Genomic DNA, 72,089 nt, shown 5'->3' with positions numbered 1-72,089 from the left:
ACTCAAACGGCTATTTACTTCAACTCCCACATTGACTCTACCAGATCCTGAGTTACCATTTATTGTTGAGGTGGACGCATCAGATGTTGGTGTGGGAGCCGTTCTATCCCAGAGAGTGACTAGGGATAATAAACTCCATCCTTGTGCCTTCTTTTCACGTCGGCTGACAGCAGCGGAGAAGAATTATGATATTGGGAATCGGGAGCTGCTGGCTGTTAAGATGGCATTGGAGGAATGGAGGCACTGGTTGGAGGGGGCAAAACACCCATTTCTGATATGGACAGACCACAAGAACCTCACCTACATCCAGGGAGCCAAAAGGTTGAATCCTCGCCAAGCTCGGTGGGCCCTTTTCTTTAACCGTTTCGACTTTGTCCTCTCTTACAGACCCGGTTCCAAGAATATAAAGCCCGATGCTCTGTCAAGGCAGTTCGAGTCACAGGGAGAAAAGGACCGGTCGGAACCCATCATACCAAGGTCCAGAGTGCTGGCAGGCATCCAGTGGGACTTGGAGACGGCAGTACGAAAGGCTCAACATCGCCAACCTGACCCAGGTAATGGCCCATCGGGTCTCCTCTTTGTGCCAAACGCCATCAGGTCCAAAGTACTGCAGTGGGGTCATGCCGCACCTTCATCTGGACATCCCGGAGTCCTTCGAACCCTGAAGCGGATCCAATCTAAGTTCTGGTGGCCCAACATGGGGACTGATATCCGGAGATTTGTTGCTGCATGTTCCACTTGCGCCCAGAATAAGGAACCTAGAGCCCTCCCTCAAGGTAAACTACATCCCCTCCCTATCCCGAGACGACCTTGGTCCCACATATCCATGGATTTTGTTAATGGCCTACCCAACTCTCAAGGTAACACAGTGATTCTTGTAGTAGTCGACAGATTTTCTAAGGCATGTCATCTCATTCCCACCTCTAAAATTCCTACAGCAGGCCAGACAGCAGAACTTCTCATGCAACATGTCTTTAGAATTCATGGTTTTCCTCAGGATATGGTCTCTGATCGGGGTTCCCAGTTTACCTCAAGATTCTGGAAGGCTTTTGGACGTCTAATCGGTTCCACCATCAGCTTGTCCTCAGGGTTTCATCCCCAATCCAATGGTCAGACAGAGAGAGTGAACCAGGAGATTGAGAAGACCCTCAGGTGTCTTGTTTCGCACAACCCGAGCACATGGAGTTCCCAGCTGGTCTGGGCGGAATTTGCCCATAACACTCTCCATCACTCATCATTGGGTATGTCTCCATTTGAATGCCAGTTTGGGTTCCCTCCCTCTCTATTTTCTGAACAGGACGTACAAGCACCGGTTCCAGCAGCGGCCCAGTTAGTCCAGAGGTGCCGGGGGATCTGGCGGAGAGCTCGGGCAGCCCTGTTAAAGTCGTCCCAGGAACAACAGAAACAGGCCAATCGACGTAGACGGATAGGTCCATCGTTCCGTCCTGGACAGAGGGTGTGGCTTTCAACTAGGAATCTGCCATTGCGCCTCGAGTCACGGAAACTTGGTCCTAAATACATTGGACCTTTCAAAGTTCTCAAGAAAATAAACCCGGTTTCTTACCGACTCCTATTGCCCAGGTCCATGCGCATACACCCCACATTCCATGTCTCATGCCTCAAACCTGTCATCTACTCTCCTTTGTCTCCTGTAGGTAGACTACCTCCAGTTCCTCGGATGGTGGAGGGGCAACGTGTTTACTCCGTGCAAAGATTATTGAACATGCGCAAAGTACGGGGAGGGGTCCAGTATTTGGTCGACTGGCAGGGCTATGGTCCAGAAGAGCGCTCGTGGGTACCAGCTAGAGACATACTGGACCCGGACCTCATCAGGGACTTCCACAGACAACAGTCAAACAGCACTAAGAGGAACGTCAGGAGCCGTTCATCAAGAGGGGGCTCCTGTAAGACTTTACCCAGCAATACTACCTCCAACCGCTAGGGGTCACACTCCTGCCATGATCAGCGGTATGGCTCCCAGTCACAAGGGGGCGCAGGAGGTCTTTTGCCTGCAATCCTCCTCCCAGTTGCCAGGGGGAAACCATTGGCAAGGACTCTCAGTTGTACCTAACAATCAGTGTTGATGATACTCACCTGTGTTGGGCCCTATTTAAGTTTGCCTTCAGTCATTGTTTTTTGTTCAGTCTTGAGCCTACCTACCTGTGTATCCCAGTGCATTCCGTGAGTCTTTTGTGAGCCATTGTGCTTGTTTTGTTTTCCTTTTTGTGACCATTGAAAGCTTTGATGCTAGTTTTTTTGTTTGTACTTTGTTTCTTTATCATTCTACAAAGTAAAAGCTACTTTGAGTTTATACCGCTCGTCTCCTTGATATTTTTGTTATTCCTCTGCACTTGGGTCTCAAAATCCTCAACCTTGAGTTAGCTCACTCAGGAAGAACATCAGCTCTGAGTCCAGGAGACCGGGGTTCTAATCCTGTTAAAAACATCATTCAATAGTTCCTGCTTCTGTATCATTACAGGTTCACAATAGTCTTTGAACTTTTGTTTGAGAACGTTGATTTTGTCTCTCTCATCATCATCAAATTCAAAAGTATTGAAAACTTGAATTGCCTCCTCACCCGCGACATGTAGAAATGTGGCGCACTGCACTGTTTGAGATTTTTCCGCGATACCGCTAGCCGTTAGGAACAGGTCGAATTTTTGACTCCAAATCTTCCAGTTTTCGGCTAGGTTTCCTTGTAGACATAGATTTGATGGTGGCTGTAACTGTGCCATTCTTCTTTCTTTGCATTTACAACTTCTGACACCATGTATTGTTGTTTGTCTTGTAATAAATTAAGACTGCCACAGATGACAACTGAACTGATGCTCTTTATTCACTCACTCTGCACGTGTGTTCCCTCGTACTTCCCCGTACGGCTTACATCATAAAGTACAGTTTACGTCATCACGTATTACACATATAGATACATTACAGTGAGGCCATTTTGTATCGCGGCGCTGTTGTGGTATAGTTAGGCTGGAGTGATGCCGAGGAAACGCTGTTATTTTCATCCGGATTGCAGGTCTGGGGTACTTGCTCTGTTCAGCCTTCCTTGGGACGGGGGTGCGTTGCAGAGCGTTTAACATACAGCATGTTATATGCACGTGTGTTTGAGTCAGCAGGGAATCAGGCGCGCGCAGGGCTCCCTGCAGCACATCTAACAGAGGAAAACATCCACTGTCTTCGCGATTTCAATGCCAGATTTGCACAACGTCAGCTGCGTGAAAAAATACTGCCGGTGCGTGGATGCACGACGCGCGCGCTGCACATTTCACGGAGGACAACACAAACTTACACAAACTTCGCGAGTTCAATGCAGGATATGCACAACGGCTTGTCCTGAAAGCTGGATTTACAAACAGAAGCTGTTTACGGGCCACAACATGTAAGTCTGATTTATTTTTCATCGATGTGTTTTCCTGTAATAGGTTGTAGCAAGGAAGTAAACAGATGACAACACTGTTCTGCAAACCAGTCTGTTAAATGCTCATTCATACTTAACGTTATCCGACGAACACCTAACGTTACAAACACTAACGTTATAATCTCAACAGCGAACCTGACATTAGTGTAAATGATTCTTTGATTAGAGCTTTTATGTATTGTTTATCTACAGGCATGCTAAACATGCTTCTGTGTGTGATTTGGCTAACTTACTAGTTAAAGCCAGTGCTTAGTGTTCGTTTTGGGTTAGATCTTGCGACAGATATTTGGCTATAATCGTTCTAAAAATACAAAAGTAACCGTGCCATTCAGTAGCGATCACTATAGATCCGCAGTCTTTACTCTTGAGGACTGAACAGGTTCTGCTCTATCATCTTCACTCAAATGTTCTGGGTCTGATTCGGGCTCATATGGTTTTATTGACGCAAGCACAGCTTCCGGTAAGGGGCGTGACGTTTCTGACAAACGTACACTAGGCGGTTAGCGAATCACAACACACTGGGCCAGCTAACCAATCAGAGCCCACTGCGTATTTTTGAGGGACTGGCTTCATACAACCCGGAAAGCATCAGACCGTTTTACAAGGAGGGACAGAGCAGTGTAGAATAAAGGTCAAATATGAAAAATAAGGCAATTTTTTTTAAAACGAAGCATGAACACATGTTACAGTGCACCCCACAAACACAGTCAAGCCTTCAAAAGAATGTGTTTTACCACCCCTTTAAGGAAATTGGCAGCAAAGGTTTTAATTCCAATTGGAAAGTTAATCAGCAACTTGACTGGCTAAAAGCTAAACGACTGGAAAAAATTTAATTCCTAACTGTTTGTGAGATAAATTGGCAGAAATCACTGAAAATGTTGTAGGATTTGGTCTGTGTAGTCTGAGTAAAGGACTTGAAGTTGTTTTGAAACAAAACAAAACAAAAAGCAGATATAGTCACGGACACGGAGGGAATTTAAACAGAGGTGCACAGATTGAAAATAATGAAATAGTAATAGTAAGTTCAATAAATTGAAGTCTTAAGGAATTCCTTTTAAAAGGAAAGATCTATGATCATTTTAAAATAAACTATGGTTAAAAGAATAACGACATAACTATAAAATGTGAATGGCAGTAACTATATAATTAGAGACATAGAGGGTTTAAATGATAAAAATGTATAATACATTTTCCTGTTCCTCTGACTCGTGGAAAAAAAAAATTCTGATAAAGTTTATTTGACTGGATGTTGGTAAAAACACTGTAGGATGAGAATTGGTGTTAAAAATGTTGAAAACCCTAGAAGCTGATGTTTTGGTTTCAAAAGATAAGCTCATGCTGAGCTGTAATAAAACAATTCGCTTATCTGAATCTGGCCCCACCATGTCATTTCTGGTGCTGTGGCTAAAATTGGAAGAGTAACTCAGACTCAATTTAGATGTTTGAAGTTTAAATTTATTGTATGGGCAAAAGACAAATATAAAATTATGATCATTTGAAAACGTAATTTCTGGCAAAAGATAGAGTTAAAAGGAAAATGTCTGTTGCTTATTTGAAAACAATTTTAATTTCTAGCCAGGTCTTACGCTGAGCTAGTGTGAAGTCTGATGTTTATTGGAAAACAAATGTAATCTCTAGCCAAGTCTTATGCTGTGCTAGAGTGACAAGTTAAAAGTTTATGAAAATGCAGTACCAGTCCTGAATGCATAGAAGTCTCTCTCTCTCTTTCGAAACCAGCTCAAGGCTGATATCTGAACATGTGCCACAGAGTAAAAGCACAGGGAATCAATTGACCTATCGGTAAGCCCCTCCCCTCGAACGCAGATGAGCCAATAGCAGTTGAGTATCAGTTGCGCTGGGACCGGAACTCTGACATCTTTAGGTTTCAGCGCCATAGAGATGCATTGGAAAATCCGAAGCTCTCATCGGTTTGATGGTGTTTATGCTACAAAAATGCTAAAACGTAGTGCCTGAGGTACTGTAACACTGATTCCAGCTGTCCTGAGAGGATTTTCTGTTTGTCATACTCTCGTTAAGTTACGATTAAAGTCCCTGCTAACATACAAACCAAAATAACTAACTGTTCTCACGTCATGTAACGTTAAAACTGTAGGTCAAAAACACGACGGTCTACATTTAAGTGCCTCTCCATATTTAACTGGTTATATGTAAATTAATTTCATTTGAGATATGTTTAAGGTCTACATTATCTGTCCTACTAAGGAGGACTCATATTTTGATGGGTATTATAGTCTCCGGGTAACGAAAGGAAGAGCTCGCACACAGTTTATCGGAGTTGTTTTGCAGATACAAAGTTTACCAGTTATTAACTGCACCCTCGAAAAGGCATAAGGTCTGTGTATAGGTTTGTTTACTGTTAGTTGTTTGAGTGTTTTTGTGTAATTTGCTGTGTATGTTAATGGTAATGCAACAGAGAGAGATAGTTTGTGAATGATACGTTAATGCACACTTCTTATGCTAAATTCCAAAGATGGCGCCGCCGTGCTCGGTCGCCGTTCAGGTCGCTCCGCTAAGACTTTGCTTTTATTTATTATTCTACTCTCTTTTACTCTCTATTTTTTCCAACGGATCATCTGCTTTGATCTGTTACGACAGCAAAACACTTCTGGAAATTGGTTACCGCTACACTGACCTGTTTCAGGACACTTTCTCCAATCTTCCATCTGAGATTCGCCGGGACGCCGAGTTGAACAATGGCCACTCGAGTCGACGGCGAAGATTCAAAAAACACCGCGGGAAACGCGCTGGGATCCGCAACAGACTGAGAAAAAGAGCATTCAGTCCTCCTCTCCCGAGCATTTTGCTCGCAAATGTCCAATCCTTGGAGAATAAGATGGACGATCTTAGAGCCAGGATAAGTTTTCAACGGGACATGAGAGACTGCAACATCTATTGTCTGTCCGAAACATGGCTCACGCCAGCGGTCCCGGATACAGCCGTGACGCCGTCCGAGAACTTCTCTGTTTTTCGGATGGACAGAACAGCCGAGGCCGGGAAATCTAAAGGCGGTGGAGTGTGTTTCATGATAAACAAGAAATGGTGCGATCCTAGGAACATCTCCATTCTTTCGCGATCCTGCTCGCCTCACTTGGAACATTTAACTATCATTTGCCGGCCTTTCTACCTGCCGAGGGAGTTTTCCTCGGTCATCTCCACTGCCGTTTATATTCCACCACAAGCAGACACGGGGCTGGCTTTATCTGCCCTCCATGATGTGACCAGCGGCTTCATAAACAAACACCCCGACGCTGCTTTCATCGTCGCGGGTGATTTTAACAAAGCAAACCTAAAGAAAGTATTGCCAAACTTTCACCAGCATGTCTCCTGTCCCACACGAGGAGCAAACACACTGGATCATTGCTACTCTCCGTTTAAGAACGCCTACAAAGCTCGTTCACAGCCAGCTTTTGGCAAATCGGACCATGCCGCCATTTTCCTCACACCGGAATATAAACAAAGGCTCGTTCAAGAGCCCCCGGTGAGGAGGGAAGTCAAACGCTGGTCATCCCATTCAGAGATCACGCTACAGGCAGCTCTTGATGACGTCGACTGGGACATGTTCCGCGCGAGTTCTGAAGACGTCAGCGAGTTCACAGAAGTGGCGCTCTGCTTTATTAACACACTGACAGAGCAAGCCACACAAACATTAACTATAACGTCCTTCCCTAATCAGAAACCGTGGGTGGACAGTTCAATTCGCACTGCAGTAAACTCGCGCACCACCGCTTACAATGCCGGTCTCCTAACGGGGGATATGAGGGAGTACAAAGCTTCATGTTACGCTCTCCGGCGCGCCGTTAAAGCCGCAAAACTCCGCTATAAAGACCGAGTGGAATCTCATTTCCAACTCAACGACTCCCGGCGGATGTGGCAGGGACTGAGAACCATCTGTGCTTTTGGAACTAAATCCTCTGCAGAGGTGAGAGCTGATCCGTTACTGGTGAACGAGTTAAACTCTTTCTACGCTCGCTTTGATGGTAATCGCGGCAGCGCGACTCCGGCGAGTGACGCGTCAGAGAGAGTCCCTCAGAGCAGCAACGGTCACGTGATCTCTGTCTCGGAGGACGAGGTTCGGAGGGCACTCAAACGTGTGGATGTCAGGAAAGCTGCTGGGCCGGATGGTATTTCAGGTCGTGTTCTGCGGTCCTGTGCTGATCAGCTCGCAGGGCTCTTTACATCCATATTCAACGAGTCCCTTGCTACATCTGTTGTCCCCACCTCCTTCAAACGATCCTCCATCATCCCTGTACCTAAGATCAGTAAACCCTCTTGCCTAAATGACTATCGTCCAGTGGCTCTCACATCTTTAGTCATGAAGGTCTTTGAGAGACTCATTAAAAACAACATTTGCTCCTCCATTCCTGACACTTTGGACCCTCTTCAGTTTGCCTATCGTCCCAATAGATCGACTGAAGATGCCATTTCTCACGTCCTTCACTCCTGCCTCACTCACATCGACAGCAAAAGTGGGAACTATGTCAGGCTGCTATTTATTGACTATAGCTCAGCCTTTAACACCATAGTTCCCATTAAGCTAACACACAAACTCCTGGATCTAGGCCTGAATTCTTCTCTCTGCCTCTGGATTGAAGATTTCCTCACTGGCAGACCCCAGGCGGTGAGAGTAGGCCAGTTCACCTCCACCTCCATCACCCTGAGTGTTGGAGCTCCACAGGGCTGTGTGCTGAGTCCCCTGCTCTACTCTCTCTACACCCATGACTGTTTGTCCACACACAGCTCCACCTCGATCATCAAGTTTGCTGATGATACTGTTGTCCTGGGTCTCATCTCCAACAACAATGAGACGGCATACTTGGACGAAGTGGAGCAACTGACATCATGGTGCCAGGACAACTGTCTCTCTCTGAATGTTAACAAGACCAAAGAACTGATTGTGGACTTCAGGAAGAGACAGCATTGGTCATACTCCCCTCTCATGATCAGCGGGACACCGGTAGAGAGAGTGAGCAGCTTCAAATACCTGGGTGTGAACATCTCCGAGGATCTGACCTGGACTACACACATCCAGACACAGGTGAAAAAAGCCAGGCAAAGACTGTACCACCTGCGCCAGCTGAGGAAATTCAGGGTTTCACCAGCCATCCTGAAAACTTTCTATCGAGGGGCGATAGAAAGTGTCCTGACTCAGTGCATCACAGCGTGGTACGGGAACAGCACCAGTCACGACTGCAAAGCCCTGCAAAGAGTGGTGCGCTTATCCGAGCGCATCTCAGGCTCAGCTCTCCCGTCTCTGCAGGACATCTTCACCAAACGCTGCAGAGGTAGAGCTACTAAAATCATCAGAGACATTAATCACCCTGCAAACTCTCACTTCACCCTGCTGCCATCTGGTAAGCGCTTCCGTAGCCTGATGGCAAAGACTGAAAGACTCAGGAGGAGTTTCTTCCCCCAGGCCATCAGACTCCTGAACTCAGTCACGTGACTCACTTCACCCCCGCACACGCATAAACATACGGTCTTTCAACATTAACATCCACATACTGCAATTGCACTGCACTTTACTTTACGTCCCTATTGTTACTGCGTAACAACCTGTAATAAACCTTGCACATTATACTTCTTTATATATACATATTATATATTTTATGTTAACCACTTATTTTTAAGTCTACAGTTTATCTCACTTATCATCCACATATTTTTTATATTTTTATTTTTATCTTATTTCCTATTTTTATCTTTTACTTGATTTATTTATAATTCTACTTATGTTAATACTTTTTATTCTAACTTTATTCTATTTCTATTTAATTTCTTGTAACTGTTATTTGCACTGTCCATGGAGCGGACCTGTTTACATTTCACTGCCAGTTGTATATTGTGTATATAACTGTGTATGTGACAAATAAAACTCTTGAATCTTGAATCTTTGTTTGTTCAGCTCTTACGATGATTTTTTGGACTGAATAACGATGCAATAAACTTGATAAACCATCAGTTAAGTTTGGCCATCATTCGGACGGGATACGCTACAATCTGTGTCCAAAAACATCTTGGGATAAGGTTTTCACACTGACAGCTGTACATTGTAAGATATAGCAACTCCGTTTGTTTGTCCGAGTTAGCAACAGTAACTAAGCCGGGCGGGGCTTACCGATAGGTCAATTGAAAATAATAAGACATGTTTTAGGGAAAACATAGTGTTTAAAAAGGTATGAGATGTTTTTACACACAGACCTTAAATGAGAATGAATTTAACTTTAAAGTTAAGTCTTAGAAGACTGTTGAAAAGGTTATCGAGAGAGAGAGAGAGAGAGAGAGAGAGAGAGAGAGAGAGAGAGAGAGAGAGAGAGAGAGAGAGAGAGAGAGAGAGAGAGAGAGAGAGAGAGAGAGACTGCTTGTGGGAGCAGGGATGGTACAATTTGTTATCGTCCTGCTAAAGTTGAAACAAAACAAAGAAAGGATATCAGAACCAAAACAATCCAACTGACTTTTGTAGAGACCTATTAATAATGAGCAATCGTAAATGCTGAGTTTAAATAATAATTTGAGTAAACACTAAAAGCAAAATTTGCGAAAGAGCAATTCATATTTAATGTGTGTGTGGGTGTGACTGCACTTTGATGTTTTGTATGTGTTCCTAGAACTGTTCTGTCCTGATGGGGTGTCATTAACCTCTATAATGAGTGTTTGATCATTACAGATGGGTTAAGGTAAACGACAACCTTTAGAGAAACTGATCATTTTGAAGGAATCTGGTGAAAAGATGATCCAGAACACGGGACGAGCTTTAAATGGATTGTTATCCAGCTCTGTCTGTTGTGACGACTTTTGTAATTTATGATGTTGATTTGAATTACTCTCTGGATTAGTTAAAGTGGAATTGTAAAGTTAAAGATTGCCGTCCATCATGGGTTAAAACCCTTGTCTAAATTCAACTGAGGGCTTAAATTTAAATAATGTCAATTGATTAAAAATGGTAGACGTAAATGTTATAGACTTGACGGCAGAGACAAAGTGACAAATTTGCTGAAGTCACTATCTAAATTATCCAGAGACTCCCTCAAAGTTCTGAAAGGCCGGAGGGCGACCAAAGAGATGACTTCTAAATAGGAAAAGTTGCATTTTTACTTTATTTTAATTTTTCATGATATTTTGATTTATATAGAGAACCACAATTAATGTTAAAGAAGCAAGTGACTTTAAGTCTTTCTGTGTGACTGGGATTGAGAAAAGAGAATATAATATTTTGTTTTCTGTAGAGCAGGAGAGATAAGAAACAATAATGATCATATTGTGTGGCATCTGCAGATTGATAGAGGAATAATGAGAAATAGCCCAAAGATTAATGTTGTGAAAAAGAATTTAGGAACACCAGTAAAGTTAATATAGATATGGATGAGCAAATCATTTAAAATTGTTTTAAAGAAATTGATGATGATTATAGTCCAAATTTAAAGTAATATGGGAGATTATGAAATTTGTAAGTTCTTGGTAAAGTTATGACACTTTTGGGTGTAAGTGGCAAGATAAGGCTAGTGAGGATTTGATGAAGTATCACTGCCAAGTGACATGAATTAAGAGGTTTGAGATTTTGGTCATTTGGAGCTTACACCTGAAGAGTTTTAATGGACAAGACATTGAGAATTAAAAGAAGATTTAAAAAAAAGGGTACTTTTAAGAAAACCCTGATGAATGATTTTGAATGTTTTACTAATAACAAGGTGATTCATAATTGGGTATTTAGTATGATTAAGCATAATGTCAACAAGATAAAGATGAGTGAACAAGCTGATTGAATACGAATTGATAATCAAGTCATTTTGATGAAAAGGTTTTAACATTTACTTTTTTTATTTTTTATTATGGTTATGTTCATTTATGGTTAAAAATTATGTGGGCTATGATGAGTGAAAATGGGTTTGATGGAAATAGCAAGTTTAACAAGAAGGTTCTTGAGTATGTGAAAATAAGATGGATTGAGATGAATGAGATGAATGTTCTAGTTTGGATCTATGTTTGCAGAAGGAAGGGATAGGATGTGAGGTAATTTTGATGGTACACGTATGTAGACTGTAAACTGAAGAATGTTTTATGTAGAGACTGAATGCAATTGGATGGACTATTCTGTTGTTTATTTTTATTTATTTACTTTTTATTTTTATTTCAGGCCACTATTGAGTTTTGTACCTGAAAAAGGTCTGTTTTGAAAAAAAAAATCATTAATTACAATCCCTATTTTTGAGTGATATATCTTGTTGGTAATGATGACATGGGGTGTTAATTTAGTATGTCGTCGTGAGGATGAATATGTGCTTGTTGGTGATCAATCAAGCCAATGATAAAGTCAAATTATCCCAATTAAATTCTTGAATGAAAAAGTATCATTTGACAAATGGGGTATTGGAAATTAGGAACCAGCCTAAATTGGTAGACCATTAATACCCCGAAATTGGCCTGAGGAGAAACTTAAAGGGTGGGTTCTAAAATCCACGGACTCTCCAATATAATTGTATATATCTTAATTTAAATTTATCCATCCATCCATCCATCATCTTCCGCTTATCCGGGGCCGGGTCGCAGGGGCAACAGTCTAAGCAGAGACGCCCAGACTTCCCTCTCCCTAGCCCTAGGGCTGATCGATTGCTCCTGTCTGCCTGCTGTGTCTGTTGCTCTGTAGCTCAAGTCTGTAGCTCTGTAGAGCCTTGCTTACGTTTGAATCTTTATTTTGATATTTCCTCTTTCTTCTACTGCTAAATATAACTTACTCATCACCATACATTGTTTAAAAATTGCCTATCACGTTAAATTTGACATCGCTAGCTTTTAATCTAAATCACCATCACACGTTAGCATTTTGCTAGCCTGTTAGCTTGTTATCTCTGCACCCGGGCCTCCCTTTTTCTGAGTTCATAACTTGGATTAGTAAATTGTGTCCAGCAAACGATTGTGGTAAGTGGTAAATTGGATTAATCAACAAACACGGTAAGTCATGTCTTCTCCTGTCATTATCACCTGCAGTGCATGCCACATGTTCAGTATAGGCTTCTCCGCTGGCGAAAAGGGCTTCACATGTGATAAATGTAAGGAGATAGTTAGGCTGACGGAGAAGATTTCAGAATTAGAAACACGCATCTATACTTTATCTGAGAGTAGTGAGGATGTAACAGCTTTAGACACTGATTTGGATGCGAATAGCTTAGTGAACTCTGTACATTCTTCGGTTCCGGCTGCAGGGCCCTCGCAGCAGGGAAACTGGGTAACAGTGAGGCAGCATAGTCGCAGACCAAAGAACCGCTTTTCCGTTCCGGTTAGAACATCAAACAGGTTCTCCCCTCTCAGTGAAGCACCCACTGAGTATCCTGTTGAAAGTGCCCTAGTCATTGGCGATTCTATTACACGGAACGTGAAGATAGAGACACCAGCTACCATAGTCACTTGTTTACCGGGAGCCAGAGCACCTGACATCAAAGCAAATTTAAAAGTGCTGGCTAAAGCTAATCGTAAATTCTCTAAGATTATTATTCACGTCGGCACTAATGATGTTCGACTTCGCCAGTCGGAGATCACCAAAATTAACATTAAAGAGGTGTGTGAACTCGCTAGTACGATGTCTGAGGCTGTTTTTTGTTCTGGACCGCTCCCGGTAAAAAGGAGTGATGAGATAGTTAGCAGACTATCATCACTCAATGGCTGGTTGTCTAAGTGGTGTCTGCAAAATAACATAGGGTTCATAGACAATTGGAAAAGTTTTTGGGGCAGACCTGACCTGTTGAAGAAGGATGGCATCCATCCCTCTTGGGGTGGTGCCGCTCTTCTCTCTAGTAATCTGGCACATAGTCTTAGAGCTAAACCTTGACTCACTAGGGCCCAGGTCAGGAAGCAGACAAACTGGCTAAACCGACCGTCTGCTAGCTGTCTCACGTTACCGGAGTCAGATAAATCCCAGCACATAGAGACTCTTTCACCTAGATATTATCATATAGAGACTGTGTCTGTTCCCCGAATTAGTAAATACAAAAAAACATCAAAACCATTCAACAGTAAAAATTTAATTGACGTCCAACAAATAAACAAAATATATAATACAGATGAACAATTGATAAAGCTTGGGTTGCTGAATATTAGATCCCTTTCCCCAAAAGCGCTTATTGTTAATGATATTATTACAGATAATAATCTAGATGTGCTCTGTTTGACAGAAACCTGGCTAAAACCTGACGACTACATTACCTTAAATGAGTCCACCCCCCAAGATTATTGTTATAAACATGAGCCGCGTCTGAAAGGTAAAGGGGGAGGGGTTGCTGTAATTTATAATAATATCTTCAGTATTACTCAGAAGTCTAGTTTCAAATATAATTCCTTCGAAGTTTTGGTGCTTTATGTAACGCTATGTAGTGTACATGATAAAACCCGTTCAACATTTGTGTTAGCTACTGTATACAGGCCACCTGGGCATAATACAGACTTTATCAAAGAATTTGCTGATTTTCTATCAGAGTTAGTACTGGCCGTAGATAAAGTACTAATTGTTGGTGATTTTAATATCCATGTTGACAACGGAAAAGACGTATTGGGATTAGCATTTAAAGACACACTAAACTCTATTGGAGTTAGGCAACACGTGTCAGGAGCCACTCATCGCCATAATCATACTTTAGACCTAATATTGTCACATGGGATAAATGTTGATACCGTTGAAATTCTGCAGCAGAGCGATGACATCTCAGATCATTACTTAGTATCATGTATACTTAATTTAGCTAAGGTTGCAAAGCCGCCCCCTCGCTTTAAAAATGGCAGGACAATCACTGCCGCTACTAAAGATTGCTTTTTAAATAATCTCCCTCATCAGTATCATCTGTTCAGCATCCCAGATAGTATAGAAGAACTCGATGTTGCAACAGAAACTATTGACTCTCTCTTTTGCAGTACTTTAGACACAGTTGCTCCTCTGCGCTTAAAGAAGATTAAAGAAAATAGTCCAACGCCGTGGTACAACGAGCACACCCGGGCCCTTAAAACAGCAGCCAGAAAAATGGAGCGCAGCTGGAAGAAAACAAAATTAGAGGTATTTCGTAATTCGTGGAAAGAGCACATGATCACATACAGAAAGGCTGTAAAAACTGCTAGATCTGCTTATTTCTCAACTCTCTTGGAAGAAAACAAACACAACCCAAGGTATTTATTCGATACAGTGGCTAAATTAACCAAAAATAAAGCTTCAACTTCTGATGATTGTAAACAGCACAGCAGTAATGACTTTATGAACTTCTTCACATGTAAGATTGATAATATTAGGAAAAAAAATTTTTTTAACCATGCAGCCGTCTAATACAGCATCACATCAGACAGAGCATTGTAGTGTCACTGAGGAAAAATTACACTCATTCACTGCTATAGGAGAAGAAGAATTGGCTAAACTCGTTAAATCATCAAAATCGACAACATGTATGCTCGACCCTATACCAACTAGGCTATTAAAAGAGATGCTACCAGAGGTCATAGATCCTCTTCTTAATATCATTAATTCATCTTTGTCATTAGGATATGTACCGAAAACTTTTAAGTTGGCAATTATTAAACCACTTATTAAAAAAACGCAACTTGATCCTACAGATTTAGTCAATTATAGACCAATCTCAAATCTACCCTTTCTGTCAAAAATACTTGAAAAGGCAGTGTCTTCACAATTATGTTCCTTTTTAGAAAGAAATGGTATCTGTGAGGATTTCCAGTCAGGATTTAGACCGTATCATAGCACTGAGACTGCTCTCGTCAGAGTTACAAATGATTTGCTCTTATCATCCGATCGTGGCTGTATCTCTCTATTAGTGTTACTCGATCTTAGCGCTGCATTTGATACTATCGACCACAACATTCTTTTGAATAGACTTAGAAAATTATGTAGGTATTAGTGGAATTGCATTATCATGGTTTAAATCATACCTATGCGACCGTTATCAGTTTGTAGTAGTAAATGAAGATATGTCACACCGATCGCAAGCTCAGTATGGAGTACCGCAAGGCTCAGTGCTAGGACCGCTACTCTTCACCCTGTACATGCTACCACTGGGAGATATCATTAGGAAGCATGGCGTTAGTTTTCATTGTTATGCTGACGATACTCAGCTCTATATTTCTTCACGCCCTAAAGAAACTTACGAATTCACAAGATTAACGGAATGCATAGCTTATATAAAACATTGGATGACTGGTAATTTCCTGCAACTCAATTCAGAAAAAACTGAATTTTTAATTATTGGACAAAAAAGCTCCACAAGTAGTAACCTAGAATACTGTCTAACACTTGATGGCTGTTCTGTCAAGTCCTCGTCGTCAGTGAGGAACCTGGGTGTGCTCTTTGATACCAATCTTTCGTTTGAAAGCCACGTTTCTAGCATCTGTAAAACTGCTTTCTACCATCTTAAAAATATATCTAAATTACGGCACATGCTCTCAATGCAAAATGCTGAACAGTTAGTTCATGCGTTCATGACCTCAAGGTTAGATTATTGTAATGCTCTACTGGGTGGTTGCCCTGCTCGCTTAATAAATAAACTCCAGCTGGTCCAAAACGCAGCAGCTCGAGTTCTTACTAGAACCAGGAAGTATGACCATATTAGCCCAGTTCTGTCAACACTGCACTGGCTGCCTATTAAACATCGCATACATTTTAAAATCTTACTTATTACTTACAAAGCACTAAATGGTTTAGCTCCCCAATACTTGAGCGAGCTCTTAACATATTATACTCCATCACGTCTACTGCGGTCTCAAAATTCTGGCCAGTTGATCATACCGAGAATATCCAAATCAACTGCAGGCGGTCGATCGTTTTCCTATTTAGCACCTAAACTCTGGAACAGTCTTCCTAACATTGTTCGGGAAGCAGACACACTCTGTCAGTTTAAATCTAGACTAAAAACACATCTCTTTACTGTGGCATACACATAAAACACTTTTTCAATGAAATGATTGTTAGGCTGCATTAACTAGGTCAGCCGGAACCGGGAACACTTCCCATAACACCTGATGTACTCGTTACATCATCAGAAGAATGGCATCTACGCTAATGTTAGTCTCTCTGTTTTATCCCGAGGTTTACTGCAGTCAGCTGGATCCGGGCCGTATCCAGATCAGATGGTGGACCAACACAGGACCCCGAAGTGTCTGGGAGACCGTGATTAGACTCCCCCTGAAACTGCCTCATCGACACGGCATCTCAATAAACCCGTCTCCTGCGTGTTGCCTCCGATCATTCGAATATTGCACTTTAATAATTATTTAATCAACATCATCCTCAATAAACCCGTCTCCAGCATGTTGCCCCCGGTCCCTCGAATATTCTGATCTATTATGACCTCCGAGCTGTAAAACTGCCAGAATAATAATAATAATACGCTGTTTGTTAATTGGCCAGAGGAGAACTGGCACCCCGACTGAGCCTGGTTTCTCCCAAGGTTTATTTTTCTCCATTAGGTCACCTAATGGGGTTTTGGTTTCCTTGCCACTGTTGCCTCTGGCTTGGCGTGCTCAGTTGGGGACACTAAATTTTTCAACTAAACATCGAAATACATCTAAATAATAAACTAAATTAACCATTTAAACTAAATTACTGATCAAATTATTAATCTAAAGCCCACACTGTCACTTTATGATACTTGAAATTTTTCCAGAATGGCTATACAGCTGAATAAAATTATGCTGCATTATTTTCCTGTTTAACACTGTAAAAAGCTGCTTTGCTGCTTTGAAACAATCTACATTGTTAAAAGCGCTATATAAATAAAGTTGACTTGACTTGACTTGACCTAGCCACTTCCTCCAGCTCTTCCGGGGGAACCCCGAGGCGTTCCCAGGCCAGCCGGGAGACATAGTCCCTCCAGCGTGTCCTAGGTCTTCCCCGGGGCCTCCTCCCGGTGGGACGTGCCTGGAACACCTCCCTGGGAAGGCGTCCAGGAGGCATCCGAAATAGATGCCCGAGCCACCTCAGCTGGCTCCTCTCGATGTGGAGGAGCAGCGGCTCTACTCCGAGTTCCTCCAGAGTGACTGAGCTCCTCACCCTATCTCTAAGGGAGCGCCCAGCCACCCTACGGAGAAAGCTCATTTCGGCCGCCTGTATCCGGGATCTTGTCCTTTTGGTCATGACCCACAGCTCATGACCATAGGTGAGAGTAGGAACGTAGATTGACCGGTAAATCAAGAGCTTTGCCTTGCAGCTCAGCTCCTTCTTTACCACGACAGACCGGTACATCGACCGCATTACTGCAGAAGCTGCACCGATCCGTCTGTCAATCTCCCGTTCCATCCTTCCCTCACTCGTGAACAAGACCCCAAGATACCTGAACTCCTCCACTTGAGGCAGAAACTCTCCACCCACCTGAAGCGGGCAAGCCACCCTTTTCCGACTGAGAACCATGGCCTCGGACTTGGAGGTGCTGATTCTCATCCCAGCCACTTCACACTCGGCCGCAAACCGTCCCAGTGCACACTGAAGGTCCTGGCTCGAGGAAGCCAACACGACAACATCATCCGCAAAAAGCAGTGACGAAATCGCGTGGTCCCCAAACCGGACACTCTCCGGCCCTTGGCTGCGCCTAGAAATTCTGTCCATAAAAATTATGAACAGAACCGGTGACAAAGGGCAGCCCTGCCGGAGTCCAACATGCACCGGGAACAAGTCTGACTTACTGCCGGCAATGCGGACCAAGCTCCTGCTCTGGTCGTACAGGGACCGAACAGCCCTAAGCAGGGGGCCGCCGATCCCATACTCCCAGAGCACCCTCCACAGGATGCCACGAGGAACACAGTCGAATGCCTTCTCCAAATCCACAAAACACATGTGGACTGGTTGGGCAAACTCCCATGAACCCCCCAGCACCCTGGAAAGGGTATAGAGCTGGTCCAGTGTTCCACGACCGGGACGAAAACAAAACTGTTCCTCCAGAATCCGAGGTTCCACTATCGGCCGAATTCTCCTCTCCAGTACCCTGGCATAGACTTTCCCGGGGAGGGTGAGAAGTGTGATCCCCCTATAGTTGGAACACACTCTCCGGTTCCCCTTCTTGAAAAGAGGGACCACCACCCCGGTCTGCCAGTCCAGAGGTACTGTCCCCAACCGCCATGCGATGTTGCAGAGGCGTGTCAGCCAAGACAGCCCCACAACATCCAGAGACTTGAGGTACTCAGGGCGGATCTCATCCAACCCCGGTGCCTTGCCACCGAGGAGCTTTTTAACCACCTCGATGACTTCAGCCCGGGTGATGGACAAGTCCACCTCTGAGTCCCCAGCCACTGCTTCCACAACGGAAGACATGTCGGTGGGATTAAGGAGATCCTCGAAGTATTCCTTCCACCGCCCGACGATATCCCCAGTTGAGGTCAACAGGTGCCCATCTCCACTGTAAACAGTGTTGGTAGGGCACTGCTTCCCCCTCCTGAGGCGTCGAACGGTTTGCCAGAATCTCTTCGAGGCCGACCGATAGTCTTTCTCCATGGCCTCACCAAACTCCTCCCAGGCTCGATTTTTTTGCCTCCACGACTACCCGGGCTGCAGTCCGCTTGGCCTGCCGGTACCGGTCAGCTGCCTCCGGAGTCCCACAAGCCATCCAGGCCCGATAGGACTCCTTCTTCAGCTTGACGACATCCCTTACTTCCAGTGTCCACCACCGGGTTCGGGGATTGCCGCCTCGACAGGCACCGGAGACCTTACGGCCACAGCTCCGAGCAGCCGCAGCGACAATGGAGGTGGAGAACATGGTCCACTCGGACTCAATATCTCCAGACTCCCTCAGGATCTGGTCGAAGCTTCGCCGGAGGTGGGAGTTGAAGATCTCTCTGACAGGGGGCTCGGCCAAACGTTCCCAACAGGTCTGCCGGGTCTGTCCAGCTTCCTCCCCCGCCATTGGATCCAACTCACCACCAGGTGGTGATCAGTTGACAGCTCCGCCCCTCTCTTCACCCGAGTGTCCAAGACATACGGCCGAAGGTCTGATGACACGACCACAAAGTCGATCATCGACCTCCGGCCTAGGGTGTCCTGGTGCCACATGCACTGATGGACACCCTTATGCTTGAACATGGTGTTCGTTATGGACAAGCTGTGGCTAGCACAGAAGTCCAATAACAGAACACCGCTCGGGTTCAGATCAGTGGGGCCGTTCCTCCCAATCACGCCCCTCCAGGTGTCACTGTCACTGCCCACGTGGGCATTGAAGTCCCCCAGTAGAACGACGGAGTCTCCAGTCGGAGCACTTTCCAGCACCCCTCCCAGAGACTCCAAGAGGGCCGGGTACTCCGCACTGCCATTTGGGCCGTAGGCACATACGACAGTGAGAGACCTGTCCCCGACTCGAAGGCGCAGGGAAGCGACCCTCTCGTTCACCGGGGTGAACTCCAACACATGGCGGCTGAGCTGGGGGGCAATAAGCAAACCCATTTCAGCCCTTCGCCTCTCACCATGGGCAACTCCAGAGTGGTAGAGAGTCCAGCCTCTCTCTCGTGTGGTTCCAGAGCCCAAGCTGTGCGTGGAGGTGAGCCCGACTATCTCTAGTCGGTACCTCTCGACCTCCCGCACAAGCTCAGGCTCCTTCCCCGCCAACGAGGTGACATTCCACGTCCCTAAAGCCAGATTCCGTGTCCAGAGATCGGGTCATCAGGGGCCTCGCCCTCGACTGCCGCCTGATTCGCTATGCACCGGCCCCTTACGCTCCCTCCTGCAGGTGGTGAGCCCACAGGAGGGCGGCCCCACGTCACTCCTTCGGGCTGAGCCCGGTCGGACCCCATGGGGGGAGGCCCGGCCACCAGGCGCTCGCATACGACCCCGGGCCTGGCTCCAGGGTGGGGCCCCGGCTGCGCCATGCCGGGCGACGTCACGGTCCTTGATGTCATTGTGAGCATAAGGGTTTGTGAACTGTTCTTAGTCTGGCCCGTCACCAAGGACCTGTTTGCCTTGGGAGACCCTACCAGGGGCATATAGCCCCAGACAACATAGCTCCCAGGATCATTCGGGTACTCAAACCTCTCCACCACGATAAGGTGACAGTTCAAGGAGAGGAATTAAATTTATCAAAGACTTAATCAAAAATTTAATTTATCAAAGACTTAATCAATATTTATCTTTCTATATTATTATCATGAATTTAATGATCCTATCTAGGTATGATTTTGTTTCTTTCTTTATATTTTCTAAAGTTTGTATTTGGTCTCTGAGTAGTGACTGAGGGTCCGTCCTAGACGTGTGTGATGTCTCACGAGAACACTCGTATCAGGAAAACTGTGTGATCAGGAACTATAATTAACCTGTCTCCATGTTTTTACTAATTTGAAAGCAGACCCGTGGCTCTGCTGACTCTTGAATGCACTTTCCAAAAGGCTCCAGAGAAAATCGGATCCTGTTGAGGGTCAAATATCTTAAGCGATGACCAATGAGCATGAGGTGATTCCTCGATGACGGGTAAGCTCTTCTTTTGGCCAGCGGAGGACAACCTAAGCCAATGGGGGTCACCGCCATTGAGGCACCTCCAAGAAGTGGGGTGTTTTTATGTGAGGTGTGTATGAGAGGTGAGCAGATGTCTGTGAGGCCAGCAACATCACTGGGGAGGGGAAGCTGTGTTTCGTAAGGGCCAAGGTCAAGACTGGACACAGCAGCCCCTGCCCTAATATTGGCCCCTCTATACCGCTCAACAAATACCGCATAATTGAGAGCCAGGAAACACCTTGAAGAAAAGATAAGATTGGCATTCGGGGGTCAGCTGAGACCATTCTGGTCACTTTAACCTTGAAAAAAATGTCAGTCATGTGTTCAGATTTTGGAGGCATCACACACCTCTAACTGGGAATGCAGCAACAGGGATTGCTCATTTAGCCAGGCTTCCAGAGATTGAATATGAATTTGTCGTTCATTTTATTTAATTTTATTTTATATTTCCTTTTACTGAAACCATAAAGAATTGTATGAATACTATTGTACTATATTGTCTGTTCCCCTCTCAATGAGAGAAAGCACGTTATCAGTATGTGGATCCGGAGTTTTGAAAAAAGAAGAACATTGGGGCCCTGTTGTGAGTGGAAGGGGTAAAGAGCCTCAAAACGGGGACTGGTCTTTTTAGTGGCCAGCATGTCCGTGATGAGGTGAAGCGACAAGTGTGACCCGTCAGGGAATCATGCGTCACCACTTGACCTTCCGTAGTGACCTCACTGGTAGACCAGATGTGCGGTATGGGACCGCCCATTGGTCTAAAAGGGGGGACTGAAGCGGCAGGTCAGATACCTGTCTCTTCTTTTATACACATATCCTTTTCAATGATTCTTTTTTATTATATCCATAACCTGAATAATCCAGGATAATCAAAGTAAATATCTCTTTCTCTGCTTTCATATGTAATCTAGAGATGATTGTAATTCTGTGTGATTTTATACTTTTATATATTTAGTTTGAGGATGATTTTGTATAGTTAAATCTAGTCTCCCCAGCTGCTCTGGGTTGACCTCCAGCCAGGATGCATGGCTCACTCTCGTGAAGGATAGCTGTGGCGGTACCGCTGTTTGGGTATTGAGTGTTCCCTTGATAAACGGTCATAATCCCCTGACATTAACTAGAGTGTGATGCCCTAGTGCTTGTATGTATGTGCGTTGTATGATTTGTGCAGATCCAGTATTGGAGATGGGCCTTCCTGCAGGCGATGCCAGACCTATAGACGCCTTTCTATGACCTCCAAGGTAATTGTGATCTAAAAATCTAGTCATGGGGCGACAACTAGTCTACCCATTTTAGTGATATGCTCTGCTATCTATCCTTGTGTGGAAATTTACCGTGACCAGAGGTGGGTAGAGTACCCAAAATCTGTACTCAAGTAAAAGTACAAGTACTTACTGAAATATTTACTCAAGTAAAAGTAAAAGTAACAATCGTAATATTTACTTGAGTAAGAGTAAAAAAGTATTCGATGAGAAAACTACTCAAGTAGTTAGTTACTAGTTACTTTCGATCTGATTGATAAGAAGCGAAAACCCTGAATTTCAGGCTACTTGGAGAGCTTTCACACACCTCTCTGTAACTTACAATAAGGTTGTATTAGTTAACATTAGTTAATGTATTAGTTAACATGAACTAACCATGAACAACACCTCTGTTCAGCATTAGTTAATCTTTGTCAACGTTAGTTAATAAAAATCCAGCTGTTCATGGTTTATTCATGTTAGTTCACAGTGCATTGACTAATGTTAACAATATTTTAATAATGCATTAGTAAATGTTTAAATTAACATAAAGATAAATAAGTGCTTTATAAGTGCAGTTCATTATTAGTTCATGTTAACTAATGTACGCTAATGAACCTTATATATATATGTGTGTGTGTGTGTGTGTGTGTGTGTGTGTGTGTGTGTGTGTGTGTGTGTGTGTGTGTGTGTGTGTGTGATTAATGGTTAAACAGTGTAAATTAATGGTGTGCTGGGCAAACTAGAGCTCTTCTTAAAATATACTTTGTTCTTATATGTTTATATATAGGCTATTCTTTAGGGAGGAATAAAATACAATACCGTTTTTATTTGTATTTATTTTCTACACTTCAGACAGGTGTCTGTCCGGATTTGTGTATAAATGCAAGACGTCACATTAGGCTATTCAGTTTGTTTCGTTTTGTGAAGAAAAGGATATGTAAATGTGAAGATGTGAACGTTTGTTCGTGGACGTGTTGTTTGGAGGATTCAAGCGATTTCATTGCTTGCACAAGAGCGCATATGAGGAAAACACTCGGACAGTGTGTGAAATAGTATTATAATAAGGGAAAATTTCCCATAGTTACCAAAATGACCGTTAATAGTGTTCAAATATAGGCATCATTGTGACACTTACCGCTACATGTTCTTTTCAGGGTGGAATTATTGTATGCTGAGAGATGTCAGTTCGTTTTGGTGCACACAACATGCATCGCATTATGAAACTATTCTTTTTGACATCTTGGAGTGAAAACATAGACTGAACTTGAGGCCACGGGTGATCTGCCTCCCGTAGCTCACACACATCTTCCTCTGCTTCGGCCATCATCTTCCGACGAAACGCGCGCTAATTATAAGCGGGTGATGCGTAGCAACCTCTCGCGAAGCAGCCTCTCCAACGTTTCGCGAGACTTGCGAAAGTCATATTCACTTATTTTAAAATATATAATATAATTATTACCATTTGACAGTAGCGGAGGAACGCCACCGAATGTAACTAAGTAAAAGTACAGTTTTTTCACAAGAAATTTACTTGAGTAAGAGTAAAAGTACCCATCTTTAAATCTACTCTAAAAGTACAAGTTACCCAAAAAATTTACTCAAGTAAATGTAACGAAGTAAATGTAATTCGTTACTACCCACCTCTGACCGTGACTGGGTATTTTCTCTGCCATAACTGTTCAGAAATTGTATGTTCATTAGACGGAGGTGGGGAGACTGTTAGAGGCAGCGCGGCCTACAAACTCCTCTTGAAGCTGGCTTCTGCTGATGAAACTGCAAACTATTCTTCAGTAAATATTTCTTTAATTAATCTAACTCCTGACTCTTGGTCTTCATTTTTCACTACTGGTCCTGGGTCCTAAACTGTTACCCCAACAAAGGTAAAGGTCATCCAGATGAAGGTCGGAAATTTCTATCAACCAGGCTGAGACGTGAGCAGTTACTGGCTGATCATCCGCCTGGAATGAAGGGTAGAAATGTGTCAGGATAGCAGTGATAGGAAAATCCATGTTTCTGAATGATTCTAGTTACAATTACAACAAAAATACTGAACAAAAATGCTGCATTATAAGATGTAAACAAAGAATTTGTTGAATGAGAAGAACAGTGCACTATTCCACACCTGCATTGCAATGCTCATCTGTTGTAGATCTCCAGTCTTTCCACATGACCTGAAATCACAAAAAATAAACATAAATAAATAAATAAATAAATACAAATAAAAAATAGGTCTATTACATTAATAAAAAAATGCCAGCATATGTTTTACTGAGACGATGCAGAACCTCAACCTACTGTGATCTGGAAGCTGAGCAGGAAAGGCCAGTTATATTTTCGGCTGCTGTGTAGTTTTAACTAAATTTATAGTTCCCTTTTAGTCGGTCACGTTCGATGTACGTCGGAACTGACCGACGAATTGGGATCTGTTTTCAGAGACCAATCTACTTTGAGTGTTTAAAAACGAGCCAATGAAGATTGGCATGCGATTCACGCATTCCACATTCTCTCATGAGAACATGACCACGTCGGTGTGGTGTTCGTCTTGCCTTTTTCATAGGGCTTGAGCGTTCAGCGCGCTGTGTGCCGTCGAGTTTGACGGCCACGTTCACTGTCTCACATGCCTGCTGGTAGCTTACAGATGGGATTGCTAGTCCTTTTAAAAAACAAGGGGACCTAGCGTTTCATTTGGGGCTTTGGCAGAGGACAGGTGTCAATTGCTGCATCGGAGAGAGGGCTGTTATGCGCTGGAAATGATGATGCTGAGTTTCCCACTATAATAGTGCGTGCTCTTGCTGAATCAGATTCAGAGTTGACAGCCATGCTTTCCCGGGTGGCTGAGGCATAGTGCAACGCGTAAATCGCCTTGCCTGGCCCCATGCCTTTTTTCCCGGATGGGCATTGGAAAAATTAGCAGTATGGAACTATTTGGTGTCAAAATATGGAACACCAAAAGGGCCAAAATAAAAATGTTCCCCTCTCTCACTACCCTCTGTCCTGCATGCACAAGGGTAGTCCCGACCCAGGGGTTATGCAGGAACTACGTGCAGCGGTGGACCTCGCTCTCCGCTCCCTGGGTCAGGTGATGTCCACACTACTGGTCCAGGAACCTGGGGCTAAACCTGGCAGATATGCGTGAGTCAGACTAAGTTCGGTTCCTCAACGCCGCTGTCTGTCAGGCTGGCCTCTTCGGCGATGCCATCAAGAACTTTGCCCAGCAGTTCTTGGTGACCCAGAAGCAGACAGAGGCGGTTAAAAAAAAAAAAAACAACATCCTGATTCGCAGCGCTTCTGCCTGCTTGTCGCCAAAGGAGGAGGTGGCGGGCGAGTTGGAACATGCGACGGGAGCGTAGACCAACCTGACGTGACAGGCATGTACTGGTCCGTACGGAGAGCACTGCGGCCGTTGTGTACAACAACTGTCAGGGTGGTCTACGCTCCCGTCGCATGTTCCAACTCGCCCGCCACCTCCTCCTTTGGAGTTAGAAGCAGCTGAGGTTGCTTCATGCCATTCACATCCCAGGTGCGCTCAACCGGACAGCCGACGAGCTCTCACGGCAGCCGACACCTCCGGGGGAGTGGCGACTCCATCCCCAGGTGGTCCAGCTGATATGGGGCCTCTTGGGAGCCGCACAGGTAGACCTGTTTGCCTCTCCGGACTCGACCCATTGCCAGTTGCACTATTCCCTGACCGGGGGCACCCTTGGCAGGGATGCACTGGCGCACAGCTGGCCCCGGGACCTACGCAAGTATGCGTTTCCCCCAGTGAGCCTTCTTGCACAGACCCTGTGCAAAGTCAGGGAGGACAAGGCAGGTCTTGTTCGTTGTGCCCTACTGGCCCAACCGGACCTGATTCCCAGAACTAACTCTCCTCGCGACAGCCCCTCCTTGGCCGATTCTCCTGGGGAAGGTTTTTCTCATGGACGAGGCACTCTATGGCACCCGCGTCCAGACCTCTGGAAACTCCATGTCTGGTCCCTGGACGGGACGCGGAGGTTCTATGTGGGCTACCACAGGCACTACTCTTTTAAAGTGGAACCTGTTCGTTGAATGGTGCTCTTCCCACCGGGAAGACCCCCAAAGGTGTTCGGTTAGTGTTGTGCTTTCTTTTCTGCAAGATGGGCTGGAGCGAAGGCTGTCTCCCTCCACCCTCACGACGCAGTTGAAGGTAAATCCTTAGGGAAGCACGACCTAATCGACAGGTTCCTCAGAGGTGCGAGGAGGCTAAATCCTCCTCGTCCAAACTCGTTACCCTCTTGGGACTTGACTCTAGTGCTCAGAGCACTTCAGAGCCCTCCCTTTGAGCCTTTGCAATCTATAGAGCTTAAAAACCTGTCAATGAAGACAGTGCTCCTGACGGCATTGGCCTCCATCAAGAGGGTAGGGGACCTGCATGTACTTTCGTTCAACAAATCGTGCCTAGAGTTCGGGCCGGCCAACTCTCATGTCATCCTGAGACCCCGGCCTGGATCCGTGCCCAATGTTCCTACCACTCCCTTTCAGGACCAGGTGGTGAACCTGCAAGTGCTGCCTTCGGAGGAGGCAGACCCAGCCCAGGCTTTGTTATGTCTCGTCCGCGCTCTTCGCGCTTAGACCGGACTCAATAGTAACTCTTTGTCTGTTACGGAGGCCAGCAGAAGGGAAAGGCTGTCTCCAAGCAGAGGTTAGCCCACTGGATAGTGGATGCTATCGTTTTGGCTTACCAGTCCCAAGACGTGCCTTGCCCATTCGGGTTGCGAGCACACTCAACAAGGAGTGTTGCTTCCTCCTGGGCGCTGGCTCAAGGCGCCTCGCTGACGGATATATGTAGAGCTGCGGGCTGGGCGACACCTAAATCGTTCGCTAGATTCTATAGCCTCCGTGTAGAGCCGGTATCTTCCCGCATCCTCGCCCCCAGGGGCCAGTAGCGCTAAGTGCCCATTCTAAGTGTCGGCTTGCAACGCCACTCCCGCCCTCTGGGCCGGATACGTGCGTCTATTGTCTCCATTTGTGTTCCCCAGAAACGGCTAACCCTGTCAAGCTCCTTCGTCACCCCTTCGGTGCCAGACGTTGCGGCTGTCTGACGCCAGGCCTGCACCCGTATGCTTGTGAAACGTGCGTGTAGGCTGGGTTCCATATGTAGCGGTTCCCTCACGGCAACCACATATGTGTATTCTTCCACAGTACCAGCTACCCTACTCGGCTAGCCCCGTGTCTTTCCCTTGACAGAGCCCGCTCTGTCGTCTCTGGGCGTGTTCTTTCCCCCCTGGAACCAGGCTGGAACCACCCCAGAGGCTGCCATATGTTGCACTACCCTGCAGGTCAGTCCTAATGTGTTTCCGCCAACAATCCTTCCTCTGAAGGACGTGGCTCCGCAGCGTACCATCTCCCGAGACGGGCACGCATTCCCAGCATTATCCAATAGTCACACTGAGTGGGTCTTGAAAGTGGGTCAGAAACAGTAGTGACTGACCTCCCTGCTTGGAGCCCTGACTTCCGTACCATCTAAAACGGTCCAGTGCACTCAAGCCGGACGCTGGAAGGGCCAGCCTCCTGGCGTTTTGGTAGGAATCCCAATTTGTTGGCCAGTTCCCACATACGTCGAACGTGACCGACTGAAAGGGAATGTCTCGGTTACGTATGTAACCCTCGTTCCCTGAAGGAGGGAACGGAGACGTATGTCCCGTCGCCAGGTGCTGCGCTTCCGCTAGGGGGCCGAGTCACTAGTTTGGCTCCTCAGCAGAAAACAATGATGCGGCATTCCACTTCCTTATTTATACCCGCGCTGTGTGGAATGCGTGAATCGCATGCCAATCTTCATTGGCTCGTTTTTAAGCACTCGAAGTAGATTGGTCTCTGAAAACCGATCCCAATTCGTCGGTCAGTTCCGACGTACGTCTCCGTTCCCTCCTTCAGGGAACGAGGGTTACATACATAACCGAGACGTTTTTATAATTAAAGTAAAGTTAAGTCATAGTAATATAACGTTAGCTGCATCATATTGCTATCTGTAACTGTCCATTCATCTGGATCGACGCAATTTTCACAACCAACTAACGTTATCCAATGTATCCCATGATTCAATGTGCAATGACAATTTCCTCAGGGCATCAAAAAAAAAAAGTATATATATATATATTATTTATTTATTTATTAAAAGATTAAAAGATTAATATATGCATACTGAACAGGTATGTACGCAGATGCGCTCAGAATATGCATTTTATTATGTTCGTATTTTAGTCTCATCTGCTTTCCTGTATAACTTAGTCCTATCGTTCATCGATAGTTTATCGTTTCAAAAGAGATTGAAATAATGGCGGTAATGCTACTAAGTTACCACATATAAACAACCTTTCACACTTTATGAATAGCTAATCTTTCTTGGTTTAAAACAGATGGAAAATTGAAAGACGCCTGCTGCAATTTTCCGTGTTTTACTCTCAACGCCAGTTATGTGACTGAACACCGTTTGGAAATGCTAACAATAGCTTTTAAACAATCAACAACACAAATGTGCAGCCACACGATATACATATAATAGAATGAGACTCTTACCTTAGCCAGTGATCGGTTGGTGTGATGTCCGCTGACTCTGCTCGTCAAAGGTCGCTGTTGTTGACGAAACATTCTCGTTGAAATGGCGCGTTATTTATACTCATAATTGCTTTACACCGCAGTTAATCTCACAATCAACTTCACGAGTTTAACGTAAGCCTAAAATAAATTCAAATCTCCCGCCCTAACATCACTGTACTTCTGGCTCCGCGAACTGGTACCGGCCCGATTAACCGGCGGCAAATTTGAATCTGCACGTGCACGCACGCACGCACACACACACACACACAAAGCTGCACATTTTTCATCGCAAGGTTCTCTTAGCATGGGCTTTAATTTATAAACATAACTTTTCACCGCAGAGATGTGAGCAATTACAACATTTTATTCAAGAATAAATCGCTATTTTATTATAATTGGTTCAGTAATGGTTTATTTTTGGTGGAGCAGTTGTTTAATAAGCAAGGTCTTTTGTTCAGATACTCAGAATTTCTTTCCGAATACCAAATACCAATAACCCAAAAAGAATTTGCCTCAGTAATGGGAGCTATTCCCTCTGGTTTATGTATGCTTTTTAAAAACTGTAATTACATCTCCCCAGTATCTGCATACTTTCCCAAACCTTGTGATACCCCTGTTGGTCAAATCTGTTTCTCTGAGTCAATAGCTAAAAACTATAAAATAAGATCTTTATTTCTTAAGAATTTGATTTCTGTTCCACCTGTTATTTCTTTTTGGAATAATTTGTTTGTTAATAATAAAAAAATAAATAATACACAAATGTATAGTACACTTAAGCCTATAGCCTACTATATGTAAAAAAAAAACTATTATTTAGCCTAAAAAATCACTTTAACCAACACATTATCTTAAATGGGAAGAAAAACATGTTGAATGACTGCTGATTTCTGTTATTATACATTCTTTTCCTTTTTTCTATTTTTACAGAAAAAATCTGTAAAATATTAATCAAAATTGTATGTAAAATTACACATTATGTAAAAATAAAGAAAATTTTCTCTTAAAAACAGAAAATTGATGTAATACCAAAATACAAGCAATTCCCTGTAAATTTAATAGTTGAAATTTAAATTACAGCAAATATCTGTAAAACAACAAGCCTTTCATTGTATAATGACAAAACAGGAAAATTCTGTAAAAAAAAAAAGGACAGACCATTACCTGTAAAATTACATGAATTTTTTACAGTGTAGAAGGAATGGATGGATATTCCGGAGCAACTTTACCTTGTAGGTAGCCTGACGTCGTCATACTCAATTCTAGTCAGAATATGAGTCTGATACTGCTCCGTTGGGCTGTGATTATGGGGCGTGTTTCAACCGAACCAGGAAAGACCTCAATTGGATAGACCTACAACCAAAAAGAGCAACGGAGCGACGCATAACGTTAGTTGTCAAATGTCAACAGAACTCAACTGCACTGTGTTGCCATGTCCGCGGGTTGAAGCGACCCCAATTATGTGATATACAGACCCAGGAATGCGATTTTTAGCTGCCAGCCCTGCCAAAATAACACATATTTTACCCCCCAAATGCCTTTTTTGACCCCAAATTTGCTTGTTTTTGGCTAGTTTTGAGGAACGTTAGCAATTGGGCGGGTTTTGTTGTAAAAACTTGGCAACCCTGTACCTGCACGCACGCTGGAATAAGTAGCCTAACGTTAGAAGAAAAAGATGAGTGAAAACGATCTTTGCCGGTGTTGTAAAAAAAGAATTTAAGGATACACAGAGTACTTACCAACACGATCATCATTTCTGAGAGAAATAGTAAAGGTGAATGCATATACGAACAAGTTCTTCATTTAGGATTAGAACAAACTCAACCCAAGCGCCTTTGATGACATGGATGATTACGTTAATGTTGATCATCTGTCCATCATCGTCTAAAGCCCGCCCTGACAATTTCATTGGTCCGAACAGTTTCTGTTCGGGCATAATTACTTCTCTATGGATCAAGTCCAGACCGAAATGTTGTGGGCGGGGCTAAGTTCGGCTGGTATCCAGGCTACCTTGTAGGGGAAAAATGAAACAACAGCTTGCCACTTGGTGGCAACGTATAGGATGATGCACAAGGGTCCACTGTAGAGGTTGATGTGCAACTATGCCATCAAAACCCATGCATCTTGTCTATATCTTGTCTTGTGTGTGAACCATTAACATATATACTCTGGGTTGGCTGAATTTACTCCCAGATATGTTTTTGTAACCAGCTTACCTTGAGTAAGCAAGGTTTGGCCCAGGTTTGGGTTTAGGAGTTCAGGGTAGGCCTATATGTGAAAGTTAACCTTGCTTTCTGGAATACCCTGAGAGTTGCCACCATGCTAGTAGTGATAAAAATGCATTCCAGTGCTGGACATTTAAAAAATAATTTCATCCAAAAATCTGTATTTAATCTCAGAACGATCTCAAAGTAAAATGGGGTGATGAAGTATTTTGAAAGTACTATTGACTACTACTGTTAACCAAAACCTGTTTGAAAACGATTAACAGTTGAAAACATTCACAATTTTGCATTTAATAGCTATCCAAACACAGCCCTCACGTCTAGGCTAAAACAAGGCAACATTTGGGCTGTCACTGAAAATATAGACGTCTAGCTAGCCCAAAGAATACATCTAACATGTCAAAGAATTAAAACACCTAATCACTGTTGATTGTTTGCTTACAGGGAATATCATACATTTATTTTGGCAAAAAATGACATGTCATGTAACCAAATTCAAGGTTATTTTGTCTAGAAGTCGGACTATATCAGGTCTAAAACCTTGATGGTGAAATGACGACTATTGCTTGCTAGGTCCCAACACTGCCCAGAATACATTGTTTTCTACAGTATATTACTGTTTTAATGGGAAACAGTATTTTATAGAATTTGGCCGTTATTTTACAGCAATTTTCAATAGTGCACTGTATTTATGATATTACAGAGCACTCACTAAATTAAACATGCACATCAGTCATGGAAGTTAATCATTACATGATTCAAATAGCTTAATACTGTTTGAAAACGTTAATTTTGCATATTGCATTGGCCAAGGTTTTTTATTTTATTTATTTTTTTATATTGGCACAACAGAATAGCAAGTATGCTATTATGAAATGCAGCATCATTTTTTTATTATTATTAAATGCCAGTCACATATACATAACAAATTTAAACCAAAAATACAGATAATATTCAAAATTCAACACTACAACAAAAAGAAAATATAGTCTAAATTAAATTTAAATTTTATAAGTAAAAGAAAAGAAAAATAAATAACAGAAGAAAAAGAAGAGTATGAGAACATTAAATAACCTAAAAGCTTCACATAAAGACCTAGTACGTTTTGCTTTGCTGTTTTTCAACCCAAGTAACTCATATAACTCTTCATTTCTATCCAAAACAACAAAAAATTGGGTTTTTCTTTAGCCCATTTTTGCTTATGAATATGGTATTTTCCCATTATCAGAGATTAATAATAAATGCCACATCTGGTGACAACCGTTGTCCATTAAAATAAGAATAAAAAAACACATCTTTTTCAGAAAAACAAACTTTCTACCCAAATCTACCCAAAACATTTGGCTGTAAATGCAACTGAAAAATAAATGGACAACACTTTCCTCCTCAGTGCCACCGAAATCACATTCAACATCCACGAAACCAAAGAAAAAGAGTTTTGTACACCAGATGAAGTATCTAAAAATGTACTTCTCTCACCTTATTTATTATGCAATATTTTTTTGGCAGTAACCATGCATATTTCCAGTCAATGCACTCAACTTTAGAATGCCAATATGTTTTAGAAGGCATTGGGCTGAATTCAGTAAGTAACATCCTAATAAAGTAATTATTCCATCTTCTATCAGCAATATTAACTCCTTTAGGCCTAATTGCAACATTAGTTCTGAAACTCACAGTCTCCTTATTCACATTTCCTTTAAACAGACATTTTAAACCAGATGGTATAGCATCGAACACTATACAATATTATTTTGGGATTATTGGAATATTATATTTTTGAAGAATTTCTATTATGTATATGTGCCCATTTTCATTGAATAACTGTTTAACAAATATGATGCCATTATCAACCCATTTTTGAAAAAACAAAGTTTTATGCTTAAACATTATATACTGGTTATTCCAAATTATACATTTGTTTGGAGAAAAATTATGTTTGTAAATAAGCATCCATGAGAGGAGCACCTGCCTGTGAAAATTACTTAGTCTAACGGGAATCTTACAGATTTCAAAATTGCACTGCAACAGAAAGGCAACCCCACCCATCTTTTCAAAAATTAGATTAGGAATTAAATACCAAATTTTATTTTTGTATTGATAGTATTGCTTGAGCCATCTATTTTTTTAAATTGTATTTGAAGTGTTGAAGTCAAGCACATTTAAACCTCCATTACCAACCGAATTAGTTAAGGTACCTTTTTTAATGTAATGAGATCTATTTTTCCAAATGAAATTAAAAATATTCTTATCGACTTCTTTAATGATGTTCAGCTTCATGTCTGGGAAGGCAACTGAGCACGGAAGTGACGTAGCGAACGTTTTTGTTGTTGATGCACTAACCGGAAGCAACACAAACAGATGCATGTTCTGCAATATGATAGACGGAGAGGAACGATTATAGCGCAACTGCGTTTGCAGGAACTCAAATACAGCTTCATATGGAATTACTTATGGTTTTTAAAGTTTTGATTTTACTGTAGTGTTTTAGACGTTATTTTACTTATATAAGACTTTGTGTTTTATCTTTATTGTTATTGTTATGATGAAGACCGTGTGGTGGTCGCTGATTGCTGTATGTGTGTTGTGTGTGTGTGTCGCGTATAAACCGGTGATCGTCGTTCACGGGCTCTTCGACAGCTCTGCTGACTTTATCAACCTACACCGATTCATCAACCTGGTAAACCATTAATTTGATAACTGTTATATGTGCCTATCGTTTACTCTGTTTTTAACTGTTGCGAGCTGCTGAAGAGTATCAAGTCTGTAAATTTGCTTAGTCAATATACACACAATAACTAACAGAAACTTATAATAAGGACAAAAAGTTTTGTGGTGGTACCATGGTACAGTGAGCATATAAAATTATATAACAATCGTTTTGAATTAACATATTAAACGTTCCATACATGTAACTACAAGATATGGCGTAAACGTGGTTTGTTTGTTTTCAGTGACCCATGAATTGTCATTTAGGAATGTAAATAGAAAAGTAATTTAGCTAATTATATATGTGTTAATTGTTCTCTCTCTCTCTCTCTCTCTCTCTCTCTCTCTCTCTCTCTCTCTCTCTCTCTCTCTCTCTCTCTCCTCTCCCTCTCCCTCTCCCTCTCTCTCTCTCTCATATTCATATATATATATATATATATATATATATATATATATATATATATATATATATATATATATATATATATATATATATATATATATATATATATAATTTTTTTTTTTTTTTTTTTTATACACACACACAACTACCACTGTCTGCTGTCATGTGAAAGGTACTGAAATAAAGTAATATGAGCCATGTATAGAGAGATGTTTTACTGTTGTAGTTATGCTGCCTTCACATGCTATAGGAAATCTACTTATTTCTGTATTAAATTCCCAGTGAACCGGAAGTTGCAACCGACTTTATTTCAGTGATTTGACGTATTTCCGAGAGAAACGGAATACTAAATGAGCAGAACAGAGGGCGTGGTTTGTTTTTTCCTCCCTGTGACCTGATTGGATATAGAAACGTAGGCGTTTCATTCAGAAAACGCACCTCCTCGCCATCTCTGTTTATTAGCTCGCGGGCAGCAGACTGTCAGCTGGATGGGCGTGTTTAATGATGGCATGTCGGTGTTGAAGCCCAAGCCGTCAAACAGACGTCATCAAAAAAGGCCTACCAATGTAGAGGGGAGGAGCATTTTCAGATTTTGATTAAAGATTACGAAGCTAAATAATTTTTTGATGCGGATTGACTTGCACGGATGGATTGTTCACCACAAAACTAGCAATTTGCGCTAACAAAGTAAATATGATCAATTTTGATTTCACGAGGACTTTAAAGTTCTGTCGTACTAAAGTGCTTTGTTGTCGGAAATTACAGGATCATGGAGGACACCAGTTTTATTCTTGCCTATTGGGAAAATCTTATTAAAGCCAAAATTATATTTAGCATCCAATTTATTGACAACCATATAAACATTCACTGCACTCTAGATCAGCCTTTCTCAAAGTGGGTGCCGCGGCACACTGGGGTGCCCCCTGACTGTGTCAGGGGTGCCGCCAAAAAATTACGTAGGCTAAAAAAACAAAACAAATATGAAATTTCATATATAAAATATATTTGAATTTACATAAATACATTCTTCTTCTTTTTAACCCTTTCGCACGTACTATCACACATTCACACATGTGATTAGAACGGTCAGTGCATCACGTTCATTCAAATGTAAATTCAAATGTGCTTTCGCGTTGGCTTGCACTGAGCCAGAGACAGGCGCGCTCAGACTTGTCATATATCACAACTTTTCAGTGTTTTCAGCCACATAATGTTTATTTTAGGTTTCATACGTATACGTACTAAAAAAACAATACATTTAGAGTTTGCAAAATACACAATGATGAAAAATGAAGAGGCAATAATAATTCTTTCCATTATAATTAGTTTTATTCATATCAGATACACATTGTGTAAGTAACTTTAAAGTTTTCTCTATTCTTCTCCCAGTTCACCTGCCACTTACTTTTATGTATTTTGGGAGAAGTGGATGAATTCACGTCTTGTAAATCCAACAGATCCGATTTTCTGAACTGCGCCTGCGGCGGCGATGGCGGCGCCCGTCGTGCATACAGCTCAACTAACGCGATTGTTTTAAAGGTGTTTAAACGACAAAACACTTCCACTTGTATATATTTGACAATCGGAATATCAGATATTTCAGGCCATATCTAACAAATTTGTGAATATTTTGAATAAAAAAGGAAAAATGACATAAAAGCAGATCATCATTCATTCAGCTCTGTTGTTGCTGCGGTGTGTCACGTGACAAGCAATGACGCGTCACCATGGAAACCATAAAGTGACACATTAATAACGGTCGCTTTGAAAAACTCACGCTGGAGGGTCAGCCAGAATGTTTTAAATTTACGTGTGAAAGGGTTAAACATATGAGCGGATTAATAAAATTGTAAATTAATTTTAGATAAATATATATATATATATAATTACTTTGCAAACCTGTGTTTTTAAAGGTGCTATAAAGTTGCTATAAAGTTGTTATTATTATTGTTATTTACAGTTCGTATTATGCTCTGTTCATTACTGTCCTGTCTAAATAAACAGGACATTTGCATTTAAATTTGGGTTATGCAGTGTTTTTAAATTATATTTTAAACTGGGGTGCCTTGAAATTTTATGCACTTTTGAAAGGTGCCCTGACTGAAAAAAGTTTGAGAAAGGCTGCTCTAGATAGTCAGCTTGCTGATGATTCGGGAATTTCTTGTCAAATACAGGCTATTTTGGCTGTGTATAAAAAAAACAATATGCGTCAAATTATTATTCATGTAAATATGTACTACTTTATTAACAAGTCGATGTAGCTGTTGTGTAAATAAATACCAGTCACAGCAGAAATCGTTGTCCCTGTTTAAAGTTTACGGACAGCCAACTCAGGAACTTGGGTATCAAAATGATCCCGAGCTTCCCAGTGGTAAACGACTTGAGAGGGCATTCATGTCCAATTTTCTTAACTAGGAACTAATATTTATGATAATTCCGATTGCATGTGAAGGCAGCATTAGTTAGTTAGGTCAGATTGTTGTCTGTTCATATTTAATAGATTTGTGTTTGTTTTATCTGGTTATAGTCTCACCCAGGCACTAATGTGACTGTCCTAGACCTGTTTGACCGTAGTGCCAGCCTGCAGCCACTCTGGAAGCAAGTGGAGGGCTTCGCAGAAGCCATATATCCCATCATGCAGAATGCAGCTGATGGTGTCCACCTCATCTGCTACTCACAAGGTCTGTAACCAAAACAATAGTGTGTTAAGCATTAAAGGTGGGGTAATTTATTTCTGATAACAATGATGATTTCAAATCACCAAAACAAACATGCCCCTATTTTGATAGCTCCGCCCCACACATGCGTAACCCAGGCAACGACTATGGCGGTATCTGCTGTGCCAGCCGGCCGAGGGTATGATGTCATCAATAAGTTAAAGCAATGTGTGTTACTATGGTAATCCAGGCCGAATGTTCAGTGAAAAAGTCATCCCTTCCATCCCCAAAACACAAACACAGTTCTCATGAACAACTCGATAGCACGAGCACAACAGTCTAACTAACGAACATATTACAATTATGACAAGATTAGAGGTAGGGCTGTAACGATTTGACCAAAAATAAAAACCTCGATTAATTGAACATTTTACCTCGATTACGATTAATGAACGATTATTGTGCTTTTTTTTTGTTTTTGCACTCATAAGGTTTTTGAGTAAGTTCACTGATAAGGTTTGTACTGTAAATATTTTCTACTATTAAAGGTGGAATTTTTTTTTTAAATGAAAGTGCATTTCTTTGTAATTTTAAAGTACTTGAAGGAAACGCTTGTGCGCGCCATCTGTGTGTGTGTGTGTGTGTGTGTGTGTGTGTGTGTGTGTGTGTGTGTGTGTGTGTGTGTGTGTGTGTGTGTCAGCGCGTAGACTATAAGAACAGCAATTAACTGACCTGTATATAAACTGTGTAAAACATGCAGTTACTATAGTGATTCTGGGCATCTATAAACACAGATAATAACCGCTCCTGCATCTCTCTGTGTGCCTGCAAACTGCACTTGATGTGACTGACCGGGCAGAGTCACGTGAAAACCGACATGGGAAAAATACGTCGGTTAGAGGTTCTGAATGTCGGTTTCGGTTATTTTTCGATTAATCGTACAGCCCTAATTAGAGGGTTATATCCATCACGAAAAGAGAAAGAAAACAAAAAACAAACATATATTAGGAGTATATTATCTTACTTTTTGGACACACTTTTGGGAGCTGACGCTTGAAACAGACAGTGCAGAGATTTAGACGCTCCAGGCTTATACAGTGTGGAAATGAATGGGTAATTATCATAGCTGAAGTGAACGACAATTCGATCGCAAATGGACAAGCAAGCAAACATGACACATGAGCATATTCAAGCAAAAGCCAGCATATTTTAGTTCTGTGAAACAAAACAAAACGAATGTTACTCACCTATCGAGAAGAACCATTAGTAGACACGCCCCTTACTGCTGATTGGCTATAAGTTTGTTTTGGTACTCAGCTTGAGACACTTTTCTAAAGCATTTTTGAAATACCACTTAACCCACCTTTAAAGGGGTGATGAACTGAGAAATTAGAGATGCTCCGATCAGCATTTTTGGGGCCGATCACCGATTACCGATCACCAATTTCATGATCTGCCGATTGCCGATCACAGAATGGCAGGGGAATGGCAATCTTTTATCTATAATCTTGCAGAGTTTGCACCATTTGTAGAAATGAAACTAACTCTAAATTAACTGAGTCAAGGTCTTGAAGAACCACCAAGTGTTTATTTTAGAAAATTAGATAACTTAAGGCTACTGTAGGCCATCTTTCCCAAATAAATGTATATAATTATCTCACCTAAATATTTGATCATGCAGTGCATTTTTGTTTTTAAAAATAATTTTTCAGGTAGGTCTAACATCAGTATTGAGGTAAGAAATACTAAAGACATTTAATAAGAAATCAAATGTAAATTAATATTGGTCTTCCCTGAATAAATTAAATTCGATTAATCCTTACACTTAAGGTTGCAAAATTTAGTCATTCAAGAGCAGTGAGTGTCATAAAGGTTCATCAAACAACACAAGACAAAGAGAAACAGCAGCAGTTTATTCGACAGCTGTCACTTTAAGAGTGAATAAGGTTACATGCAGTTGCACAAACGTTCACTCGCGAGTCACGACGGGGTTTACGTGCATACTCGTCAAGACGGTAATTTAGTACATACATTTGTGTGTATCTGACCATTTCAGCGCAATTTGTACTCGCAAGCTTTTTGTGAGATGGCCTGTGTGTGTGTGTGTGTGTGTGTGTGTGTGTGTGTGTGTCTCTCTCCAGACCGTGCGCGCGAGTGCTGAGCGGTTTGAACACTGGCAAGACTTAAAAATAAATGCAAATGATAAAATTTAGTGACGATGTGACACTGCCTCGATTGTGTAAAGTGGCAAATCATGTGTCAACTGTGCACTGCAGCTCGATTTTAGTGCAGATGTTATGAGCTGATGTGAAGCCAAGCCATTTTATTTGAGCATTTTGAAAGGGAGAGAGAGAGCGCGCTCTTTGTGAACTTGCTTCCCACAGAAAGTTTTCAAATGACTGCGTAAGTTATTTAATATAGAAATATGAATTGTACCTTACCTTCAGCATTATAATTATTTTACCCGCGCTGGAAAGAGAACGAGACGGTGTCGCTGCATATCATGCCCGAGCTCTCACGGCAGGTGCGGGTTTATGTGTCGTCAGCATGCGATCGGTTCATGAGATCGGCCTTTTTGGAGACCGCCGATCAATCATCCCAAATCGATTATCGACCGATCGAGATCGGTTGCCGATCAATCGGAGCACCCCTATGAGAAATCAACTTTCCCTTGAGCCTTTGATATATAAAAGGTCATGGTAATATAATATAATATCCTGTAAGTTTCAGAGCTGAAAACTTCCTTGTTAGTCAAAGAAAAGCTTTTATTGACACTAGGCTCAGAAAACGAGAGCTCTCAGAATATGCAGATCTCTTGCGTAATAGGACCTAGGCCGTAATAGGCCGCCTCTACAGATAAATATGCTTCTGTAGCCCTGCCCACCAATTCCTGAGCTAAGGATCGTCCCTGCAAAAGCTTCCTTCTGAACACACATGTGAGTTGTCTAAAACATGTTTTTTTATATATGTGTTAGTTTTGCAAATCTATTGATTACACAGGGTTTTTCCTGGCTCAAAATGAGGCGGAGGTGGTAAAATCCTGTTTGGCCCAGCCGCCCCGCGGCTCGCGATTTTGCGAATTAAATTTTTTTTAATCCCTTTTAAATTATCCCTTTGCAGTGTAAGATTACAGCTAACACCTTTAAATATTTAAAGGGTTAGTTCACCCAAAAATGAAAATTCTGTCATTAATTACTTACCCTCATGTCGTTCGACACCCGTAAGACCTCCGTTCATCTTCGGAACAGAATTGAAGATATATTAGTTGAAATCTAATGGCTCTGAAAGGCCTCCATTGGCACAATGGCACTTTACACTCTCAAGACCCTTAAAAGGTACTAAAGACGTCGTTACAAAGTCCATCTCACTACAGTGGTTCTACAATAACTTTATGAATCGGCGAGAATAGTTTTTGTGCGCAAAAAAACCCTAAATAACGACTTATATAGTGATGACGATTTCAAAACAAGGCATCATGAAGCTTCGAAGCGTAATGAATCAGTGAGCCGAATCATGATTCGGATTGCGTGTCAAACCGCCAAACTGCTGAAATTTGGTGATTCAAACCGCTGATTCGACTCGCTGATTCATAACGCTTCGAAGCTTCATGATGCCTTGTTTTGAAATCGTCATCACTATATAAGTCGTTATTTAGGGGTTTGATCAGTTTTATTTATAATTATATTATTTATAATCATAATATTTATAAGTATAATTTATAAGTTCATATTTCAGCAAATGAGGACTTCACATTTGTAATGTAATGTAATGACTAATTTTCTAAATGACATTTGAGTTACAATTCTTATCACCTGACATTTGTGATTTCATGTACTCATTCAGACAGTACTCTTTTTTTAAAACAGAGTGTGAGTGTGTTTTCTATACATGTGCTTTACAGAAGGTCATGTGCTGTGTTTGCAAAGATAATTTTTGACACATTTGTCTTTAAATTCATTATTTACTGACATAGTTCAAATTTATTTTTAAAAAATTCACTTTATTTTCTACAAGTGTCTGTTTATAATAAACTTCCATAAAATTTAGACACGCATCTTACACTTACCTGACACTGATATTAAAATCATCGTTGCAGTTTCTGTGATTTGGCTCCATTTATTAATTTTTTTAATTAAGGTTTTTTTTATTGGACCACCCATATTGAAATGAAAGCACGCTTTATGGTGCATAAGATTGGTGCACAAACGGTAGCTAAGGTAGGTCAAAAAACACATGAAGAGAAGTGTTAGGATAATACAACATCAGCATTCGAACAGTATTCTGAACTCATTACGTTTTGACCTTTGACATCATCTGACATGAAATTAATTTAAATTTAATTGATCTCATAGATGTGGCTGTTGTGGTTAGTGGTCAAGCAGCACCAACTGCTGCAGTTAATGTGGTGAATTCAGATGACTTTGACATAGTCCTTTTATGTTTTTCCATTTTAAATGCCTATTGCCTGCCGTGCACAGTTAAGCTGATGCCACTGGTGTGGCGGTGCCACCGGCTTGGGCCCGTCATCGATGCTCGCAGCTTTAATTATTATTCTTCGACCAAATTAATCGCTTTTTTGGGGGCCTAAACACGCTTGAAAACTCACAAATCTTTGCACACGCGTCAGAAGTGGCGAAAATTTACGTCTGTTATGGTATTCGTATCAGAATTAGGCGTGGCAAAATGGCTCGACAGCGCCACCTAACGTAGTGCCCCTCCCGCTACGTTTCACGTACAGCTATGAAATTCAGTATACACATGTAACAGCCCAATACCTACAAAAAAGTCTCTACGTGTAAAATCTGAAAACCAACAGGAAGTCAGATATTTTTAATTTTCGTTGCAAAATTGTTGCAAATTTTGCCATTTCCAGACATTGTACTTTAATCAACTCCTAGAGATTTAATCAGATCAACATCATATTTGGTCAGTCTAATCTAAAGGCTTCACAAAGTTCGATGTTTCGCCATAAAACAGGAAGTTGTTGTAACTCAGCCATACAATGTCTGGTCTGCCCCAAACTTCACATGTTTTATTAGAGTCCTGACTGGAAGACATCAACATGCCAATATTCAGTTACAGTCATAGCGCCACCTGTGGGCAACAGGAAATGCCTTGTTTTACATTGTGATTAACTCCTCATTGAGATTTAACCAGAACAACATCATATTTGGTCAGTCTAATCTAAAGGCCTTGGTGATGTTAAATTGTGAAGATCTTGAGTTTTCACTGAAGGGCGTGTCCGTGGTGGCCTGACAAAGTCTGATGTTTCGCCATGACACAGGAAGCTGTTGTAAGTCAGGCATAAAATGTCCGATCTGCCCCAAACTTCATATGTTTGATAAGAGTCCTGACCTAAACCCATCTACATGCCAATATTCAGTTAGTCATAGCGACACCTGCTGGCAACAGGAAATGGCATGCTTTATACTATAATTCACTCCCAGAAACACTTTTAAATATGCCATGAAATCCCAAACATGCTGGATACACAATAAATCTTGCAACACGTGGATACGTGCTACTGTATGTGATTTACGGCATTAAACAGGAAGTTGTTGTTACTCAGGTATACAATGTCCGATCTGCCTCAAACTTCACGTTTGATAATAGTCCTGACCTGAAAACTCTACATGGCAATATTCAGTTATAGTCGAAGTGCCACCTGCTGGCAGAAGGAAGTATGGCACATTGTAGTGAGTTTGCCATATTTCTCCTATATTTACCCGCTTAAATGAATATCACTCACTATTCGCTGTTTTCCTGAAGCCACCGGGTGGCGGTGAATGTGCGAGGGCCCTTTCATCGCTGCTAGCAGCTTTAATTTACATTGTCATTGCATGAGTCTCATTCAGCTCCCAGGTTCAGTAGTCAGGGCACTGATCAGGACATAAGTCAATGGGCTGACTCCCTGATCAGTGCCCTGACTACTAAACTAGGGAGCTAATTGAGACGCACCGAAGTATCAGCGGAAGTGATGGCGGCAGATTGCGGCTCTTCTTGCGGCTTGAGTTGTTGTATGTAATGCAAATTAAGCATCTCTAGTTGATTAGTAGAGTTACATACAGTGGCGGTTCTAGACCACGGTAACTATGGGGGCCAGGCAGGGGCCACTTGTGCTTTTAGGGGGCACACGTTAACATTTATCTTAACCAGTAGATAATTAGGTAGTTCACCTGAAAATTCTATCACCATTTACTCACCCCCATGTCGTTCCAAATAGGACTTTCTTATGTTGAACACAATATTAACTTATTTATTTTATTAAACTGTTGTATAAGATCAGTAGGCTTATCGCATTTGCACTCATGCTATTCTGGGTAGAAAAACAGAACTTGTGTGATATTGCACTAGTTACTCATGTCATGTTATATTGCTTAGTCTATATCATGATGTAAATGTGAGGGCGTTTTCACACTGGCAGTTTAGTTTGAATAATTGGTAATGTGAAAGTTGTCATGCGGACCCGGGTGAGCTGAGCTCAGGGGAACTGAATTCGAGACTGCCTGAAGGAGGTAGTCTGAGCTCGGTTGCGCAAATTGCGCTCGAGCTGTGCTGCGATTCATGGGAATTTGAAAGCAACAAGCTAATACGACTAGCGGGCCTGTGGCGGACCACTGGAGGCAAAGTTGGCGGCCCACCGGCGGCCCGCTGGCATTTTGCTCATCGTTTTCCTAGCGGACCACCGGCGGCAGCCACCACTTTTCCGACAGTGGTCCGCTACCGAGCCGCTGGTTTATAATAAATGTTTTCTGGCCACCCACGGACGATCCACTGGTCATATGATTCACAACTGGGTAATTATAGTTAGATCCAATATAATAATATTTAATGCAATAATGAATCAAAAACAAAGTACACAACTGCTAATAACCATTGTATATGTATTTTTTTGGATAGAGGCAACACAAATGCGTAGCTAAACAAATGGAAATAAACATAAAATAACTATAAACATTATGATAGCCTATTCAAAATATGTACTTTTGTTAATATATATATATATATATATATATATATATATATATATATATATATATATATATATATATATATATATATATATATATATATATATATATATAAACAGGATACATAAGACTGTATTATATATTATAAGATTAAGACTCGGGTGCGCAAGAAAAGTAACCTGCGCATGCATTTTATCAGATGACGGTGTAGCCTATTTAGTTCAATACAACACATGTGTAAGGGATGATAGTGTTGATGATTTACCTTGGATACGAGCGAGAGGGAGCCTGCAGTGTATTCGCGGTGTAGAACGCGCTCTGACCCGGACCACAACAAACGTGCCCAGTGTAAAAACGCTCTGAGTCTAAAACTCAAACAGGGGCATTTCTGCCGCATATCTTGAATTTTATGGACATTCTGGCACTGAAATGGTTTGGTTAACGACATTCTAACAATACAGGTTTTGGAACAACACGAGGGTGAGTTACATTAGGTGTTTTTATTTTCTTTTAGGGGGAACCCTTTATTTTATTCCCAGATAATTGAAAGTCTTTTATTTGGCCATGTACTGTATCACTCGATCTGCAGTCTCTACACGTGAAGTAAAATCATTTCAAGTTCATTTATTTATTTGAAAAGTAATGTATCTGTAATATGATCATGCATGCTCAATTTATAAAAGTAAAACTAAACCATTTATTTTACATGTTTTGTAGCCTACCTGCTCTCTGTTAGCAGACTCTTCGCAAAGTTAGCATAGACATCAAAACAAACATCTAATACTCTATAAGCAACACTGGACAATTGGATAAAATAATATTATTTCTCGCTATATGTGAACAAGACTGAAATTACATTATTCTGTATCTTTTCTCGGGTATGCCTATCTCTGTCATATTCGCACATGAACGGTTCTTTCATTGCGTTGGTCATAATTTATCTTTGGCTGCATCTTCCTAATTCGGAATATGATCAAAGATTACATATGTGGACGTGTTCGAAGAAATTAGCCATTGAAAAAAATATATTTTAACTACCAGTAAATGAACGAAATGACTGAATGGAATTCAAAGTCGTCAAGTCAGTAAAATTAATCTCCAGTAGCCTAGCTATCACTGCTGCGTAAGGGTGCAGTTACATTCAACACAACGTGTATAAAGAGAGCTTATTTTATCTATAATCAAGAGCGTAGCAACCGCTATAGCCCGCGTTTTACAACTATTTGAGCGAATGCAGACTGAGTGACGAATCATTCATAAACAGACATCACTTGCGCGCCACAGCGCGCAGCCTCCTCATTGCTTCTCTGCATTGGTTATTGGTTATGACACAATAAAGTGCTCTTTTCATCACACACCGCCACAGCAAAAAACGCACATTGCAACCAGTTTCAGAACATTGTTTGGTGCGATGTGATTCCAAATTTACGGGGGCCAGAGGGGGGGCCAGGCTTGTTGACACGGGGGCACCGGCCCCCCTGGCCACCCCCCTAGAACCGCCACTGGTTACATAAGAGGCGATCTGGCGCTGGAATGCGTTTTTTAAATAATGCAGAGTGCTCGTGGCCGCTGTTTTCAGCATCGGTAGCTTGTGCACAGGCTATAGCGCTTCAATCGATTGCTGTTGCGGAGACTTTATTCGTTCCGTTGAAATCACAAAACGAAATACACCCATTGTGATGTGTCCCTGTTCTTGATATTAGAGGTCCTCACGGGTCCAAAAATTAGTACCCGAACCCGAAGAGACCCGTAATGTGCTAAACCGAACCGACCCGGACCCGTCTATTATTTCAAAAGCTGGACCCGGGACCGTGCAGATCCGAGAAATGCCAAAAATGTAGTACCCGGAACCGACCTGGACCGTCTATTATTTAAAAGCTAAAACTGAACCCGGCGTGAAGACACAGACCCGACTGAACCCGATTGTCACATATTCCATAATAAACTGATATATTAACAAGTCAATAAACAAGTTGCGAAAAATATAACTTTGTGTCTTACCTATAGCCGTCGTCTCCCTTCCTTGTAACGTTACGTTACTTGATTGTGATGCATTACATCCTTGCCAAAAAGTTAAATCCATGTTATTCCTCTCATGTTATTCCAAGCATGCTTAATTTACTCATCATTTCAGCTTTAAAAGTCCACTTTATGTCACGGTGACAGATGACAAATGCGTCTTTGCAGATTTGCATTTCGACTCTAACTTAGTTAACTCGCATAATAACTTAATGACTGTTTGCCTTTTTGTACTGTGTATAATAACGATTGCTCTTTCGGTGGCCGCTGACGTCAGCATTATTTATTTGCTATCATCTCTGTGAGCCGAGTCTGAAACTTTAAGATTAAATAAGACGGTTCATTCATATTATTATTAAAGTCAGTCTCACTCACAGCGGAAGCTCGGGTTGCCATAGAAACATGACACACGCTTGAGACCGCACATGCGCGTTAGCTGGAGCAACCTGAAATATGAGCTTTTTTACGCAACTTGAACGTCATAGAAAACATTTATGTGACAGTTCACCTGAGATTGTGTTGCTGATTTGAAATATATTATTTAAATATAAGTTCAAATCAAACTACAAAATATTGTGTTCTATAGCAGATGTAACGATTAAACTATCATCCCATTTCTGGACACACGCACTCCTATCGCAGATTATTATTTTTTTATTGACCTGAGGGAGGGTTCTGGCAGACTAATCACAGCGGTCCGCGTAGAATTGACGCGTTGTTACATTTTTGGAGAGGTGCGCGTCAGGGTACGTCGTAGGGTACGCGCGCATCACACAGCCTACGGCGTAGCTGTGGCGAACACTCGACGCAGAAGTATAAATTGGCCTTAAGTTGTCTGAACTTACTCCCGGACTTGTTTTTGGAACCAGCATACGCAAGGTTTGGGTTAATCAACCGAGAGTTCAAGGTATATGTGACGGTAAGTTAACCCTGCTTTATAGCCGAATTGAGCTATATTTAATAATTCATGGTCTTTACAGTGGAACTGAATTAACACTGAACTGACTTCAGCTGAACAATGACACTATTTTCTTTTTAGAGCTGCTTTACAGCCGAAATGAATTCTGTTGCATCATTGAATTATTCATTATTTTCCTGTTTATTCCTGTAAAGCTACTTTGAAACAATCTGTATTGTATAAAGTGCTATAAAAATAAAGTTGACTTGACTTGGAAGTTGTTTACCCGGCGAGAGGGCAGGACAACCTGTCACCACATGCGATCACAACAATATCAAACCACAACAATCCAATCAATTCCAGATGGACAAAATCAAGTCCCATCCTACTTTTTTTTTTTTTCTCATTCGAGAAGTCACAATAAGGAAGACAATTGCAACTTCCATTCCATACTGACTTTTAAATACTGCGTTTAAAAAATTATATATATAAAAATTTAAACTGGAAATGGATGGTGCATAATGATTGCATAAATATTATTTAGAACAATACAAATCCCATCAAAATATGAAATATTACTTAAAAAATATGAACTAAAATATACACTCATATCATTTAAAAAAGTTACACTCTAGGTGTTTGCTCATTTTTGACTGCCTAGAAGTACAAGTGTGACCCATAAGTTAGGTGAACCAGAGGATTAAGAAAAAATATATTTTTTCTTTGGAATTAATATGGAATTAATTTTGTGGGGGGGTTTTTACAGCTTTTGTGTTAATCTGTAAAGGTAGACATTTTTAGGTTACAGAGTTTGTGCAATCAGTTCCATCGTGTATTTCTTCCTAATAACATTGTTCTCTTTTTAACTTTCTCTTGGGTTTTCTTTTGTGTGTCATCTTGACATCTAAATCTAAATCTGCTGCAGGTGGCCTTGTCTGTCGAGGAATCCTGTCCACTCTTCCAGACCATAATGTGCACTCTTTCATATCTCTGTCTTCTCCGCAGGCGGGACAGTATGGAGGTAACACACTTTCTTTAGTTCTGTTGAGAAACACATTTACAAACTTGCTGACCTGGTAAAACAGTGAATTGAAAAGCTTCGACTCATTGAGTGTCATGTAAAAACCATTCCATATTTGGACCTTTTGACTTCTTTTGAGAGAAATGTTTCTGGTTTTGCTCATGTTTTATAAGTGATATTTTCTCTTTTGTAGACACAGACTATCTGAAGTACCTCTTTCCTCAGTTTGTCAAATCCAATTTGTATCATGTATGCTATACTGCAGTGGGCCAGAAAATCTCAATCTGTAACTACTGGAATGGTGAGTGAAAGAATCAAAGTCAGAAGAATAGACATATCAGTCAGAATCAGAAGATATACATATAATTCATGCATCAGTCAAAATAGGGGGGGTTGTTATGGTAATATTGGCTTGTCATATCAAATGATTATGATCTTAAAGAGCTAAGGAATAAGTTAATGACAATTCACCTTTATTTTACATTATTAATGGTGCTTCCATCACTGTTACTATTGCTCCTACATAGTGATTTGATAAAAAACCATGCATCAAATTTAAAGAGGTAGTTCACCCAAAAACTTGAATGCTGTCATCATTTACTCACCCTCATGCTTGTAATGACCTCCATTCTTCTGTCGAACACAACAGAAGAAATTTTTTTAAGAATATTGGTAACTGTTTCTGTCATTATGATGAAGAACCGTCAATTGGATTGCAGCAAGACCATGTATGATATCACTGTAGATCAGGGTCGGAAATAACAGGGGCAAAAAAAAAGCCCCAGCACAATAAAACTAAATCGGTTAGGGCTGTCAAGATTAAAGTGAAATGTAAAAATGTAATTGTGTCGATTGCGGCATTGCATTTAGATGTGCTCATGTTGCATCAAAGATTTATTTTTACTTGTCTTTTTTGCAGTGTTGAGCATTACAACTAATCACACATTTCTGTTGAGCATATGAATGCAATGGCCAATCAGATGTCTTTTAAATAGTCACTTTTGAAGAAGAAATCTGCTAAAAGTGCTGAAGTTTGTTTTAGTGCATACTCACTGACTAAATTTACTTTGGTAGCCTTCTGTATAATATATTTCCAGTTTGAATAACTCTTTTGTTTTTCATGCTGCTAAGATAGCCAATCTGAAGTCTTGATTTTCTAATACATAATAACTGTTTGTGTCTGATTAGGGCAATAATCAACAATGATTAACAATGGGAATTAGGTGTAGGCAACCTTCAGGAATATGGTTTCATTCCTAAAAAGCAGAAAAGGTGAAAAAAATCACTCTAGAGCAGGGGTCGGCAACTTTTTTGTCATGGACTGCCATTTTTAAGTTTGAACAGAGTTTGCTTATCACCTTATGTGTGTCGAATGTTTACTAGGACTCTATATTGAAAATCTCAGAAATGTTGAGCATTTTTTTCTCAAAGCTAAGTGCAACAAATACAACAGAACAAACTGTAAGCTGTCAGTGAAACCGACTTAACGTGTGATACATCTGCTGTCTTTATTTGTGTCCAGTTTTCAGCAGGTTGTGATAAGTAGCGGGCACGCTTATGGTTTGCCAGATCTGCACGCTTTCATTGATTTGTAATATTTATACTACAGTATATTAGTATTTATAGCTCCTTACTTAAAACCGCTAGAGTGACAAAAGTTACATATTGCACCTTTGATAAAAACAAGATGTGTTACTATGAGGAATGATTACCTCAAAATGTAGATCTGTATGCAAAAGGTACTTTTGAGACAAAGCACTTTTTGTTCTTGTTCACTTTAAACATTGTTTGCTGTTACAAGAAAAAAAAACTAAAGTGTGTCAAGCACTTAGATTTCATAGATTTAAACGACTTTGAAATTATGCAAATTGGCAATAGATTAGATGTTCTAAAATGTCTTGAAATGTGTTTTAAGAAACAACTATATAATTATATTTATCTCAAATTGCTTAAATCCATGTGGCCATATTCACAAAACATCTTATGGCTAAAAGTAGCTCTTGCCGATTTAGGAGAAAATCTTAAAAATAATGGCCGTGTCAGTCCTAATTTTAGGACTCCTAATTTTTGCTCATTTCACAAAGCATTTTATCTCTAAAAACTGGTCTTAAATCTGTGAAAAGTTAGGAGTAGTCAAAAGGACTCCTAAGTCACTAAGACCAAATCACAAACAATCCTAATGGATATTGCTGGCAATTGTTGAGGACAATTCTAAGTCCAATTGTCCCCAATTCAGCACTTGAAGAAAAATTTCTTTCGAAGTTACAGGTCTCAGGAAATGGTAACTTTATTGCAGAAACAACAAAGTGAGATGCCGGCCAAACATCTGACCAGCTCTGGTAAAACTTAACATCTTATACTGTTCTCTTATCGTTTTGCAGCTAGACTCCTCACAGTTTTGCCACAATTGTATGCAATCACTATCATTTTTCAGAGCAGCTGAGTAATATTGTGCCCATTTACATACGCAAAGTCACTGGATTGACGTCAATGGTGACTGGATTGGCACAAACTGGGACATTCCAAATGGTGGAAAAATCCCACACTTCACAGTTCATGACAAGTACAATTTTCCTGTAATTTTCCATACTTTGATGGACAACAATGTTTTATGCATAGCCTATTTCTACTTTAATGAATTTCTTCAACACACCTAAAGACACTGTACACCATTGAGGTAATAGACGTTTGCACCTTGGGTTCTGGGCCTTTTCTTCATAAATGCAATAAATATTTTGATTCATAGATTTTAATCTGCGATGACATAACTTTTTTTTAATATGGCAACATGATAACTTGTTCTACAATATTTATATGATTAAATCAATGACAGAGATCCTTCCCCCATCAGCCAATCACTGTGTGCATAGTTAGTGTGTTGACATCGTCCATAGCAACGAGGTCAACCCCACCCTTTCTCTTAGCTTAAGACTCTCTATTCCTTAGTAAAAGTTGGTCTCATCAGCTTTGTGAGAACTCCTACCTAAGAACTTTTACTGCTATTTAGGAGAACTCTTAGTGGTAAGATAAAATGTTTTGTGAGTACGTCATACATGCTTATAACCACATGGGGATGAGTAATTGATGATAGAATTTTCTTTTTGGGGTGAACTCGGGACCAGAGGCATATCTAGAATCTAGAATATCACAGGGACAATGAGTGAGCTCTTTTGATTTGGGCCAGTAAGCAACCACCCAGAACACCCAATCAACCGAATAGCCACATATTAAAAGCATTTAGAACACCATTGTAAGTGCAACGCCCTGATCAATCACTGAGTGGTTATTTATTTTTACAGCAATGATATTGTGTTGGAAAATTCTAGTATCTCTTTAAGACATACGTTTTTTTCTTCAGACCCTCATCACAGAGACATGTACATCAACAGCAGTGACTATCTGGCATTACTGAACAACGAAAGACCAAATCCCAACTCTACTGGTAAGACACCAGATCACAGTTCCCGCTTTTTAAAAAGTACATCTTCAGTAAGAGGATGGTTATTGTGATTTTCTGTGGTTTTGAGTGCCAGAGCTTGTTTATTTTTTCAATTACTTTTATTGTTTGCGGGGCTTATTACTGTTTTGTGATGTAATATTCTCCTTGCACAGCTTGGAAACAAAATTTTCTGCGCATTAAGAAGCTGGTGCTGATTGGTGGTGCTGATGATGGGGTCATCACACCATGGCAGTCAAGGTTGATTAAATCACTTGTCAATCTTTTATCTTGTAACTCAGATTTTCAGAAGCTTGAAACATGGTCACTTTATAGTTTTTATTCTCAAAGGATTTTTATGATCTAATTGTCTTGCTTTTCAGTCAGTTTGGTTTCTATGATGATAATGAGACGGTCGTTGAGATGAAAAACCAGAAAGTAAGCATAATTTCATTTAGCTTTTTTTGTAATTCTGGAGTGATATGTCCTCTGACAACATTATCAAGCGTTGAAATTAAATGCATTTTCTTTCTTTCTTTCTTTCTTTCTTTCTTTCTTTCTTTCTTTCTTTCTTTCTTTCTTTCTTTCTTTCTTTCTTTCTTTCTTTCTTTCTTTCTTTCTTTCTTTCTTTCTTTCTTTCTTTCTTTCTTTCTTTCTTTCTTTCTTTCGCTTGCTTGCTTGCTTGCTTGCTTGCATACTTTCTTGTAAACATGGTTGCATTCCTAGACATGGATTGGTCAATGTAATATTTCTTCACCCATATAAAACAACTTCTAACCTAATCAGGAACTACAGTGCATTTAGAAAGTATTTAGACATTTTAATGTCTAAATACTTTCTTATGCCTTAAAGGGATAGTTCACCCAAAAATTTTAATTCTGTCATCATTTACTTACTCTTTGTTCTGCTGAACACAAAAGAAGATATTTTGAATAATTTTTGTAACAAAACAGATAGAGCAACCATTGACTACCATAGTATTTTCCCCTACTATGGTAGTCAATAGTTGCTCTATCTGCTTTGTTACAAAAATTCTTCAAAATATCTTCTTTTGTGTGAACTTGAGGGTGAGTAAATGACAGAATTTTCATTTTTGGGTGAACTATCCCTTTAAGATAAAATGCTTAAAGGGCATATTGCAGGTTAGAGACTCCAGTGAGTCAACGTATAGAAAAATAATGTAGGAACTAGATTTTCTTTAAAATATACTTTAAAATACGCTATTAAGGCTTTTGGAGTCGTTTTTGTGAGAAAATTTTACTTCCGCATCTAAAAATGCCAAAACCGGACGTGACATAACGAGAGCGGTGAATTTCAACGATAGGAAAACAATGGATCGCAATGACAGCTCGGACGCTGAGGACATTATAAATGTTTATTAATACTCATATGGCAGACCACAGCCATAAAATTATGACACACAATTAGGGACAGACCAGGATTAGACAGAACAACGATTACAGGGAGACAAACAAATTGAGTTGTTGTGTGAGGAGAAACAATGGAGAACTGCGGCAGTGTTAGCTAGATAAAGCTAGCTAACGATATGAACACTGTGCTCAGATTACAACACTGTACTGATTATTATCATCTCAGGCAGTAGCAAAGCTGGTAACGTTATTGGCATCTAGTATTGATACTTACCAATAACAGAAACATATAGACTTTGACCATCAGGAAAAGTCACACTCATTAATATCCGTACACACTAAACGTTATGTGATATAACGTTACCGGTTTCTCATCACGACTGATTTGGTAACTTACAAGACTCACGCCACGGTGCACAGTTCACGTTCCCTTACGAGACTACTCTCGTATTGCGTTTTGCTAAAACGCTTATGGGGGAATTCCTTTCCTCAAAATATTGAAGCAAATTTTGTCATGTACACGCAGTGCAGCTGCACAACTCTCAGCAGGAAGCAGCTGCGTGCTGATTGGCTGTGCTGCTGCAACTGCAGCAACCTATGGCGGGACGGACCAATCAGGTCCTTCTAAATTCCCGCCACAAGGGGCAACAGAATTTGCATAGCCAAGGGTATATAAGACCCCGTCTCGCAAGGTTAGTCAGATTAATTCTTCTTCAGCGACTACTATCGCTGAGCTCCGGATCGAAGCCCGCCGTCGAAACGCTACCAGCGGAATCCCTGCAGCCCTGAGGACGACGGATTCCAACCTGGTCTCCGCCTTCAGCCGTCTGCTGTTCCAGCTGTGCCATCCGGCGTCAAAATATCCTTTATACTATGTATATTTGTGTACGTGATGTGTGCATTGCTGCCAACGCCACTTCTAAGAGCTTACTAGCTCTCCACCTCTCTTCTCTCGTGTCCACCGCGTGTTTACGCCGCGAACAGAGAACATTGGTCTTCCGCCGCTTCAAATAAAGCCGCGGACATACAGAGCGCTCCTCTCGTTCCGTCGCGCTGAAATGCGCCGCGGACAGAGAATGTTATATCCCCGCCGCTCTATGGCGCCGCGGACATACGGAGCTCTCCCTTTCTCTCGTTCCGTCGCGCTGAGAAGCGCCGCGGACGGAGAATGTTATATCCCCGCTGCGGACATACGAAGCTCTCCCTTTCTCTCATTCCGTCACGCTGAAATTCGCAGCGGACAGAGAATGTTATATCCCCGCCGTGCTAATGGCGCCGCGGACATACGGGCTCTTCACTCGCCTTCTTCTCTTACTTCCGCCGCCCTGAAAATGGCCGTGGACAGAGAATGTTATACTGCCGCCACGCGGATAGCGCCGCGGACAGAAGATGTGCACTTCTGCACACGAGTGAACTCAACCTAAGCTCTCCTCACTCTTCCTTCTCTCTCGCTCCGCCGCCCTGATATGCCGCGGACAGAGAATGTTATACTGCCGCCACGCGGATAGCGCCGCGGACAGAAGATGTGCACTTCTGCACACGAGTGAACTCAACCTAAGCTCTCCTCACTCTTCCTTCTCTCTCGCTCCGCCGCCCTGATATGCCGCGGACAGAGAATGCTAGAGGAGACAAGCGAACTCAGGCTGCTGGATATATCGAGAACGCGCTTACGTCACAGCCGTTCTCGCTGCAGCGCGCGCTCTCTGCACAGCGCGCGGTCGCTGACTAGAGCACGTCATAACATGCGCTCTCCGTCTAGAGCATAACGGTGTCATAAAATGGCTGCCAAGCTTGCGCCTTTTTTCCCTCAAATATCACTTCTCCTAGTCCCCCTATTCAGGCGGCTGGAGTGGTTCAACACTGTAGGCAATGTGTCCACTACATATGGTGCACTCCTGCATAAGCACTGTTAATTCAGTGCCACAAAATCACTCAATAAACCTGATATTCTCCCAGTTCCCTTAGTTCAGGTGACTGGAGATGTAATATTGCAATAACTAGCCTGTGGTCAAACTTGCTCGGTTGCACATTGACGCTGTTATGCGTTTACCTCTGTGAATTCGCTCGCTGGCGTACGCCGCGAGTACTCTAATGTAGTGCCGCCCATTATACAGTGCGCGCCACCACACATTATTTACAATGAATCAGAGCTTTTCTAGTGGCTAGGCAGACCCGCGCCTGCAGAGCACGCGCTATCCATTAGCCCTGCCGCTAACGTGCACGTGGACTAATCCGCAAGAATGCGTCCACTTTACAGTAAGCACTTCCCTATGTTCCCCAGCTCCCTGCACTCAGGCGGCTGGAAACATCATTCCCACAATCGACAAGCCCGCAAACAAACGCGCTCGCCTGTACACATGCACCATTTCCCCGGCGACACAATTAAAGCGTTCGCCGCTAATCTGCGTTCTCCGCCCCCCTGCACTCAGGCGGCTGGGAACACTATTTCCACAGTCTACGAGCCCGTGAGCAACGAGCTCTTCTGTATACAAACACAATCCCCTTGGTAAGCGCCACTTCCACGGCGACCCAAATAAGGCGTGCGTCACCATTCAGTGCACGCCGCCTCTCACAGTGCTACTAGCACAATGCAACCGGGCTAACAGGTCCCTGTTTCTCAGTGACCCGCCCCACAATTAATTCAACCCTTGGCTTCGATAACAAGGTTACTCGCTACAGTTCACTCCCAGACCACCGTGCTTTCGCACTGTGGTAGAGACAGCGGTGAGAAGTGACATGAGTCACATGCTTCGAACCGAAATATCAAACTGTTAAATAAAGGGAGTGGTGGAAACCGTGCACCCCTCACAGAGCGAGTCAGGCTTTTACAGTCGCTACTTCCTTGTGCCAAAAGAAGGGTGGTGGTCTCAGGCCATTCTAGATCTCAGACATCTGAACAAAGCCCTTATAAGCGCCTATTCAGAATGTTGAGAATGAAACAAATCCTCGCGCACATTCGCCCGGGAGATTGGTTTTTCACTGTGGATCTAGAGGATGCCTTTTTCCACATACAAAAAGCCCCTCATCACAGGCCATTCTTGACATTCGCCTTCGAGGGGAAAGTATACCAATACAAGGTGCTACCTTTTGGTCTATCTCTGGCTCCCCGCACGTTTACGAAGTGCATGGAAGCGGCGCTAACCCCGCTGAGGCTTCAGGGAATGAGAATTCTCAATTATCTCGACAACTGGCTCATAATAGCTCAGTCAGAGATACAGTTATTAAACCACAGATCTGGGCTTCTCAACCATTTAGAATGCTTGGGACTCAGAATCAACGTGGCAAAGAGTTCATTGTCTCCCACACAGAACGTTTCGTTTCTGGGAACAGTATTGGACTCACTGCAGATGAGTGCGCGACTGACGTCACAGCGTGCGCTCTCTGTTCAGAACCGAGCGGTGCCCCTCAGGTCCGGTGAACTCACTCCTCTCAAACACTTTCAGAGGATGCTGGGTCTCATGGCCTCGGCGGCGCCAGTTCTCAGACTAGGTCTGTTGCACATGCGCCCCCTACAGCACTGGCTGAATCGCCGCGTTCCAGCTCACGCATGGCTCTCGGGCCGATTGCAAATCAAGGTAGACCACAGCTGTGTGTTGGCTCTGGCTCCTTGGAAAAATCCCGTCTGGTACCAGACGGGCGTGAGTTTGGGAACTGTTACGAAGTGGAAAGTTATCTCGACAGATGCATCCAACCTAGGTTGGGGAGCCCTTCACGAGGGCAGGCCAGTCTCCGGTCTCTGGTCAGACTCGGAGAGGAGCCTTTACATAAACTGTCTAGAGATGAAAGTGGTCACGCTATCGCTAAGAGCTTTCCTTCCGTACAAAAAGCACCACCATGTCCTGGTCCGAACGGACAGCAGGTCGTGGCAGCATATATAATCGCCAAGGCGGTCTGAAATCTATCGATCTGCACACAATGGCGGAAGAAGTCCTAATATGGGCAGAGCACAATCTGAGCTCGCTGAGAGCGACTCATGTGCCAGGCATTCTGAATTTGGGTCCGGACATGCTGTCCAGGGGCAAAGTGTCCCCTGCAGAGTGGTCTCTTCACCCACATGCAATTCAGACAATTGGGGCAGGTTTGGAGAGGCAAAAGTGGATCTTTTCGCCTCACAAGACTATGCTCAATGCCGAATATATTTCTCCAAGCACAAGGATGCGTTGGCCCACGAATGGCCCAACCTTCCTCTTTATGCTTTTCCCCCAATCTCAATGTTACCTCAGGTCATAGAGAGGATCAGGGAGAGCAAATGGGCTGTGCTTTTAATAGCCCCACTTTGGAGAAATCAACCTTGGTTCTCACTACTGAGTCAGATGTCAGATACAGATTCGTGGCCGATCCCGCTGAGGAGAGACCTCCTCATGCAGGCGGAACGGCAGATCTGGCATCCCCGTCCCGATCTATGGGCGCTTCATGTCTGGCCCATCAAGGGTACATGAGAACCTCTCTGAAAATGTATTGAATACTATTACTGAAGCTAGAGCCCCCGCGACCAGGCAGCTCTATTCAGGCAAATGGTCAGTCTTTTCGGACTGGTGTAAAGCGCGAAGTCTGACCCCACATGATTGTGAAGTGTCAGAAGTGCTTACATTTTTACAAGAGCTTCTGGACGCGGGTCGTTCCCCCTCCACGCTCAAATTTATGTGGCTGCTATAGCAGCGTATCACATTCAAGTGAACGGACTGTCACTACGAAAGAACGATCTCATTGTTCGCTTCCTTAAAGGGGCTAGAAGGCTTCACCCACCTCGCCCCCCTTCAGTCCTTATATGGGACCTGTCCACGGTCCTGGATGCCATGAAGAGCTCTGCATTTGAGCCTCTGCATTCGGTGAGCTTAAAGCTCCTGTCACTAAAGACCGCTTTTCTGTTAGCGATCGCGTCAGTTAAGCGAGTGGGTGATCTACACACGCTCTCTGTGAGCGCCTCTTGTCTGGAATTTGGGCCAAACGACTCCAAGTCGTCCTCAAACCAAGACATGGATATGTACCTAAAGTGCTTTCAACTCCGTTCAGAGCACAGGTCATTCTCTCTTCAGCACTTTCATCGTTGTTAGATGAAGATGATGCTAATATGCTCTGTCCTGTCAGAGCGCTGAGGATATACATAGAGCGTTCCGCTGCTTAGGCAACTGAACAGCTCTTTGTATGCTTTGGCGGCCGCACCCGAGGGTGTGCGGTTACAAGGCAGACCTTGTCACGATGGATAGTGGATGCTATCTCACTGGCTTATGAGTCTAAAGATCTCAGCTGCCCTTTAGGCATCAAAGCCCATTCTACTAGAGGCATGGCCTCTTCGTGGGCTTGGTCTACTGGCATTTCTCTGAATGATATCTGTGTGGCGGCAGGCTGGCCTCCCCGTCCACTTTTATCAGATTTTATAATTTAGATGTCCCGGCCTTATAGGCTGGGCTTCTTGCTGTGTACAGATTTAACCCATTAAGGCTCGAAAAGTCTGGGGTTAAATATTGGGTTAAAAATTGGGTCTGGGTTAAATATTGTATAAATCATAGCACATTCCTTATACGGCTCGAATTATCTGGCCATGCATTATTCCTGGCCCGACTATGTCTGGTCTATACATTATATTATTACACGTATATCGTGTTCATTCTCATTAAGGGCCCGACTCAGGTCTGGTTCATTTTGGGACTTCTTGATATCATATTACGGGCCCACCTAGGTTGGCCTGGGTTTGGTGTCGTCGGCTTTAGAACCGTTAAGCAAGCACGGCATTTGCATTGGTCCCCCATAAGCGTTTTAGCAAAACGCAATACGAGAGTACTCTCGTAAGGGAACGCTTCGGTTACTAACGTAACCTCGGTTCCCTAAGATGAGGGAACGAGTATTGCGTTTTGCTTGCCGTGCTTGCTTACTTGCTCAGGAGTCGCTTCAGTCGATTAACCTGACTAACCTTGCGAGACGGGGTCTTATATACCCTTGGCTATGCAAATTCTGTTGCCCCTTGTGGCGGGAATTTAGAAGGACCTGATTGGTCCGTCCCGACCCGCGGTCTCGCCATAGGTTGCTGCAGTTGCAGCTGCACAGCCAATCAGCACGCAGCTGCTTCCTGCTGAGAGTTGTGCAGCTGCACTGCGTGTACATGGTATTTTTGGATTAAAATTTGCTTCAATATCTCGAGGAAAGGAATTCCCCCATAAGCGTTTTAGCAAAACGCAATACTCGTTCCCTCATCTTAGGGAACCGAGGTTACGTTAGTAACCGAAGCATTTTCTCCGAGCTGCATCTCTGACGGATCCGGGACCGTCACATCTCCCGCCGGCGGCGAAACCACAGACAGTAACGTTGTGTTATTGTGTTTATCCTTTATTCATTAATTCTGTATTATGGGTTTATTTCGTGCCGATTCACCGCTAGTGTGAGGATGTATATGACGTTATGAGTATGTATTTGAGTGAACTTGAATGTGCATACATGGCATGAATATAGCACATAATTCAGAACTTTTTTTCGAAAAAGTGTGAGACTGTATTCATTTGTGTTAATGTACATACTTTGTATTCATCAATGTAAACACGACGGCAAAGAAGCATTGCGTGTGGATGTTTATTCATCCTTTAGGCAAGGTACACACTGCGTGACATTCGCGGCTCGAGCTGCACCGAAAGCGCGTGCTAGAAATATAACCGAGCGACACGCAAGCGTGTTGGAAGCGTTTCCAGGCAAAATAGAATAGGAAAAGCTGTTTGTCATTTTGACACGAATACATATTAATAAATGACATTTTGATGTGTGAAAGTCTCTAGGTTTTAACATAAATGCAGATATAATTGTAATTAAAAATATATATATAATATCGATTTTCAAATATTGCACCTGTCAATGCAGAACAAAATATTTTGTAGCCTATTTTGCCGTCAATACTGCCGAGTGCCAATTTCTACGCTGACCAGTCCCCTAGTCCCTGCCACTGAAAAACACCCCCACAGCATGATACTACCAGCACCGTGCTACTGTTTGGATAGTATTGCGTAGGTGATGAGCGGTGTGTTGTTTCTTCAAGACATGATGCTTGGAACTGAGGTCAAACAGTTAAATTTTTGTTTCACAAGACTAGAGAATCTTTAGAGAGACTGTTATAGTCTGAGAGTAGGCTATATATCAGTAGGCTATATATTTATATAAATATTTATATATATATTTTATGTTTAACATGAAGTTAAATGAAGTATAGGCCTTCCAATACGTCACCTAGCAGCAGCAGCGCCGCGTCAGACACGCTTCTGGTGTGCAAAGACACAGAAAACGCCACGCAGCTGAAACGCAACTGAAACGCCACGCCCACGCCACGCTTGCAGTGTGTAGAAAACGCCACGCTCACGTCACGCAGCCTGTGTGTAGCCGGCCTTACATAAGTATAACAATGTTTGACTCCATCATATCGCCGGGATGATAATCCTCCGGTCTAAAGCACTATACCACACCAATGCGTGTTTCGAAGCAGATGCGTGAAGGGAAGTCCCGTTTCTTCACCTGCGCAAAACGCCACCATGCAGAAATCCTAACTTTTTTTTTTTAGGAAACCTGTGGACATGATGTCCTGACAGGCTGGATAATAATTTACCATGACAATGATAAATTGGAATAGAAAAACTACCGAAAATACACAGACTCGTACTGAATACCAACCTATTCTGCACTGAGCCAATGCAGAGATCGGCGAACGACTCCCTCTCGTGACGTAATATGACGCAATGTTGAAAAAAAAGCGCTTTTTCCAAGTGGCCAACGAAATGGCCACTTTATCTACTAAATTTGTGCTCTTATTTCTTTTTAAAACATTTTAAATCCTGCATTACCTTTTCATATGGTATTTTCATACAAGGTTATATATTAATCTCGAAAAAAAATTAACCTGCAATATGCCCTTTAACAATCTTCATGATGACAGTCTTTGTCCTATTATTGTCCTGTTAGAAAGTGAACTTGCAGCCCAATTTGAAGTCCTGAGCACTTTGGATCAGGTTTTTTACATTAAAGGGTTAGTTCACCCAAAAATGAAAATTCTGTCATTAATTACTCACCCTCATGTCGTTCGACACCCGTTCACATTCGGAACACGAATGAAGATATTTTAGTTGAAAGCTGATGGCTGAGAAAGGCTTCAGATAGGCCTCCATTGGCATTCAGTACATTTATACTCCCAAGACCCATAAAAGGCACTTAAAACGTCGTTACAAAGTCCATCTCACCACAGTGGCTCTACAATAATTTTACGATGCGACGACAATAGTTTTTGTGCGCAAAAAAAAATCTAAATAACACCTTTATCCAACTTGTTATTGTCTTCCGTGTATGCCTCCACGACGCATGCGCGAGAATATGACGTAGCGCCAGCGTTCGGGAATCCATGAAATGCACACTTAAGCCCCATTTTGAGAACTACGCCGAGACCTAAAGCACGATCAATGTAGAATCCAACAGCTTAGACACTCGCGTCTTCCTCTGCTTGTAAACAAATCGCTTCTGGGTCATGTGTCCGAACGCCGGATCTGCGTCATATTCTCGCGCATGCGTCCTGGAGGCACACACGGAAGACAATAACAAGTTGGATAAAGGTGTTATTTAGATTTTTTTTTGCGCACAAAAACTATTGTCGTCGCATCGTAAAATGATTGTAGAGTCACTGTGGTGAGATGGACTTTGTAACGACGTTTTAAGTGCCTTTTATGCGTCTTGGGAGTGTAAATGTACTGAATGCCAATGGAGGCCTATCTGAAGCCTTTCTCAGCCATCAGCTTTCAACAAAAATATCTTCATTTGTGTTCCGAATATGAACAGAGGTCTTACGGGTGTCGAACGACATGAGGGTGAGTAATTAATGACAGAATTTTCATTTTTGGGTGAACTAACCCTTTAAGGCTATGTCTGTATTTTCCAACTTTGAGAGTCCATTGGGTGCATTTTTATTTTTTACAAATTCTAAACAGGCTTTCATATATCTTTAGGCTGACCCCTCTGCCATAAAGCCCCAGTTTCTCAGTTTGGCTGGGAGGCCAGCTCTTGGAAGAGTCCTGGTTGTTCCAAACTTCTTCCATGTAGGAATTATAGAGGCCCCTGTGCTTTTGGGAAAATTCATTGCAGAAGATGCTTTTTGATTTTGTATTCTTTCTCAGATCTGCCTCGACAAACAACCCTGTGTCTGAGCTCTGCTGGCAGTTCCTGTCAGGTTTTCTGTAAGGAAGGACCCCAGACATATGCTTAATTAGACTTTATTGAAAAATTCAGAAACTGAAACAACGTGAGCCTCCTCACTCCAGGCCAACAGAAGAATAATACGCCAGGCGAGGGTCAAATCAGAAATCTGCATAAACAGCAACCAAAGTCAAATTCTCAAGTCAAGTCAACTTTAATTATATAGTGCTTTTAACAATGCAGATTGTTTCAAAGCAGCTTCACAGTGCTAAACAGGAAAATAATGCAACAGAATTTTATTCAGCCGTATAGTCATTCCGGAGAAAACGGTGATGTCATCAGTTCATTTCAATTATCATACAGTGACAGTGTGGGCTTTAGATCAGTAATTAGATCAGTAATGTAGTTTATATGGTTAATTTAGTTTAATAATTAGATTTATTTTGATATTTAGTTGAAAAATTTAGTGAGGGGAGGTCAGACAGGCTAGCAGATTAGAGCCAGTAAGAGAGAACGGGGCAAAAAAATTGGACAGTCGAGAGAAGAGAGCAATATCAGAAGAATGATCCAAAATTCAGAACTTGGGATGTTATAATGGTCAGCACCGTGATGGGCAGTCCGAGACTCATGTGTTCTGGAAGAGACAGAGGAGTAATACGTGAGCAAAAAAAAAAAAAAATAGACTAACAGACTAGACCAACAGGCTTTAAAAGACTGAGAATGCATGTGTGAAACATGAAAGCACATAATACACTGGCAAAAAAACAAGGTGGAAAAAATATAGCAGAGAAATCAAGACAAGTGAGAGAAGGTGAGAGATGACATCAGCTGAGCGCAACCACCACATGGAAAGAATGAAAAAAAAAACCGAGAACAAAGGAGAGATCAACTATAACTATAAATTATGACTATAACTATAAATTATGCATAATTATATGCAACTAACCAGCAATAAGCAGTAAGACACTCAAGGCTGTGCTGCATTGCAAATATAATTACAACTGAATACTGATTTTGATTGGCTGGAAGGTGTACAAGAAAACCGTTTAATGCACAGGTAGTTCCAATTCAGTTTAATCACTGTTCTATTTTAATGTGCTGTTTTCATGGAACCGTACATGCACATACATCACTCGCACACATTGATCACGCGCTGACACACAGAAACATTCAGAAACCCAGAAATTTATCAACGCTGCCCTGTGACTTTATATTACTCTGCAACAGGGGGCTAACATCGCTGGTTTCAGATGCAGATTATTTACACACGCATCTCTCTCTCTCAATAATTAATTCAAATAAATGCTATAGTTCATTAAATCAAATAAATGTAATCTTACGCACTACTTTATCTTGGTGTCTGATTTAAAGTGGGCAGAAAGCAAGATCTAATGAGCCATAACTGATGAAAATAACAATAATTTTTTGCCTTCCCGTCAAATATTGTGCTGCTAACATAATTAACAGCTTTAAGTTGTCAATACTGGCAAATGACCATGGTATAAGAGATTTTCTATATAATATAGTATAGTCTTTTCTGAAACCCATGGCTAGCTATGCATTAACGTTTTGAATGCACTTCGCTTCGTGCCAGTTGGTTTTTTGCCTCCATGTCTAGCATTAAAATTGTTAAATGCACAGCTAGCCATGGTTTATCCCATTCTTAAATGTGCCTGTATTCACAATATAGAACTGCTTTTTGTACCCATAGCTTAGGTCATATTTATCAGCTTTTCTCATGATTTTGACATGTTTTCCAGGTGTTTTTGATGGACTTTTTTGGGCTGAAGACGCTGTATGCTCGAGGAGATCTGGCTCTTTGTTCGATGGCAGGTGTTGCACATATCTTCTGGCACTCCAATGAAACCGTGTATAAAACCTGCATTGAGAAATGGCTTACGTAGATACTGACACACTCACACAAAGATCTACACATGATTACTACGGATCATTCTCTATTATTAATTCGTACATACAGTCTTGCACATTTTGTTTCAATATGCTAATTTATTTGCATCAGAACATTCATTTCTGTTACTGTGCCCATTGAATATCTCTACAATAGAGACACAAACTCAGTTTTGATTATATGTTAAAATATACGCATAGAAAGGTAAACACTAAATATAAGGAATAACCATCAGTGCCTGAGATATACATTTCTCATTTTGCAAAAGGGTTTGTATATTAATCACTATTTTTCAATATGTGTGTACATATTTTTCTTTTGATTTATCTAATGTGTTTGATATGGGCTGTGCTGCTGCAGTAACATTTATGCCTTGCATTTAATTTTTTGGACACATGTTTTGCTCTGTCTTTGTCTGAAACTGCACAAAGTGCAATGAGAAAGGAGAAAATGAGGGAGGGGGGAGAGGGGAGGACAAAAAGGGATAGTGTACAGGAAATATGAAAGGTATCTCATGGAAGTGCTGTTGCATTTGCTGTATATAACATTGTCACTCACTTCCCATCTTTCAATCCTCAGTCCCAACATTGCTTGTTCACCATAAAGGGATTTGTCTCTGAACATTTAATTCATATTAAATGTCTGTGTTAGAATATTTTACTGTTATTTTATGCTTGAAGATAACCTTGCTTTAACAAGGTGTTCTATTCACATAGTATTCACTTTAACAGTCTTAGAATGACTAAAAGGGTTTGATATTTTAAAGCACAGTTTGATAATGCATTTAAAGGTGTGCTATACAGATGACTGTACAAAACATATTTTGCCATATTTATTAATATCATAGCAGTGTTATGTGTATTTTTTATGTTTTAGACAGTTTTAACTGTTTAAATGATTACCGTTGTAGGTACCGTTGTACGTTGTATAAAAAAAGTATATTGTTTGAAGTAGAGAAGTCTTGACCATTGAAGTACACTTTTCAGCTAAAACTGATTTTGTTTTATATTTCACATTTAACTCCATGAAGCATCTCCAGATGTACATTTTGTAAGTGACTTAAGCTGCATACCAGTGTGCTTTACTGTTTTTACTTAAGTTAACTTTCAGAATAAAATTTTCATTTCTGATGTCAAGTGTTGTCATTTGTCGAAGGTTGCCCATGTTGCCAAACTCACCAAAAATAGACAAGTCATATATCCAGGGTTGGACCAGAATATTCGAATATTCGTTCTATGGGTTGGTATTCGATTTTCAAATATTAAGTGATAATATGTGTGATTCGAATATTTGTTGTTGTTGTTTTTTTCGCGAACATCGCATCCCGCTCCAAACGGCTCTCATTCGCGCTTGCATATGTTTACACTATAAAATCACAATAAAATACTAAACTTTTTTCAATTATCTTATAGCCAAGCCATTTTTAATAGCCTCGTTATACTTAATAAATATATTTGCTGCTTCTTAGTGTTCCCTGCAGCAGAGCGCACAACTGCATGAGCTTATATGGCAGAAGCCATGTCTGAGCTTGCATTTTGGGTTAAACTGATGTTTCATAAACATAGGTTCTTAATTGGGCTTCATTAGAAGCATCTTTGACTTTAAATCTTGAAAAAATAAAATTCTTTAAACTGTTGAATCTGTTAAAACATTTATGACATTCTGTCATCTTGACTCTGGCTTTTTTTTTTAATCAAAAGTTTAGAAACACTATGATTTAAATGTTTAACTTTAAATGTTAACAGCAATAATTCAGAATTCTATTGGTAAAAAAAATAAAAAATAAATTCACAGTAAAGACATGCTACAAATTATTTATATTTTATTTAAATAAATGCTGTTCTTCTGACCTTCCTATTCAGAATCTGGGAAACAGACGGCTGCGGTTTCCACACTTCATTAAGCAGCACAACCATTTTCAAACGTGATGAGACATTTTTCGTGAGCAGAAAATCTGTATATTAGAATGATTTCTGAAGGGTCGTGACTCATGTGTCACTGAACTGGAGCTCTGCCATCACAAGATTTTTTTTAATCTGGTAAATGCAGCCTTGGTGAATATAAAAATAAACACATTTGAACATGCCTATTATTAGCCTATAACAAAACAGGTAGACTTTTGGGCCCCACTTTATATTAGGTGGCCTTAAGTACTATGTACTTACATCAAAAAATAAGTGCAATGTACTTACTGTGTTCAAATTGTATTGCAAAACACCTTTGCTGATATCGAGGTGGGATACGGGTAGGGTTAGGGACAGGTGAGGTGGTATGGTAAGTTTTACAGGTAGGGTTAGGTGTAAGGGAAGTGTCAACTGTGTAATTACAAATGTAACTACAGAACTTAATTACAGATGTAATTACATGCAGGTATTTTTTTTAAATGTAAGTACAATGTAAAAACATGTATGTACGCAATAAGTGCATTTTATCAAATTATTAATTAAAATGTTAGTACATAGTAGTTAAGGCCACCTAATATAAAGTGGGCCCGACTTTTCTCATGACACTTTTAATCCAAATTGTACTTTTTGACAAATTGTACCTAGCAACACATTAGGTGCTTGTGTGTGGTTTTAAGTTATTTGAAGAATAAAAATGAACAAAAATTTAAGAACAATCACACCAGGATAGATTTAAACTTTTTAGTCCACAAATACATTTATACAGGTTTATGAACAAATGATAGGCTATGACTGCACAAAATGTAACTTATTCTAACAATTTATTGCAAACTAATAAATACGTCGTAAACGCAATAAACAATGGAAGTTTAGGCATAAATCCACGCGACATTGAAACTATATCTTTTCTTGAAACGATAAACCTGCTGAGATACAAGGAGCGTCAACTAAAATTCTCAGTTTCACGCGCATGTCCGGTAAACTCATGAATATTCATGTGAGCTCCGCCCACTGAAACCAAAAATCTCGTAACACCGGCTTGCTCTGATGTCATGCTGACGTGCGTCAACAAACTCTCGCGCCGGCAAGGCGGCAGTTTCATATTGCGTAGTCGGGCGCAGTTGCTCTCCACCGACTGCACTGATCAAAAGCATGATAGGAAACGACTTGCTGACGACACAGCTTAATGCTTAAAGGTCCCATGGCATGAAATTTTCATTTTATGAGGTTTTTCAACATTAATATGAGTTCCCCTAGCATGAATATTGTCCCCAAGTGGCTAGAAATTTTGATCGGTGTAAACCGAGTTGTGACTGTCTCTCTCTGCCTTTGAGAAAATGAAAGCTCAGATGAGCTGATCTGGAATTTTCCTGTTATGAAGTCATAACAGGAACGGTTACCTCCCTTTCCTCCGCTCAGAGAATCTGGCACGCCCATGCAAGCGCTATATTTGTCCTCGAGAGATCATGGCTTGTGAACGAGTTGAATGCTGGCAGTTTCTCAGTGTTTGGATGTACAAATGAAAACAGAAGTCTTTTTTCAGTTACTTCTGATCTGTGATCAGTAACTTCTGATGTGTAGCTAATTATTTATTATTCATGCACACGCTGCGGCTTCTCTCTCTCCCGACAGAACGGTGTTTTCGTGTTTTCTATCCTGTGAGTCCATGTTTTTGTACGTCCTAGTCGCGTCTATCTGTTCTAAAATGTGCATACAGTCATGAGTTTCTGCTCAACATCGGCAGAGTCACATCTTTAGAGATAAACCTCACGCACGCCGAAGCTCGGGTTGCACTGGCTGGTCGGCCTTCAACATCACCGACCCCCAGTACTGCATCTGGCCCACAGCGGAGGCACCAAACGCGGCGCGAGATTAAGCAGAAGGGGGGTGGTAAGCGTGAGCATATCCGGCTAGCCAGCCTAGCTCCACAATAAACTGGATTACATTCGATTACTGCTGTTGTGTCTTTGTTTGCGCTGTATGCTCAATGCGCGTCACTGACGCTTTTCATATGACAGGAAAATATCTAAAAAAATGCTATAATCAACACTTACTCGTAACTCGTTCATCTCGACAGCTGTAATGTTACATTGCATGTGTTACAAAGTTGGTAGAATAATGATGAAGACGGACTCGGTGTGACTGGGACTAGTGTTTATTCAGAACTCTCAGATACAAACAAAATAAACTTGCACTGACAGCGCTCACAACTCAGTAGTTACTATAAATGTCTTCCTAACATTGTTCGGGAAGCAGACACACTCTGTCAGTTTAAATCTAGACTAAAAACACATCTCTTTACTGTGGCATACACATAAAACACTTTTTCAATGAAATGATTGTTAGGCTGCATTAACTAGGTCAGCCGGAACCGGGAACACTTCCCATAACACCTGATGTACTCGTTACATCATCAGAAGAATGGCATCTACACTAATGATAGTCTCTCTGTTTTATCCCGAGGTTTACTGCAGTCAGCCGGATCCGGGCCGGATCCAGTTCAGATGGTGGACCTGCGCCCAGAGAAGACCAACACAGGACCCTGAAGTGTCTGGGAGACCGTGATTAGACGCCCCCTGCAACTGCCTCATCGACACGGCATCTCAATAAACCCGTCTCCGGCGTGTTGACTCAGATTGTTCGAATATTACAATTAAATAATACTTAAATCGATATGTCATCCTCAATAAACCCGTCTCCAGCGTGTTGCCTCCGATCATTCGAATATTGCACTTTAATAATTATTTAATCAACATCATCCTCAATAAACCCGTCTCCAGCATGTTGCCCCCGGTCACTCGAATATTCTGATCTATTATGACCTCCGAGCTGTAAAACTGCCAGAATAATAATAATAATACGCTGTTTGTTAATTGGCCAGAGGAGAACTGGCACCCCGACTGAGCCTGGTTTCTCCCAAGATTTATTTTTCTCCATTAGGTCACCTGATGGGGTTTTGGTTTCCTTGCCACTGTTGCCTCTGGCTTGGCGTGCTCAGTTGGGGACACTAAATTTTTCAACTAAACATCGAAATACATCTAAATAATAAACTAAATTAACCATTTAAACTAAATTACTGATCAAATTATTAATCTAAAGCCCACACTGTCACTGTATGATACTTGAAATTTTTCCAGAATGGCTATACAGCTGAATAAAATTATGCTGCATTATTTTCCTGTTTAACACTGTAAAGCTGCTTTGAGACAATCTACATTGTTAAAAGCGCTATATAAATAAAGTTGACTTGACTTGACTTGACTGAGGTTATTACATACATCTCCACTGAACATTGCAGAAGCCTGATTTGTTAGTATAGAAGTATAGTCTATATGCTCTTGGTGATAGCGACTTTGCGATTGTTGCTTTGGGGCAGGGGCAGCCCTTGAGTCTTGTTGCCCTGGGCACAGGAAATTGTTAATCCGGCCCTGATTGGGGAGGGGGGGGTTACATGAATGTATCCCTGAACAAAACTGACTGTCTTCAGAATAGTTTCTATGGCATTTTACAGCGGTACCCAAATAAACGCTTGTTTTCCATAAGCACCTCCTACTGTCAGAGAGTGAATTAGCATTTTTATTCAGTCCATCTGTTTTTGTTTTGTGCAGGTGTGTCTTATGTTACAATTTCACAAAGCTAAAGTCAGAGCATTCTGTATTTACTCTAAATCTGGAAATTATGCAATAATTTAAATAAAAAACAACTGCTCATGCTACATATGTGTATCTTTGTTTGGATCGGAATTAAAATGCAGTGGTTGCCTCACATTTCAAATGGCAATTTTTTTAAGGTCAGTTTGGCCTGTTATAGAGCAAATAAACAACAAATAAATTTGCTTAAATAAAGAAAAAAAAAACGACAGATGGTCTTGGAAATAAAAAAAAACCTCTGAATCGGCCATGAAAAATCTATAGGTAGATCTTGCCTTTCATCAAGGCTGAGGTCAGGGATCTTTGGCTTGAAAAGGTTGGTGACCACTGCTCTAAAGCATGGATTCCAATTAAATGGCCCAAAGTCGATTTAAACATTTAAACATGTTTGTGTCACAAAAGCAGAAAACCTACATTTCAAATGAATTACCTGAAGTGTTTAACAACCACAGGGAATACCACATTATTACCCAGTAGTTGTGCTAATATCTTTGTTTGATTTTTACACACCTACATATTTTGTAAGGGATATGTCACAACGCTGTGATGCAAAGTTCCATACTCTTGTAAAGGCTCAGATAACTTTCAAACATAAACTCTACACAGAAATTATGTGTATCTAGAACATCCATGTAAAATTCAAAAGACTAAATAACTAAATAAGAAAAGAGGGCACAGCACATATTGTAAGGTACCAATTATAATACATAAACAAAATCTATTCGTGAGTAGTTTTGGAAATTTGGCGAAATGCCAAGGGGTTCTTCTCTTGTGGTGGCGAAATGCCTGGGGCCCTTCTCTCAGTGGCAGAATGCCAGGAGTTAACGGTCGGTTCCGTTCTTATAGAGGGGATGGCCGACGCCCAGAGAGTTGGAGGGATCCAATCACGTCTGGGGAGACAGAAGGCGCGAGTATTCCATTGTTTTTGGATACCCCTCCTCTTGGTTAATCAATTGGGTCATCATTTTAAGCCTCTATTCTTAGAAAGCTGGTACTTCTGTAATAATGCATCTTGTTGTAATTTGTGAATGAGATTCGGTACAGTCGGGTCTCTGCGATAACAGAGATACCACACACTGTCATTCTACGATTTGAGGATACAGAGTTACAGGATTTCCACAGTTACTGGCGTACAGAGTTTGATTTACATACAGTAAACATCCTAGTTATTCTAATACATCGTATAAAGACATTAAATCAACCAAATATTTATATTTAAAAGTCATTGAGGCAGCTTTGGTCCACATGGTTCAAATAACGCTGAATGGGTGTGTGTTGGACAGTTCAGTGTGCTCCGCTATGTGTGTGTGTGTCCATTCGCACAAAGGGTGTGTGTGTGGACGTGAAGTCACTTGAAAGTCTCGGGGCTACAAAATTTAACGCTCTATTCTCTTGCGAAGACATGACGGCGCCTTGGATTGTTAATTAACTTAGATAGCCATATCAACACACAAAGCCCTTTGTTTATGTATGATCTGATTAGGAAAGTCACGAGAGCTGTGATGAGTTTGAGCTTTACTCCATCCGGCCAGATGGCTGATTGAATCAGAGCATTATTGCTACAGAGAAGAGAGAGAGAGAGAGAGAGAGAGAGAGAGAGAGAGAGAGAGAGAGAGAGAGAGAGAGAGAGAGAGAGAGAGAGAGAGAGAGAGAGAGAAATGCCAATAGAAGGGGCTCGCCGACCCCGTGGCACGCCACCATCTGGTCCTCAACCAATTGGATGGCCTGATTCAGCGACGTCGGGCGGTGGCACTGGACCCACTGCGCGGCCTTCCTCGGAAGCTGCGCCCACGAACTGCTCCAGCACCACGCGATCGATGACTCCCTCAACGTCGCTTCCGTCGGCCATCAGCCACTTGTGGCACGAGTCCCGGAGCTGTTGCACGAAGGCGAAGGGCCGGCCGGACTCATCGAGGGCCAGGGTCCGGAACCGCTGGCGATGTTGCTCCGGGGTTCGGCCGACCCACTGGAGAATAGCGTGCTTCAGGTCGTCATAGACCAGGAGATTCTGGAGATTCCCCGGAAAGCAATGGCAGGAGCCGCATTGGCCAGTCCACCTTGGGCCATCTCTGGACCTCGGCGGACCTCTCGAAGAGATTGATGAATGCCTCAGGGTCATCTTGTGGCCCCATCTTCGAAAGGGGCACGGCGGCTGCCGAGTCGGTGGCGGGGGTAGGGACGGCCCGAATCTCCCGGTCTTCCCAGCTCCGGAACAGCTCGCGGTCTTCATGCTGGGCCTGGAGGAGAGCCTCGAACCTCTACTGCTGCTCCTCCCTCACGGCCCACAGGTCTTGATGGGTTTCTTGATGAAGACCGGCAAGCGATTGTACCAGTTCAGCAAGTGGCGTTCTTGACGGAGTCTCCATGGCGGCAGCGTTCTTCTTCCTCCCGGGTTTCGGCACCAGTGTGAACGGGTTCGTAGCATGTATGCGTGGGGGTTGGAAGGAAGAAGACGGGGTCGGCGTGACTGGAACTTGCGACTTTATTTCTCATACACAATAATAAACACAAAGGACGCATGTGGGCGTAAACTTCATACTCATATACTCTCAAGAACAATATCACTCGGATTCAGCTTCGTTTTCTCAGACGGTGGGGGGCGGAACATAGGAAGCCGGGAGGAAAAAGACAGAGAATCATGCAGATCATGTGTCGCACATGGAAATAGATGATAACCGAAAATAAACAGTTTACCTTTGTTTAGCACGGCTAAATTGACTCTTGACTGTTTCAGCTTCTTGAGTCCTGGACCAGAGTTTTGTGAGTGTGTCTGTTCACAATCGGATTTCATTTATCATCACTGAACAGCGTGACAGGAAAGTGTTCGGGACACGGATGCCATGTGAGTGACGAACCATGGTAAACAGACTTTTGTTTGATGTTTCAGCGCAAACTGCGATCTCCTGCTACTGTTGCTGTCTTCCTCAACATTGTCATTGTGGCATGAAAGTGTTTACTGAGGGAGAAGCCATTTAATTGCTGTTTGAGAATCGCGATGATTCGTGAGTAATGTGTTTCAGATCTGAATCCATTTAAGTGCACCAACGGTAATGGGCCGCAACGAACAAATGACA

The 72,089-nt window shown here is 41.8% G+C and overlaps 1 protein-coding gene across 2 annotated transcripts; it reads left to right on the top strand.

Annotated features, from left to right (window-relative positions):
* The first annotated feature begins 33,253 nt into the window (after positions 1 to 33,253).
* Positions 33,254 to 64,591, top strand: ppt2b (palmitoyl-protein thioesterase 2b). Of its 2 annotated transcripts, XM_079830128.1 has the most exons (9): positions 33,254 to 33,371; positions 33,556 to 33,595; positions 36,555 to 36,708; positions 47,498 to 47,593; positions 47,787 to 47,894; positions 50,952 to 51,035; positions 51,206 to 51,290; positions 51,413 to 51,467; positions 63,313 to 64,591. In XM_079830128.1, exons 1-9 carry the CDS (start codon positions 33,277 to 33,279, stop codon positions 63,454 to 63,456), a joined length of 861 nt encoding a protein of 286 aa, XP_079686254.1. In that variant the 5' UTR covers positions 33,254 to 33,276; the 3' UTR covers positions 63,457 to 64,591. The 2 variants fall into 2 exon arrangements, with proteins under 2 accessions (XP_079686254.1, XP_079686253.1); XM_079830127.1 differs by having other exon boundaries at positions 33,306 to 33,595.
* Positions 64,592 to 72,089: the final 7,498 nt, after the last annotated feature.

This window comes from Gobio gobio (assembly GCF_949357685.1).
Source record: "Gobio gobio genome assembly, chromosome: 11".
NCBI classification, from domain to species: domain Eukaryota; kingdom Metazoa; phylum Chordata; class Actinopteri; order Cypriniformes; family Gobionidae; genus Gobio; species Gobio gobio.
Note: the sequence above shows the minus strand (reverse complement) of the source record. Positions and strands in the feature narration are given on the sequence as shown.

Bases quoted from the DNA above. Each gene is read 5' to 3' on its own strand.
- ppt2b (XM_079830127.1), top strand. From the start codon at position 33,458: ATGATGAAGACCGTGTGGTGGTCGCTGATTGCTGTATGTGTGTTGTGT. The intron at 33,596-36,554 runs GTAAACCATTAA...ATCTGGTTATAG, and splicing joins TACACCGATTCATCAACCTG to TCTCACCCAGGCACTAATGT. The intron at 51,291-51,412 runs GTTGATTAAATC...CTTGCTTTTCAG, and splicing joins ATCACACCATGGCAGTCAAG to TCAGTTTGGTTTCTATGATG.